Genomic DNA, 72089 nt, shown 5'->3' on the forward strand with positions numbered 1-72089 from the left:
TTTATTATTACTTGACTGTTTGTTTTATTTATCTATCCTTATCTATTATATAAAAAAATCAATACAATGATATGTTGTCTTTGTTATATAATATACAATTATATGAAATAATAGCTGTATCATTTTCTTGTCTGTTTATCACTGAGGGAAAACTTCATAATTACAATGTGTGGCGGGTGGAAACTTTTCGTTGGTAAAAGGGAAACTTCTTCTCGCCCTTGGGGAAGTGAAGCCCCTTTTTAACCTGTTCAGAGTCTTAATTTTAATGAAAACACCAACTACGCCACCCAGGGAGTTTCACCCCGGGAAATAGATAAACTAGCTCAATGAGTAACTCTCCAAATTTACAGGAAGCACACAAGTTCGGTTCATGCATGAAGCCAGAGACGCAGTTCCAGTAAAACAATAATTTTATTTAGATCATTAAAATGGACATCAAATATAAAGTAGGTTTCACACTAACACAAAAAAAGAAAAGAAAAAGGGAAAACGAGTGCTGAGGCCTTACCATTGGAGGAAGCCGGGTCAGAATGTGTGGGACCTCAGGGGTTAAGGATTCCCTAATCACACGTACACACCAAAGTAACCACACTCCAAATACACAATGACAAAAGGGAAACAGCACACAGGAGGAGACCCCACCACCAAGGACACCGACGCCACCACTTCTGGCACTCAGCACTAAAAGAAAACACATTCAGTTAATAAAGACAGAAATCACACAATATACCAAAACAAATCAAACGAAAACAACAAAAAAACAATCTTCTTTATAAACACTTAAACCAAAGAAACAAACTAATCAAAATCACTTAATCATAATCAAGCAACAAACACCTTTCACACACATACACACATACATTCATAACGCCGCTAGGCCAGAAAAGGCCAAGCCGTTGGCTGTGTCACAGTCACTGAAATACAGAATGACCAAACGCCCAATTGTGCGATGAATCCTGCGCTATAAAGTGCATCAAGGAGTCCCGAGGCCGGGATGAACTCCTCTAGCTCTTCCTCATGAACAGTCGGTCAGTAAACCGGAATCAGTTAAAACAGAGCAATCTGTAGAGACAGAACAGCAGCATAGCGGGAAATGAGAGACTCGTGCAGGAACCGGCGCCAGCAAGCGCTTCACAGTCCTAATGTACATAAACAAATCACATTTAGTAACGGTACATGATTAAATATACACACAATGTCGACTGGCTTACATACATACCCGTCAGGGAGCTGCGCATATATAGTAATAGTGTCATTTAGTACAGCTACACGAAACCTACAATCAAACGGCCCATTACTTTATACTTAATCACGCAGATGTTTTAAAGAGAAAAACAGATTCAACCTACCAACAGCACCACACAACCCGGTTCCGTTACAGGAAAGATCGGTTTGTGACAGGAGAAACACTGCAAAAGACATTGCACACTGTAATTCCCATTGCAACACTAACAAGGCCTCTAGGAAATGAGAAAGTTAGCCACGCTCTACTACCTGTTTGATAACCGTAACTGCACCACGAACACGAGGACCCACCACGAAAATGTGCCTCTGATGGCAAAACCATAAAGTATCACACGAGCCACCCTCTGCCCATATAGCATGCAGTTCAGTCCGGATTGGTCCAGAGAGTATGACCTACACCTGCTGCAGTCAATCAACCCGCTACAATCGTATCAGATTTTAAATTAATAATTACTAAATTACTAATTACTAATGTCCAGTGAAGTGGCTCATTTGCTAAAACACCTACTGTAGTGTAAAACAAAGTGGAAAGATGTGGCTAGCATTCGTAGAGTCCATTCCCCGTGTTTAACTCGAAGCTAACGTTACATACAATAGCCGCATTAGTAGTTAGCTGCTGTTTGTTACACACAGTAGAGTAATAAAAACACAGTCTTACCATTTCAATTTCAGGCAAGTCCCTGATTGTTGGAATGGCACCTTTTTCCAAACGTAGCTTCGAGGCCAACTTCGCCTGATATTGCCCCAAATTTATAAAGGATTCCTGTGTAAAATGTTTAGCGCAGACACCTAACGTTGAGCCAGTTGATAGGGTTGTTGGAACAGCGTCATTAAAAATGAATTTCATCCACTGGTCCCTGGTAGTTTGGTCCGTTTTTGGTAGAGAAAACACATTTGAATGTTGATTCTGGCAGTCAACCACAGAGCAACTCACGTGTGTACTACATTTCTGCATTTTTCTTGACTGAATATGAGGGGGAGAGGGGCAGGGCGGGCTTCCTGCAGCATACCGGTATGTCTGCGGTGTCCATATATGGTATATCCTGCCCCGTCTTGACGTCAAGTCGGGGGAGAAATTAAATCTCGTATTTGAGTGCGCGTGCACGTGGGCTGGTTTACGAACCCTGGGGTAAAAAAACGCTTCACTTTTGAATATCGGCTTCCCGGCCAATGTATAATCGTTAGGCAATCATAACATACATTGATTCTCGTGGAAAAGTGAAAATTACAGGTTATGACTCCTTTAAGTTCCCTTTCGAAGGGAACTCAACAATACGTCATCGACACTATGGGGAACGCCTCAGGCGTGACAGGTGTCTGAAATCAAGTATCAACTCACAGCAATCATGTTGACCGGCAACAGCCCGTGCTTCATCAGCTCGAATGATGAGCACGCAACCTGGATGTATAAAAAGGGCGCCTTGAGACCGTGACAACATCCTTTTCGTCTTCAGGGACTGTTTGTCTGTTTTTGGAGTAGTCAACAAAAACGAAGCGTGCAGAGAAGGGGAGAAATACTTTCCGCAAGTGTGCCGACCCGTGTCCCAGATATTTGACACCGGAGGATTCACACGATCTGTGCGTTTTCTGCCTGGGAGAAGAGCACGCGCGGGAAGTTCTCGAGGGAGCTTCCTGCGCAAACTGTGAGCGTTTTTCTCTGAAAACGCTCCGTTCTCGTCTGTCCCACTTATCGAGGGAAGTGGGCGCGGCATCTGAACCCCGCGGTGTTGGTCCCGCTCGGGCTGAGGCTCAGCGACGCGTGAGCTCGTGGGGCTCTCAGATGGAGCTGGCAGATCGTCTGGAGAGGGGCGTTAACCTCGCGGATGATCTGCCAGCTGACGAGGGTGAGTTACAGGTCGATGTTGAAGAGGTTCTTTCTCTTTCTGATGGATCTGTAACTGGTTCTCTTCGGGCCGGGCAGGAGTTGGCTGCTGATGATGTCAGTCTGGTTGAGACTGAACCATCTCAGCCCTCCTGCCCAGTGTACGCTGAGTTGGTGGATGTTATGGGGCGCGCCACCAACAGATTACAGCTACAGTGGAGGCGCGTCCGGGAGGAACCTGCTCGTGGTATTTTGGACGATCGGTTCCTCCCTTCCCATAAACCACCAGCCCGGACGAGCCTTCCATTCCTTCCTGATCTCCACTCTGAGATCGAGAAGGCATGGAAGAGCCCGTTCTCTGCGCGTCTTCATCTGCATCAGCGGAATAATTTCGCTGCTGTGGATGGGGCCGCGGAGCACGGGTATGTGTCGATGCCACCAGTGGACGAGACGTTGGCCAACTATCTCGCCTCTGGTCGGTCTTCGTCACTAGGAGCTCCGTCCCTGCCATCCAAGCCGCTTAAGACTACATCACGCTTGAATGGCAGAGCGTACACAGCAGCAGGTCAGGCAGGAGCGGTTCTGCACACCCTCGCGGTCCTTCAGGCCTACCAGGCCGACCTGCTGCGGGACCTCGATCAGGGGGCCGGTCTGTCCCCTGACGCGGTCGCAGAGCTGCGCCGCACCACGGATTTGTCTCTCCGGGCCACCAAACAGTCTGCTGCCTCCATCGGTCGTTCGATGGCGGCTATGGTGGCCACGGAGAGGCATCTGTGGCTCAACCAGGCTGACATCGGGGAGAAAGAAAAGACCTTTCTCCGCGATTCGCCGGTTTCGCCTTTCGAGCTTTTCGGACCTTCTGTCGACACGGTGGTCGATAAGTTCAGGGAGGCGAGGGCGCGCTCTGCGGCGTTTAAGAGCTGCACACCGCGGAGGTTCTCGGCCCAGCCCAGGCAGGCGGGAGGGCCTGGTCCGTCGTGGTCTGAGGATCACAGACAGGCCCAGAAGGCCAGTGTCGCTTCCCGTGCGCCCCCTCCTCCTAGCAGAGGGAGCAGGGCGCGCAGGAGGCGTAACTCCCGCGTGAGGCACGATCTCAGGGAGGTGATCCAGAGCAAACGTTCTCAGACCTAACGTTAACCTCCCTGGATCTTGTTTCCTATCCACCATCGCTCCCAGGCTCCTCCTACATCAGGCCTGGGGCGGGGCCCATGATGAGCTCAAGAATTCTCTGATGGCCCGCTTCAGCTTGGTTGATAGGAGCGCCTTACCTTTACTTGTGAAACAGTAAAAAAAAAAAAAAGAAAGAAAAGAAAGAGGGGGTTACTGAGTTTCTGACTCCCGGTGTGCCTCATTCCGCATGCTGCAGGTTTTATGCTGAGTGAAAATGTTCTTTTGCGCAAATAACATTTTTCTCTTCTTTTTCAGAACTCGCCTCCTGTGCAGAGCCAGGGACATGTTTGGTAAGCAAGGTTGTGAGTCGAGCTCCCACACACTGTGGTCGCCAGGTGACAGGCCTCACCGGCCTTCCTGGTGATGGGCTTCTACATGTCAGGTTGCAGGCCTCTCCCGGCCTCCCTGAATGTGAGTTCCCACATACTGTGGTCGCCAGGTTACAGGCCTCACCCGGCCTTTCTGAGTGTGAGCTCCCACATACTGTGGTTGCCAGGTTACGGGCCTCACCGGCCTTCCTGGTGATGGGCTTCTACATGTCAGGTCACAGGCCTCACACGGCCTCCCTGAATGTGAGCTCCCAGATACTGTGGCCCGGCACATTCTGTGGCAGGTGACAGGCCCCAGCCGGCCTTCCTGGTTATGGGCTCCCACATACTGTGGTCGGCAGGTTACAGGCCTCTTCCGGCCTTCCTGGTTATGAGCTCCCACGCACTGTGGATGAGCTCCCACCTAATGTGGTCGCCAGATTACAGGCCTCACCTGGCCTTCCTGAATATGGGCTCCCACATACTGTGGTCACCAGGTTACAGGCCTCACCCGGCCTTCCTGAATATGAGCTCCCACATACTGTGGTCGCCAGGTTACAGGCCTCACCGGCCTTCCTGAGTACGACCTACTGTGGTCGCCAGGTTATAGGCCTCTCTGGCCTTCCTGATATGAGCTCCCACCTACTGTGGTCGCCAGGTTACAGGCCTCACCCGGCCTTCCTGAATGTGAGCTCCCACATACTGTGGTCGCCAGGTTACAGGCCTCACCCGGCCTTCCTGGATATAAGCTCCCACATACTGTGGTCGCCAGGTTACAGGCCTCACCCTGCCTTCCTGAGTGTGAGCCCCCATGAGCTTCTACAGGTCAGGTTACAGGCCTCATCCGGCCTTCCTGAATGTGGGTTCCCACACACTGTGGTCACCAGGTTTTTAGGCCTCTTAGGCCTTCCTGGGTGTGAGCTCCCACATGCTGTGGTCGCCAGGTTACAGGCCTCACCCGGCCTTCCTGGTTATGAGCTCCCACATATTGTGGTCGCCAGGTTACAGGCCTCACCAGGCCTTCCTGAATGTGAACTCCCACTCACTGTGGTTGCTAGGGTGTAGTTGTGAGCTTTCACATGTCAGGCCTCATCAGGCCTTCTTGAATGTGAGCTCCCACTCACTATGAATGAGTGAAATTCAGGCCTCAAAACCGGCCTCCTGAATTTAGAGTGATGAAGTACATGCACATTTATTTCATCTATTTTCTTTGTACGCTCCGTACCTTCTAAATAAACCCATACTTATGGTAAGTCACACGACGAAACGTCTTGTGTACTTTCTAAAATCCATTTTTTATGGTAAGGGTCGTGCGCTGTACGCTTCAGTCCCTTCCTATGTGGCTAGACCCCGGTCTTTCACCTTGGGTCCCACTCTAGATGAGTCCTGTCATCAAAGTATGCTACGACAGACGCCTTTCTCTAGCTAACTTCCACTTTTGATCCAGGCCTTCCTGGACTCAGAATGGCTAAGTTCATGCACTTTTGTTTCATGTACTTTCTAAAAATCCATATTTATGGCCTTTCTGGAAGTAGCCCCACATGGTGTGGTTGTCAGGTTACAGGCCTCACCAGGCCTTCCTGAAAGTAAGCTCCCACAGGTTGTGGTTGCCAGGTTTCGGGCCTCACCGGCCTTCCTGAGTATGAGCTCCCACCTACTGTGGTCGCCAGGTTACAGGCCTCACCCGGCCTTCCTGAATATGAGCTCCCACATACTATGGTCACCAGGTTACAGGACTCACCCGGCCTTCCTGAATATGAGCTCCCACATACTGTGGTCGCCAGGTTACAGGCCTCACCCGGCCTTCCTGAATATGAGCTCCCACATACTGTGGTCGCCAGGTTACAGGCCTCACCCGGCCTTCCTGAATAGGAGCTCCCACATACTGTGGTCGCCAGGTTACAGGCCTCACCCGGCCTTCCTGAATATGAGCTCCCACATACTGTGGTCGCCAGGTTACAGGCCTCACCCGGCCTTCCTGAATATGAGCTCCCACATACTGTGGTCGCCAGGTTACAGGCCTCACCCGGCCTTCCTGGATATAAGCTCCCACATACTGTGGTCACCAGGTTACAGGCCTCACCCGGCCTTCCTGAATATGAGCTCCCACATACTGTGGTCGCCGGGTTACAGGCCGCATGGGCCTTCCTGAGTATGTACTTCCACATGCTGTGGTCGTCAGGTTTCAGGCCTCACCGGCCTTCCTGATATGAGCCCTCATGTACTGGAGCTCCCCACATAGGGGGTTATCAGGTCTTAGGCTTCAGAAGACCTTCCTGGTTTTGATCCCTCTTACTTTCTCAGTGTTCAGAACGAACACTGGGTAGGCCCATGGATTGAGTGGACGTCTTCCGTCATTTCTTGAGGTTGAGTCACACTCTCCGGGGAATCCCGTCTCTGTGATCCGGAACTGAATGGTTTCTGCCAGCTTTGCAGGCCTTCAGTTTTGGATGCCTTTTCCAAGGCAGTTTCCAGAGGCTCTGTCTCGGACAGACAGGCAATGGCCAGACTCTGCGTCTTAGGATAGATCACCAGGCCAGCCTGGTGGCATGTCAGGAGGCATGCTCTCCTGAATAGTGACTTGCTGGGTGTCCCTTGAGTCCCCTAGCCACACTCCCTAGAAGGGACCCCTTCTATTAGGAAGTTGTGGTCCTAAGCCTTTGAGCTGGCCCAGATATACCTCCCGTGAACTATGTTCTGGCAGTTTTCTCGGTTCATTAGCTTGGGCTATGATCGGTAGGGAGTGCTGTCACTGACAGCCCAACGTGACCTAGGGTGAGTGGTTTTAGTGTCCTTTGTATTACTGGTTCTGACAGTTGTCACTGCCATTGGGCATGCACTCCCCTCAGTATGGCGGCGTGGGTTTTTCGTTCCCCATAGCGTCGATGACGTATTGTTGAGTTCCCTTCGAAAGGGAACGTCTCAGGTTACAACTGTAACCTATGTTCCCTGAGAACAGGGAACGAGACAATACGTCTCCCTGCCATACCTCGGGGCCTGCCTGCAACAGTCCCTTCAGACGATAGGATGTTGTCACGGTCTCAAGGCGCCCTTTTTATACATCCAGGTTGCGTGCTCATCATTCGAGCTGATGAAGCACGGGCTGTCGCCGGTCAACATGATTGCTGTGAGTTGATACTTGATTTCAGACACCTGTCACGCCTGAGGCGTTCCCCATAGCGTCGATGACGTATTGTCTCGTTCCCTGTTCTCAGGGAACATAGGTTACAGTTGTAACCTGAGACGTTTTTCATCTATCCTTAAAGGTGGGATCAGTAGTTTTTGAAAAACACTTTTGGCCAATGTTGATATTAGAAATCACCAAAACAAACACGCCCCTACCCCAAAAGGATCTTGCCCCTTTTTTGATAGCTCCACCCCACACTTCCCCAGACAACGACTATGGCGGAATCTGCTCTACCTGCCGGCCGAGGATAAGTGAAAGCAATGTGTTATTATGGTAATCCATGTTGAATCCATGTTGTTTTAGTAGTAATGTGTGTTTGCATCAATGGTTCAGCTCCGTTATTACGTTTTTAGTTATTATGATCAACTCGATAGCACAAGCGCGACAGTCATAGTAACAAATATATTACAACTATAAAAGATTAGGCGGTTATATCGATCACTAAATGAGAAACCAAAGGAAACAAACATTAGGAGTATATTATCTTACTTTTCAGACACACATTGGAAGCCGACGCTTGAAACAGACAGTGGAGGACATATAAGCGCCAGCCTTATACGTGTCTTTTTTTATAGCTGAATCGCAATAATAATAATAATAATATCACAAAAAAACAAGCAAAGATGACACAAGCATATCCAAGCAATTGACAGCATATATTAGTTCTGTGAAACAAAGCTAAACAATGTTACTCACCTATCAAGAAGAAATAAAGCAAACTCGGCATCCAATGTTTAGGGCCCTATGATTTCCGTGATGCGGAAAACGCGGACGGAATCACGGAATTTACACGTGAAAACGGAAAAATTCTCTTATACACGCGGAATTTGCATATATTTTGTTGACATATTAAATAAACATTTTTTTTTACTTCCTTCTCATTTTTCAGTTTAAAACAACAAACGTAGAAAGGTCTCTACCTAAACCGTAGCCAAATGGCATTGTTAAACATGTTGCCTAGTAACCATACGACCTCACGTTCACGCGTAGGGAAAAAAATGTCGAAGCAAGTGGCTTCTGATGAGCTAACGGGGGGCTGCGTTTGTGGTAGATGCGTCCATTTGTATACTGTAACGTGCTGATCTAACCAGCGGTCTCATAAAACGTTAAAAAAATGTAAACGTCTGGGAGAATGAGTAGAGCAGGCGATCTGAATAAGAGTGATGATGCAAAAAAGAGCTCTATTTCGTACGGTTTTCTGTGCGCACACACCCGACACGAAGCTTGCAGCCATACAGCGCGCAAGTACTGAATTGAGCTCTCTTTCGTGTCTAAATAGACAAATACACACAACATTATGTCTAAATGTCCGTTTTGGAGAGTATTCACGTAAACTATGTCGGCTATGTCTTAAACAGTTGTGAGTGTATCATATGTGCATCAGTGGATCCGCATGTCATTGGACATGATCCGACGTCTTAAAGTGAGGTAATAAACCTAATGCGGTCCGTGTCAAGCAACAAAAGAAAAAGAGAAAAGCATTCACTGTTTGTTAATAGCTTTAATATGTTTGTTAATATGTCTGCTTGATAGAATAAATTATGTATGCAAGTAGTTATAAAGAATTTTTTTACTTTAGGAAAAGTGGTTTTAATGTCATTGTGTTGGCTTTCTGTCAGGCACATATCGTTGTTTCAATGTTTCTGTCTCCCTGCAGCATGTCTGCATTTAATCTTTGATTTAATATTCATCAATCCTACCTTGTAACTGTTACCTTCATGTTACTGTTATTTTTGGCCAGAGATTTGTTGAAGGTTTGGCTTAATTTTGGAGAATTTTGAATGTACTTTGCTGAATATATTAAGAGTTTAAATAAAAAAGCTGAATTGGGAGTTTGTGTAACTGAATTTAACGGTCAATACTGCTTAGAAGTGAAAAGAAAACAAGCAAATCCGAAAGGGCTTAAAATAAATCCAAAAAAATGGAATTTGAAAAAAAAATAAAACGGAATTTGAGAAAAAATAAAAACGGATTTCATAGGGCCCTAAATGTTAGGCCTTCCCGCTCCTTGAGTTCTCTCTAGCGCTGGTAAGCTTCTCTGATATTAACACAAGTCCTACCTCTTACCTGATTGTAAGCCTTTATTTTTTCCATTTTAAGTTCCGCAGACATTTTCCCCTTTTGTTTTTTATCTGCCATCTCTCTTTCTGCATTTGTTCGGTAATGTCTTTGCTGTGTGCACTGAGCGCTCTCTCCTCCCCATCATTAGTAGACACTCCCCTTACTGCTGATTAGTTACAAGTGTGTTTTGATGGTTGGGGTGGACACAGTTTTCAAAAGTGTTTTTCCAAAAACTACTGATCCCACCTTTAAAGTAAGAAATACTATATTTATATTATTATTTTATTACTGTTATTTTTTTCATTCAAAATGGAACTCCAAAACTCATTAAATTTTAATTGAAGATGATACGGTGGTGGAAATAAATGGAAAATGTATACTTTACCTCTGGATCAGAAGTCAGTGTGCTGTGGAATATTAGCATGCAGTACCTTAAGGGAAAAAAAAATACATAAGTGTATGGAAATTGAAAAAATATATTAAAGGGTTAGTTCACCCAAAAATGAAAATTAAGTCATTAATTACTCACCCCCATGCTGTACCAACCCCGTAAGACCTTCGTTCATCTTCGAAACACAAATGAAGATATTTTTGATTAAATCTGAGAGGTGGATCACTGCTACATAGGCTGCCAGAGGGAATGAAACTTGACGGCCCAGAAAGTCATTAAAGAACATGTTTAAATATTCCATGTGCCTACAGTGGCTCAACTATAAGTTTATCAAGCGACGAGAATACTTTTTTTCCGAAAAAAAAAACATAAATAACGACTTTATTCGACTACTCCTTTTCTTCCTTGTGGGCCTGAGACGAGAGTTCAAGAGATTTCCACGACGCATGCGCGAGAACTGAACAAGAAGTATTAGAAGAAGAACGTCCTCTTCTCAGACATGATTGGAGTGATGCTTTGAGGGTTGGAAAAACGAGAATCTTTCCTGTAATGAGAAGTACTGCTCGTATTTCTTCGCTAAGGAAGTGGATCGTCATGACATCGGACTGTTTCATGTAAGTTTGCAGACGCTGTATGTTTGGCTCGGCCAGAGTTGAACGCTGTGCATGTGATTGTTTTCTGGACTGAAACTGTTGTTGTTATCTGCTTAAACCGAGCGGAGATTCAGGATAAATGTGCAGACTTTCGTTTCCTGGGATGAAAAGGACTGTGAGCATTGTTAAGTAACTTTGAGAATTTGACGCGCAAACGACCACCCTATTGTGCACGGAGATTGACAGTGTTATAAGTTAATTTGATAGTAGGCCTATAATTTCACCCTCACGAATAAACGTTTAACCAATAAGAATTGTATTAAATGTCAATGAAATTGAAACTTTGTATTTAAATTAAATGAAATAGATCAAGAATATGAATTTGACAATGTAAATGAAAACAAAAACAAATAAAATATGTCAAAACAACCCTCTGTGATTGTATTACTTTTTAACAGTAGCTAAACACCTTTTTCACAGTATCACACCAGGATTTTCGATTTCAAGTCACTTTCTGAATGTATTTAACTCACTAAAGTTAACCATATAGGCATAACTTTTCTCTAATTTCTGTTTAGCTTTAAATTATAGGCCTACTATCAAATTAACTAATAACACTGTCTAACTATTATAAGCTTTACTAACCCTTTAAGCTTTTCAAATATGCAAAAATACACTCAAAACGGAACGGGAAAAAAAACAATCACAGAATCATTAGTGCACTCTAATGTTTACACCCCCGTCCCCCCCCCGTTGCAGGCCTGATTCGGAGCTTGAGTGCGTAGTGGCCGAGAAAACGAAACTTGCCCCTTCACTCAAAATAGCAAACAAAAAGATTGGTTAGATGGTTACCTCAATCTGGTTGCTAGTGTGCGTTGAAACACATTCGTCACATTGAAATGGTCCTGAGTCCCGTGTCGCAATCTCCGTGCACAACGATGCGGTGGTCGTTTGCGCGTCGAATTCTCAAAGTTACAATGCTCACAGTCCTTTTCATCCCGGGAAACGAAAGTCTGCACATTTATCCTGATTCTCTGCTCGGTTTAAGCAGATAACAACAACAACAGTTTCAGTCCAGAAAACAATCACATGCACAGCGTTCAACTCTGGCCGAGCCAAACATACAGCGTCTTCAAACTTACATGAAACAGTCCGATGTCATGACGATCCACTTCCTTAGTGAAGAAATACGAGAAGTACTTCTCATTACAGGAAATATTCTCGTTTTTCCAACACTCAAAGCATCACTCCAATCATGTCTTTTCTCCCTCGAACTTTCTCTCGTCTCCCCTCTCGAACTTTCTCTACTTTCCCCTCTCGAAATTTTTCCCCTCTCCCCATCTCATTGGCAGTCTCTTGATCGACCAATGCACATCAATTCACAACCCAAAATGATGTTAGACACGTTTTTCGCATGTACCCCACAACCAAACTCTAATCTAAAAATGAAAAAAAAACCAATACATATTAAACATTAAACATTTCGAATTACAAAAAATAAAATAAACATTTTATCATCCTTTCACCCCCAGTAAATATAGAGAAATGACAAATACATTCATAAGGGTTACACTCTCCCCCTTCAAATGGTCTTCATGCCCTCATAAGACCAGGCTTAAATGTAGGCTCATTTATATTGAGAGGGGACAGGTACACATTTACATCCTGTGTCAAATGAATTACCATTCTCGTGTTTCGTAACTTATCCGAATGACAAGCCCACGATTTACTAAGGTAATAGGCCGGTTTGTAGGTACTCCTGGCACATCATAACTGAGTCGAATGACGGGTTCTACCCTACGTCTGAGTCTATAAGTATGCCTACTTTCCTCAGCTTTACCAGAGTCATATGAAACGGGATTGTTTCCCCCTTCAGACCCCGACTCCACTGCTTCAGCTATGGCAGACTCAGCATTGTCCCCCACCATTTCATCAGATACAACAGGTGGTTCTTCAACATCACTTTGTTCCCTGACCAATAAAATATCTTCCGCCAACACTACAGGCTTGCTATCACCCTGTTCCGGCTCTTTTCTGAGGGAATCCAGTAACTCTTGGCAAATTTCTGACCCACCATAATACATTTCAACCTCCGAACTAGATAAGCTGGCTGAAAAATCTACAGAGACACGTGGCAACTGAGCAGCCTCTGTTCTTGATGCTTTTCTAGATTCTCTCCTTGCTTGTTCAGCCCTCGTCACCGGTTTACGAGAGACACTTTCTTTCTCAACAGAGTTACCAAATCGAACAAACTCTCCGATTGGGAGCAAATGATCTCTGTGCAACGTTCTCTCTCGCCCACATCCATTTTCAGGTTTCACATGATATACAGGCAAATTGGGCAATTGTTCCACTACAAGGTGCTGAACGGAACACCACTTATCTTGAAGTTTGTGTTTCCCCTTGAGCCCCAAATTTCTAACCAACACTCTGTCTCCTTTAACTAAGACCTGGTGCCGAACTCTACGATCATAGTAGGTTTTGTTTTTCTGATTGTTTCTCAATGCTGCAGCAGAGGCAAGTTCGTAGGCCTCCTGCAGATCAGTCTTCAAATTTTGAACATACTGCGTGTGGGTAGTATTTTCCAAAGCAAACATCAATGGGTAATCTAGCCTCTCGCCCAAATAATAAAAAATAGGGCGAGTAACCCGTTGCCTCATTGAAAGTACAATTGTACGCATGTACCAGTGAGCTAACATATTGGCTCCACCTTTGTCTCTTTGCTGACTCCAGAGTGCCCAGCATTGACAAAAGCGTCCTGTTGAAACGCTCCGGCTGAGGGTCACCCTGAGGATGGTAGGGCGTGGTCCTGGACTGTCGTATGCCTAGCATACTGAGAAACTCTTGAATCAGTTGGCACTCAAAATCTCGCCCCTGGTCAGAGTGTACCCGTGCGGGTAGACCATAGTGGACGAAAAATTCCTCAAAAAGAACCTTTGCCACAGTTGTCGCTTTTTGATCCCTTGTGGGATACGCCTGAGCGTAACGGGTATAATGATCGGTAATTACCAAGACATTTGCAAATCTCTTGCTGTCAGGCTCTAGGGACAAAAAGTCTATACAGACTAAATCAAGGGGCCCTCTACTGGTAAGCTGATTCAACGGGGCAGCCTTCTGTGGGATAGTCTTGCGAGCAATGCATCTACCACAGTTTTTCACGTAAGACTCAATGTCGCTACCCAATTTTGGCCAGTAAAACCTGTCCTTAATCAATTCTGTGGTCTTGTCAATACCTAAATGACCTGCCTCACCATGAAGAGACCTTAGAACTGTCAGGCGATACACTTCAGGCAGGACTAACTGTGTACGTTCTTCACCCTTAAGCCTAGTTCACACTACATGATTTTAAAACGTCAGGCTGAACTGTGGGGTTCACACTACATGACATGCTCTCTGTGAAATCAGGAGTGTTCAAGTTGTTGAGCTGTTCACACTACACGACACAACGTGATTGATCCGCAACAGGAGGTAACGCACTACACGAGTTGACAACAACTCTGTCACCCAACGATTCTATCTTGTCTACAAACCACGTTTTGCCACGAAAAATCACGCGATAAAACGAACCGGAAATGAGGCGAACCCGCACGCGCGCCAAAGAACACAAACACAGAATATGGACGTCAGACAGAAACTAGTGCTGCAAACTGTTTGCGCGATGATTTGCTCTGAGAAAAAAACGCAAAAAAAGAAAAAATAAGAGAGTATGGGCGAGTGGATCCGCATACGCGAACAGCAGGGATTGTCTGTGCTACAGAGAGAGTTGGAGGTGAGTACAGCATGTTTATATCGGAGATGTAGCTGCATGTTTATGTTTGGCTGACGGCAAAAATCGTGTATTTACCCGGTGACCTCAACCCATGCCATGCTCTGATTGGCTGTTGCTCATGACATCAGTGAGGTTGAGTCGTGCGACAGCTCTGGATATCTAGCATGCAAGATATTTTTCTAGGCTCGGCGACGCGTCTGCAAGGCGTCTGCGAGCGTCTTTGATGCGTTGTTGGCTCTTTCATACTAACAGATTGGCGAGCGTTCATCGCCCGCTAATCTCTCGCGATTTGCACGCGATAACACCCTGACCTGTCGGCGAGCTCAACGATTTGCAAATCGGGCTTAAATCGGGCTTAAAATCATGTAATGTGAACTAGGCTTTATCTGTCTGCGTTACGCAATACAAAACATCATCCAAAAGGCGTAATTTTTGTCTCTGTCGCTGAAGTAGGGTAACAGCTGGGTTATCTCCTTTCTCAGTAGGCATTACATTACCGGTGTCTAGTTCCCTCCTCACAACTCCAATTACACAGTCAGTATCCTGAGCCTCCTTTAAGTCATCCAAGGATAAAAGTTCCAAGGACTCACCACCTAACTGTACAGGACAAATGAATGCCGCCGGGAGACCATCAGGATGAACCCCTAACTGATCAGCAAACCTGTGAGGAGTACTGGAAGGAACATCAACTTGAGCGAGTTTGCATACAGCTTTGACACCAGATGGCGTGATCTCAGTCCACTTAATGGGAGCTGGGTCATCGTTCGGATAGCGGGACAAGAGATCAGCATCCGTATTAATGCGACCTGGCTTATACTGAATGGTAAACTCATAGGTGGCGAGAGCGGCCAACCAACGGTGTCCGGTGGCGTTCAGTTTAGCACTGCTCAGCACGTAAGTGAGAGGATTGTTGTCGGTACGGACAGTAAACCGTTGCCCATACAAATAATCATGAAACTTATCGACCACAGCCCATTTAAGGGCAAGGAATTCAAGCTGATGGATGGTGTAGCGCTGTTCTGATTCACTCAACTTACGGCTGGCGTACGCGACTGGACGCAACCCGTCCGGGTTTTCTTGATTAAGGACCGCTCCAAGACCATTCATGCTTGCATCTACATGCAAGATGTATGGCCTGGACGGATCTGCAAAGGCCAAAACTGGTGCATGGGTCAATCGGTAAATAATTTCCCTAAACGCCTCTGTACATTCGGGAGTCCAGCGATATCCAAAGGGTTCTGACTCTTTGAAGTACCCCTGAGCACCAGCAGCCTTAGACTTTGTTTTCCCCTTACCGGCAGGTGGAAACCCTTTCGTTAAGTCAGTGAGTGGTCGCACTACGGAGGAGTAACCCTTTATGAACCTGGCTGTAATAACCGCAAAAGCCCAGAAAGGACCGCAGCGATTTCAGATCATATGGTTGCTTCCATTTCACCACTGCCTCGATTTTTGCAGGGTCGGCCGCAATACCCTCTGCAGACACCATATAACCAACATATTTAACCTCGGGCTGGCAAAATTGACATTTGTCAATAGAGACTTTTAAACCGCATTCTTCCAACCGATCTAGAACTTTGAGAAGACGCTCTTCATGTTGCTCTAAAGTTCGTCCAAAGACGATGATATCATCAAGATAGACGATGGCTTCGAGGAGGTGCATGTCCCCAATGGCCCTCTCCATCAGCCGTTGGAATGTGGCTGGGGCTCCAGTTATTCCTTGGGTGATGCGTTCAAATTGGAAAAACCTCAAAGGGCAGATGAATGCGGTTCTCTCTTTATCCTCCTCTGCCATCTCTATCTGATAATATCCGCTTCGGAGGTCCAGGACAGAAAACCATTGGCTACCAGCTAGGCAGTCCATGCGTCATCTATCCTAGGGGTTGTATACTGGTCGGTTATGGTGCGACTATTTAGAGTGCGGTAGTCCACACACATTCTCACATCGCCATTCTTCTTCCTAGCAATGACGATCGGGGATGCATATGGGCTCCGCGACTCTTTAATAATTCCGGCGGTCATCAAATTTTTTAAATGCCGACGAACGTCTTCAACATCCGCAGGGGCGATAAACCGGAACCACTCACGGAAAGGGGTGTGTTCCCTCAGCCGAATATTGTGTTTGACTCCTTGCGCTAACCCCACATCAATATCAGATAAGGAAAACACATTCACTCTTTCTGATAATTTATGTCTGAGTCAATCTTTCCATGTCTGAGGCACAGGGGAGTTACCAAAATCAAACAATTCTGGATCAAGTATTTGATGGTCCTTTGTTACCTCACGTGCGTCTCTCACTGTGTCTGTGGCATAAACTCTGGCTAGCACTGTCCCTTTTGGTATAAGGTTTTCCTTAAAAGTGTCATTGCGCACCAAGACTCTGAGTTGGTTTGCCTCCGTAGCCGAAAAGGGAACCACCAACGGAGGAACTAACACTCCAGCAGGAGGAACATCATCTTCAGGACCCTCTACAAGGTAAATATCTTTCTCCAGAGGAGACTGACAGTCCATGTGACCCACCACACATGTCTCAGTCTGGGGAGGGAGTGTAAGAGGACTTTCACCCGCCCACTTCACCTCACCCACCGGCTTTTCTTCAGGAGCAGCAATTTTACTTGAAGGGACTAACCTATCTGTTATCCACTGAGACTGTATCCTCATAACATGAGAGGTATTGGGCCCTGAACTCCCAGTACAAATGTCAACTAATCTTTGGAAAAAGCTGGCATTGGTCCCCACAATCACTGGCGTTTGGTCAGGCCCGACTGGATCCAGACACACCAATGCAAGTACTGAAATTACCTCAGATGAGCCCATCACAGCCTGTGGGAATTCCATGTCCACCACAATATACCCTCGGTAAGGATAGCTGGATGAACTCAAACCCCAGATAGCTAAACCATCCAAGTGATTTAAGGGTACTTGAGGTAGATGACGTAAGTACCACTTCTCAAAGACAATGGTCACCTGTGACCCACTATCTAACAAAGCTAAACAAGGCTGTCCATTAACCTTGACCTCGACTGTGGATGATGGCCCTACTAAACCAGCTGGTACAAGACTAGGCTCAGGGACCTCAATTAGGCTTTTCTTGGAGAAACAATCACTCTTCCCTACATCAGTATCTCTCTGTCCTGAAGCAAGTTTTTTCTCTTTAGATTTGCGAAGTAATTGAAGCCGTTTCTGAATAACTACAGCAGAATTTGCCGCATGTTCACATTTGCTGGCCATGTGGCCATCTCCTCCACAATTGTAACAGAAAAAGCCGTCACTGCTTTTCCCTGTTGATCTTATTGGAGCAACGGGACCACGGCTTGCAAGGAACTCTGGAGTATTCGGACTACTCACCCCTACACTAAGCACAGACAATTCTTTCTGGAGTTGTTCTACTTGAGCTTTTAGGGCTAGGACCTCTGCATTTAGGGGGTTGTCTGAGGGCCTTACCTCAGTTTTACTCTTAACATCATCCCTCTCTGAGGGCCGCCACAGACTTGTGCTGCCCAGTTGGAGTCTTAACTCTTTAGCATCTACTTTCAAGTTGTCTCGATTTGACAGGGAGCCTTTTACTCTATCTTTTGCTGTCTTATCTTTCACACTGACACCAAGCTTACGTCTAGCAGCTTTGTTTTCTTCTTCTTCTTGAATCTCATTGAGAAGTTTAAGAAACGTGGGGAGATTTTCTTTCCGTTCATGCAGCCGCAATTTCAATAGCATCAAATCTGATTCAATCGCACCCCTTAACAACTGTTCTACACGGGCACGATCTGGGGCCTCATTTATAAAACTTTGCGTAGGATTTGCGTCAGAAGTGGCGTACGGATGAAACATAGGACGTGCATACGCACAGAAATATTCGGATTTATAAAACCATCCTACGCATTTTTCCCTTAATAAATCACAATCAATTATAAATGTAGCGCAGCTTCTGCGGCTTCATGTCACACCCATAGTTGCCCATAAATAGTCCGTGAAACGCCCACAAGTATTCATCGATTGCGAAATCATGGCAAACACAGAGAGAAAATCAAAAAAACGTAACTTCACTCAATGTGAAGTAGAAGTTATCGTTGGCGAGGTGGAAAAGAGGAGAAAAATGTTGCTTGGAGGGCACAGTGTGGGCATTACTAATGCCAAAAAGGCACTTGAGTGGCAAAAGGTTGCAGACGCTGTAAATGCTGTAGCCTCACAACCTCAGACTGTGGCCGAAATAAAAAAGAAATGGTCGGACATCAAAGTCGAGGCAAAAAAGCATCTAGCGCTCCATCGCCAGAGTGTGTCTGCCACGGGTGGGGGAAAGGGCACACCGACATTTAAAAAATACATTTTTACTATGAAAACCACTTTCCCCAGTGGACAAATAATACATCTATCTATCTATCCATCTATCTATCTATCTATCTATCTATCTATCTATCTATCTATCTATCTATCTATCTATCTATCTAATTAGCCTATCTATCTATCTGACTGACTATCTAATTGCATCTATATCTGCTCCGCCAGACGGACACATCGGCGAGAATATCAGTTTTGTACATTATTTCGTTCTGTTTATCATCTTATTTATGAGGATGAATTGTATAACATGCCAATATTATTGCAGAACATATTTCACTTTTCTTTTTGCAAATATGTGTTAATTTGCATTTCTGTTGCAGATCGATCAAACGGGTGTTCGTGTAGGCTGTTAATTGTAAGACTTGCTTTGTGAAGTCTTCGTGTTATTTATGAGAGGCAGTATTGCCATTTATTTTACACAACGGTCTACAGTTTCAGACACTTTCACGTGTTTCTTCCATCTGCCGACGGTGTCGCCATTTCTCATTTCACCCGTTTTTGTGCGTACGCCTGGGTCAGAGCTTGCGTGAAGGACCGCACATTTTACCGTCAAGTTTGCTTTTTATAAATACCAATTATTGCGTAGAGAGCGGCGTACACCTTCTTTTGTGCGTGCGCAACGTTTATAAATGAGGCCCCAGCTCTCTGAGGAGTTAACCCTCCCCGTTTGATCACTAACGTTAGCGATCTTTCTTGTCTACGAAGAAAATTAGACAAGGCCTCTCCAGGCTCTTGCCGAAGCAAACGGAAAGCAAAATATAAGTCCTCACCCGACTCTGAGGTACTAAAAGCACTCTCCAAAGCCTCAATATACTCAAGTGCTGTAGCATCTGTGTTGTTGGCTCTTACCGCCTTTACCACCTCTAAGGCTGGCCCTTTAAGACTTTCCACAATACGTTTACGCTTCTCCTTGGCGGAGCAGTCTGACTCAGAAATCATCAATCTAGCTTGCTCAAGCCAATTCTCACTATTCTCTTCACCTACTAGAGTAGGCTCAAGACCAGAAAATATGCGTAAGCGACGGTAGGCTTGACCATCGCTAGTAGGCTTAGTTTTCTCCAATAAATCCCCAATGGCACGAATGATCGTCTCAGGTGATGTAACATTTGAAGCCATGGGGTTTATCAGGCTTTGAAGGTCAGTAATGCTTTTGCCCTCCCTATTTAGAAACTGAGTTAATCTGTCGGAAAAAGCATTCACATTAAAATCCTCATCTTTTAAAACAACTACTTCCCAGGTCTCCCCAGAGGATGTTAACACTTCAGACGGTACCTGACACAACACCAAAAGTTTCTCAGGAACTGTGCCTTCTTTGGTTGAACGAGCCCGTACTCGACCAAAGACTTTGACCGTTTGCACCGTTTCTTCGATAAATGCAATATCGGTGTCAGCTGGCACACCAACAAGCAAAATAGAATGTTGGGGATCAATTTTCTCATTTGCGGACCAGCTGCAAAGTTCTCTTGAAAGATCGTTTTCCAACATTTTACTTTTACCTTCGGTTTGGAAGACAGGAGATCCCAGCGGTGTCTCCATTATGTAACCCCTATCCACCAACCATTTACACTAGGCCAGAGTTTTCTGATAGGGACCTGAGTTATTTTATTTATAATTATCTTTTAACCCTGTCTTCTACTATCGATTAACCTCCAAGGAATCACTTTATGCGAGCAGTCTATTTACTTATAGCGCATATGTTGCTTCTATATTACTTTTAAACTGCAAAAACACACCCTCACGAATAAACGTTTAACCAATTAGAATTGTATTAAATGTCAATGAAATTGAAACTTTGTATTTAAATGAAATGAAATAGATCAAGAATATGAATTTGACAATGTAAATGAAAACAAAACAAATAAAATATGTCAAAACAACCCTCTGTGATTGCATTACTTTTTAACAGTAGCTAAACACCTTTTTCACAGTATCACACAAGGATTTTCAATTTCAAGTCACTTTCTGAATGTATTTAACTCACTAAAGTTAACCATATAGGCATACATTTTCTCTAATTTCTGTTTAACTTTAAATTATAGGCCTAGTATCAAATTAACTTATAACACTGTATAACTATTATAAGCTTTACTAACCCTTTAAGCTTTTCAAATATGCAAAAATACACTCAAAACGGAAAGGGGAAAAAAACAATCACAGAATCATTAGTGCACTCTAATGTTTACACCCGCCACCCCCCCCCCTCCCCCCCACCCTCCCCCCCACCCAGTACTTCTCATTACAGGAAAGCTTCTCGTTTTTCCAACACTCAAAGCATCACTCCAATCATGTCTTTTCTCCCTCGAACTTTCTCTCGTCTCCCCTCTCGAACTTTCTCTCCTTTCCCCTCTCAAAATTTTTCCCCTCTCCCCATCTCATTGGCTCACCAACTTGTCAGTCTCTTGATCGACCAATGCACATCAATTCACAACCTAAAATGATGTTAGACACGTTTTTCGCATGTACCAAACTCTAATATAAAAATGAAAAAAAACAATACATATTAAACATTAAACATTTCGAATTACAAAAAAATAAAATAAACATTTTAGCATCCTTTCACCCTCAGTAAATATAGAGAAATTACAAATACATACATCAGGGTTACACTATAATGCATACAATAAATAAATAATGTAACATTATGCATCATCAGAGTGGGCGGTAGATCATGGGTTGGTCGGTCTGATCCAGACACTGTATAAAGGAAAGGACAGTAAGGAGAGCACAACAAACTCCTAACTAGAGGAGACTCACTCATGGCCTATGAGACAGAGGATCATGAGACTCAATACTGCTTCCCAGCCATCAACTCATCATGTATCAAGGGAAAACATTCCAGACATGAATACAATATCATGTATGTGTTTGTATCATTGCTGTCAGCATGGACTGTGTTTCTGAACCTGCTGGTGATCATCTCCATCTCTCACTTCAAGAAGCTTCACACTACAACAAACCTGATTATTCTCTCTCTGGCTGTGGCCGACCTGCTTATGGGACTTGTCATGCCCATAGAGGCCACCAGACTGATTAAGGCGTGTTGGTACTTTGGAGACACTTTATGCGGACTCTATTCAATATTTATTGATGTGCCTCTTTCAGCATCTCTCAGTAATTTGTTTTTAGTTGCTGTTGATCGTTATGTGGCTGTGTGTCACCCTTTACTATACCCACAGAAAATTACCACAACTAAAACTTTAATAAGTATCTGTCTGACCTGGATTTGCTCTTCAGCTTATATAACTGCCTTTGTCATTAATAGTGGATATTTTGACACTTCAAACAGATTAGACATGTGCTATGGAGAGTGTTCTGTTATGATGGGGTTTGACTGGGGAATTACTGATCTGTTCATGTCTTTTATATTTCCTTGTATCCTGATCATAACTTTATATTTGAGGATTTTTTATGTTGTACATCAGCAAGTAACAGTTATAAACTCTCTGATGAAGGGTGGTAAATGTGTAATGGAAGGTTCAGTGAGGAGAAAATCTGAGAGTAAAGCTGCTCTGACATTAGGAATCATTGTGACAGTTTATCTGCTGTGCTATATTCCGTACTATATATGTTCTATATCAGTAATCTCTTCCACAACCATAAATATTTTGACATGGGTCTTGTACACAAACTCAGGTCTGAATCCTCTGGTCTATGCTTTATTTTATCCCTGGTTTAAAAAGACAGTTAAACACATCCTAACTCTGAAAATATTTCAGCCTGCATCCTCTGTGGTTGATATTTTTACATAATATAAACATTAATGCATAATTATTGTAATTAAATTGGTTAAACTTTCACTCTTAAAGCAATTTCAGATAAACTGAATTATTGTTATACAGTCATAAAGGTAGATTATTATTATTAGATTATTGATGGATTGATTTAATAGTTATAATTTAACAATTAACCAAACTTTTTACATGGTAAAAAAAATTACAATGTTCCAATGTTCCATTGTTTGAGCAAAGAAGTACAAATCTTCAGTCCACTGAAATAAATGATAAAAGCAGATATGCTATGTACTTTATCCTTCACTTTCATCAGTGATTTCATCAGTTTTTAGCATAAATCAAAAACACAATGACAAAAAGAGGACAGTCACATATATATAACTATGTGTAAGTCTCAAATGTATTATTGTCATGTTTCAATTTGTTTGAGTTCTGTTTTGTGATCTGGTTTCCCCCTGTCTCTGTGATTTTGGTTTAGTCCTGTTATTAGTTCAGTTTTGTGATCTTGTTCACCCCTGTCTTTGTGATTTTTGGTTTAGTCCTGTTAGTGTTTCCCGGTCTGTTTAATTAGTAATTCCCTTCACCTGTGTTCTGTTAATTATCCTATTAGTCCCTGTTCATTTAAGCCTTGTGTTTTCCCTCAGTGTTTGTTTGTCGTCGTCCCTGTATGGTTGTTTTCTGGTATCCTGGAGTTTTGTGCTTTTGTTCCTGTTTATTCCTGTAAGTTGAAGATTGTAAATAAATCAACTATACTGCTATTCCTGTGTCCTCGTCTTCAGCTACCTGCACACAACCTGACAATTATAGCGGTTCCTCACAAAGTGAATTTATAAAATGCTTTATAACAGGCCTCGGAGGGTTAACACATGTGAAACCGAGGAACTTCAAATTAATTGAAAGAGTGGAGCTACACAAAAGAATTAACAGTGGAGCCTAACAATAAAAATATGTAATATCTTAATGTAACTTTTCAAGTAAGTTGATGTAATATTTACATTATCTTGTTTCATAAAAAGCGATGCAAATAATTAATGCCATATTGAAACTACTAAACATCACCTATTGCTGGCAATTTTTTATTAGCCAAACAAGGTATAACATTAATGTGAAGAAAATTGTTTCCAATCAATTCCTTTGATTATCCAATTGGCTTTTGAAGTTCACAGAATGTGGCAGGATCCCTGACCCTAGCCTAGTAAACAGCAGAAACTGTTGTATCAGTCTGTTGTGTGTTTGTTTGTCTGTTTTGCACCTTTAATGAATGATTCACTTGGCTAATTACACAAGAATCAGAAATTATGTGACCGCTGTGTAAAGTTAGTTTCATTATGCATCTGTGGCTATTGCATTAGTATGCTATTTTCTCAAATACAGCTTTTTAGCTTTTCTGTTTTGTCTGGTTTCCAAGCTGAAGTTATATAATCTACAAATAAATTAATTTGTACTTGTTAGTGTACTTATATGGCCACCCAAATATACCAGCGGGTGGTTTTAATTCACCAGATGTTGTAACATAAATATGTACTCATTCAGTATCTACCATGCTCATATTACTATATGCCAAGCTTTTATTTATATATAAAAAAAAAAAAAAAATTTCAGTACACATGCACTGTTATTCTCTCTCTCTCTCTCTCTCTCTCTCTCTCTCTCTCTCTCTCTCTCTCTCTCTCTCTCTCTCTCTCTCTCTCTCTCTCTCTCTCTCTCTCTCTCTCTCTCTCTCTCTCTCTCTCTCTCTCTCTCTCTCTCTCTCTCTCTCTCTCTCTCTCTCTCTCTCTCTCTCTCTCTCTCTCTCTCTCTCTCTCTCTCTCTCTCTCTCTCTCTCTCTCTCTCTCTCTCTCTCTCTCTCTCTCTCTCTCTCTCTCTCTCTCTCTCTCTCTCTCTCTCTCTCTCTCTCTCTCTCTCTCTCTCTCTCTCTCTCTCTCTCTCTCTGCATGACTGTGTAACACAATGTTGCCAAAGCATCAACATATTATATAAACAAACAAATAAAACATGTAACATTGTAAATAGATAGATAAATAAAAATGATCTGTCTTATTAGATGAATAAATACAGAAAAACAGTGGGTCACTCCAGAGAATTAGCTGTCTCTGGCGTTATGAATAGCTAGCACATATTTAGCCGCTAGTGCAGCTGTACTATCATCTTCAAGTAAGAAGGACATTTTTTCAGTGTCACACCGTTCAAAGAATGACGGAATCAAGGTTTCAAATTTGGGCAGAAAACTTTCTCTTATATCGGTCGTATTTAGTACATATGAGCAGAAAGTGTTCCTCATCCTCTATGTGCTGTAGATCACAGTGTCTACAGATCCTCTGCTCTCTCTCTCTCTCCATGTTTGTCTATGTCTTCCTCTCTCTATCTCTAGATCGTGGTCACTTAATCTGTATTTGGAGAGGATTTGTCTTTCTTTAAAATGTTTAATAAATAGATAACTGGCCAATTTAGTGGTTCTATTGAGGGTCGAGTAACATTGGAGTTTATTTTGGAGGTCAAAACTTGCTTTTAGTGATTGATCATGAGTGTCTTTTAGATGTGTGTGTATTTCTTTAACAATAGTTTTGGGGCTGTAGCTGTGGTCAGTGGGGGGTGTAGTCTGATGGAGGAGGTGAAGAGCGAGTGTGTTTAGAGGATGAGGTTCTGCTGAGGTTTCATTGGCGAGGAGGGCTTTATATTGGACTGACTCTAGATCAGACTGATGGAGGTGATGCCAGAACTGAACACATCTCTTCTGGATCTCGATGTTCAGCGGGTACAAGCCTAGCTCAGCCCTGCAGGCGGCAGTGGATGTGTTTCGGTGAACCCCTAAAATATTTTTGGCAATTTCCAATTGTAATTTTTCTACTGGTGTTTTATCCCAATTTTTAAAATTTTGTACTGGTCCCCAAATTTCACATCCATATTAAATAATTAGTTTTATTATGGAATTATAGAATTTGATCCAGGTTTTAATGGGTAATTTTAACTAAAAAAAATAATAATAATTAAACGTGAGAAATCTCCTTTTCCTCTATCCCAGCTCTAATTAGGTCTCACATTCATGTCCAAAAGGTTTACACAACGGCCTTTGATGAACACCTGGTCACGAAAGGAAACTGAAAATCAGGAGTATGCTTAATACATTTTTCCTTTATTAAAGGCTTAACCTAGTCTAGAAATCTAGACGCACCCTAGTGGCAGCAAAAATTATTTTGCAGCCAGTGTGGTCTAGCAACTCTCCGTTGACTTTCGAGTTGGAAAAAAACAAAAACTGGTCAGGCCAATCAGAATGTGTATAGAGTCGGCGGGCGGAGTTAACATAATGAAGACAGAGTTGCGACGGTTCACTGCTACTTGAAAACAAAGAATGGCTGCTGCTGCTGGCGAACAGCGGTCTTTCGATACGGCTTTGGCCATGACTCTGGAGGATTTGAAGTTAAACTTTTCTTTTAAACAAGAACAAAGAACGGCTTTGCTCTGACTCTGACTCCGCCACCTTCTTCGTTGCTCTGGTTGGTTTTAGCGCTATCCTATTGTGTGTAGAGGGAATTTGAAAGACAACCATTTATCCTGCCCCTCGGATTAAGGCATGCCAATGGAGAGTTCCCAGACCTATTATATTGATGTGGGTCTGGTATGCCAGGCTAGGCTTAACCAATATACAACCCCAATTCCAGAAAGGCTGAGATCTTTTGTAAAATGCAATAAAATCAAGAATCTGTGATTTGTTACTTTTCTTGAACCTTTATTTAACTGACAAATGTACAAAAAATGTACTCTAGTTTACAAAATATTTCCAATGTTTTTACTGACCAACTTAATTTTATTTTGTAAATATAACTAAGTTTTGGTTTTGTAAGACTGAAAAAACTGGAAGAGAGGGCAAATTAACATTTGAATTTCTCTCTTGTGCACCATTCGAGTCTCACCTAAGTAATCCTAATATACATCGAGTGAAATAAGTATTGAACACATTCTAGACAAAAATCTGCTGCCATTTACCAGGATGATGAAGATGAAACGAAGGTGGACATTTCAGCAAGACAATGATCCCAAACACACAGCCAAGGAAACTCTCAATTGGTTTCAAAGAAGAAAATAAAGCTGCTTGAATCGCCCAGCCAATCACCTGACTTAAATCCCTTTGAAAATCTTTGGAAGGAACTGAAGATCAATATTCATCGAAGAGGCCCACAGAACCTTCAAGATTTGAAGACTGTTTGTGTGGAAGAATGGGCCAAAATCAAGACAAGTCGGTCACTTTCATTTATATAGCACTTTTAACAATATGGACCCTTTCAAAGCAACTTTATAGTGATAATAGGAAATTAAAGTAACAGAGATTTTTTTTGTATTTACAGAAGATCTAGAATAAAGTTATTGACCAGCTAAAGTTAGTTTTGATTGATTCACTTCCGTCGCAACGATCATTAGTTATTAACTTAGGGGCCGCTAACATGACACCGTTCTAACAGAAAATTCGTTAATTCGATCCGACCGCTCATTTGCATAAAACAGTGCCTGGTGGCTCTGAGAATTTTTTTTTTATCGCTTCCGCGTAGCCACGTGAACGTTTTATCACTACAGAGGTAAAGGGAAGGAGGCCTTCACAAGGGAGAGACTAGTTGACACTTCAGGACTGTGTTGTTGTTGTGTCCAGGCTAGAGCCCGAAGCCATTTGTTTTGAGAATAATGCCTGGCTGATGAAGTTATTGGCTGGCTAGCCGGCTAAGCCAAAACCTAAATGGCTGCTGCGGCCGCCAAACTTTTCATAGCTGCAAATGGCTGAAGCTGCCACTTCATGTCTACAGATGTCTATGTTATACTGATTTACTAGATCTCAATATTTCCTAAATGTGTATTTCGGACTTTTTTCACCACAAGTCTGAAAGAAGACATGTTATTAAGGACAAATATCCAAAAATCTCAAAATTGACCAGTAAAAAAAACAAAATGTTTTTGCCTGCCGTGTCTCGCCTTAATATAAACACACACTGTTATCAGTATTATTTTGGACAAAGTTTTGCACATTTCACTTCAATGTACACTGAAGCATGCGTCGTGAATTAGCAATGTGGAAACGGTGGTTTGTTACTGCAGTAATATCACGTTCAGTGCTACAAATCTCTCCGTTCCAGAATATTTGGTTTATAACATCAATCTTTGATTCAGGTGTTTGTGCAACCGTGCCCTCAAATTTTAACAAAAGTCTGGGTAGGCCTAAGTTTTAACAAAAGTAAGTAGGAATTAGGAAAGTATGTGAGAAGGGAGATCAAAATTACCTTGCTTGCTTCTTTCCGCCATTTCACCTCAGTGCGAGAGAAAAATGCATCGCTTCTTCTGTACGAAAAACGAGCAATTTTAATTGGTCGTCAATTCACTGTGAGTCTGTGTATCGTAGCAACGAGCACAAGACTGTGCTGTTATGAATCCAGTGGGAAAATTGATCTCGTGTATTGTTTATATATTTCGTGTGTGTATTTCTCTATGTGATAGAATTATTATTTGATGCAAATAATTCTAGCCGTCTCAGCCAAACTTTATCAGATGGCAGCTCAATTTGGCTTACGAAATTATTGGCTGGTGGCGGCTGAAATTCTAAATGGCGGCGGCTTCAGGGTCTAGTCCAGGCACGGATCCTTCATCAGATCTGGATACGGCCTGGATCCGGCGGACTGCGGTAAACCTCTGGATAAACAGAGACACAAATATTAGCGTAGACGCCATCCTTCTTATGATGTACAGAGTACATCAGGATTTATGGGAAGCGTTCCCGGTTCTGGCTGATCTAAACTATGCAGCCTAACATTGAATTATAGAAGTCTATAATGTGTTGTGTATGCTAAGCCAAAGAGATGTGTTTTTAGTCTAGACAGACTGTGTCTGCTTCCCGGACAATGTAAGGAATGTTCCAAAGTTTTGGTGCTAAATAGGAAAAGGATCTACTTCCAGCAGTCGATTTTGATATTCTAGGTATTATCATCTGGCCAGAATTTTGAGATCACAATAGACATGAAGGACTATAATGCGTTAAGAGCTCGCTCAAGTACAGGGGAGCTTATTTGTAATTAATCAGCAATATTTTAAAATGTATACGATGTTTAATAGGGAGCAAATGCAGTGTTGACAGAATCGGGCTGAAACTGCAGATCTGCAACTGGATACTATTGGGTTTGATCATACACCTAATTATGAAAACAGTAACATCTCTGAATCCCAAATACTCCGCATTATCAAAGCTTATTGAGGAAGAGACTGAGTCAGTAACAATTCAAACTTGAAATGACTTGAGCACAATGTATTTATTGATCTAACAAAATAAACATTATGCAAACAAACCATATACCCTGATAATGTTCCTTAAAAGAAAGTCATATACAAGTGACATGAGGGTGAGAGTTCTATAAAAGTCACCTAAGAGGGAACATCGTGATCAAAGGTGGATATGGTCCCATTTTCAGTATTTTTCTTGAAATAAAGTATTAGTTATTTGGTAATGTTTAAACAATAAAGCCTCGACAAGAAACAAACACAGGACTAGTCATGGTTTTGTTTATGTTATAACAGATTGTGCATTATCAGTAAAGAAGAAAAAAAGAAATAAAATGGAAAACCCATCAACAATTATGAATTATTTGTAAAAATGTCTACAAGAGAGGATGCTGGCTGAAATATTCTAAGAGTTAAGATATGTTTAACTGATATTTTAAACCAGCGGTAAAATAAAGTATAGATAAGAGGATTCAGTCCTGAGTTACCATACAAAGTCCATAATAGAAATGTCATTGTGGCAGAAGAGATTATTGTAGTCTTTGTTAAAGACAAGACATAGTATGGAATCCAACAAATAAGATAAACTGTCACAATGATTCCTAATGTCAGAGCAGCTTTACGCTCAGATTCCCTCCTCACTGAACCTCCCATTACACATTTAACACCCTTCATCAGAGAGTTTATAACTTTCACTTGCTGATGAACAATATAAAATATCATCAAATATAAAGTTATGATCATGGTGCAAGTGTAACCTTTTGGGGCCCTTATCACAACCAGACGCTCGCGGCTAAGCGACCATCAGAATTTTAAATGTTTATCAGCAGGCTATCCCAATAAAGGGAAATAAAGGAAAGAGAGGGACTGGAGTATTATAAAAATAGAAAATTTATTTTGTTCTCTCAATAGACAGAAACAGACATTCAGGCCTCTGGGTCATAGAGTCAGGGCCGGGGACAACAAAGTCCAGGATCAAGGTGTTGGGATAAATAACTCAAAATGCAACAGACTCAAACACAGAATAAATAAGGCACGTCACAAAAATCAAATGCACAAATATGACCCAAAAAAAGAGTTCACATTCAGTAAACCAGTGGCCACACAACAAAATTGAGTTAGAGTTAGACCTTTCTCCCACACACACACACTCAAACACACACGCACAGCTGAATCCTAAAAAACAAAAGCACAGGAAAAACAGTGGACAGGATAGCATATGCAGCTCCTCCTGCTAAGAACAATTACAATGTTATACAGGTTGGCATCAGAACTGTGCCTAATTTGTAACCTGTACATCACTGGGCTGGGAATTACTTAAGCTGTAAACAATCTTCAATTTAAACAAGCAATCGGAGCAGGGCAAGAGGCTAAAGTAGCCTATATTACTAACCTGTATGAACAAACCACAGCGTCAAGCCAAAAGCTTGGGTATTTATAATACCGTAGCGATCGCTTTACTCCGTCTGATTTTTACTCGTACATTCCCAGACCAACTATAATACAAAACATAGCAAATCAACAGAACTACATACATATACACAAACGTTCCATAACAAAGATGTACAAACGTGAGGGAGAAAGGGAGCCAATAAACTTACGTTCTCAGCACAACAAACGCTCTCGGCAAACTTGTGGTGATCGCTCTAAACCCGGAACTAATAAACAAAACATTAATCAAATAAAAGTTCATTACAGCCAGTACCTTACAAGCAGAAAGACCAAACACTGCTAATCAATAAAAACAGGAGACTTACGTCCTCGTTGAAACATGCCAACACAGTTCGCAGCCGATGAGGGCTCGCGAAGACAGGGAACTAGCAGCAGCCACAGAACTGCGTAATCGCACAAACACCAGATGCAGCTATGAACCAATGTAATAGCTTGAATCAAATCAGATATGCCAACAAGGTTTTAAATACCAAAGAGCCCACCATACATTTCAGCATGAACTCACGTCAACTTGTACACCCAGCCAAGAGCCCAAGGAAGCAACAGTCTGTAACAGCACTAATCCGGAAAACCGCCAGCTTGCTGGATTTAAAGGTGTAGCGCCAAACAGTCCCCACCTGATTTCAATCAAGGCGCAATTCTCACTAACTACGCCCCAACTGCTACACAAGGAAAAATGAAAGAAATTAACAGATCAGTGACCTTCCACGAAAAATTAATTATAAAATAGCATTCTCCATAGCAGAAGTTTGCTCTTTGTGAAATGTCAAAGTATCTGCTACTAATTACAAAGGCCATATTGATACTCAAGCAGAAAATCCAGCTCAGACAGATGCTTATTAAAGTTTTAACTGTGTTTATTTTCTGTGGGTACTGTAAAGGGTGACACACAGCCAAATAACGATCAACAGCAATTAAAACTAAATTACTAAGAGATGCTGAGATAACTAGACCGAGGGTTATAGTGAACAGTCCACAGAAAGTGTCTCCAAAGTACCAACATGTCTCAATAAGCTTGATGGCATCCACGTGCATAACAATAAGTCCGACAAGCAGGTCGGCCACAGCCAGAAAGAGAATAATCAGGTTAGTTGGAGTGTGAAGCTGCTTGAAGTGAGAGATGGAAATGATCACCAGCAGGTTCAGAAACACAGTCCATGCTGACAGCAATGCAAAAAACACGTACATGATATTGTATTCATGTCTGGACTGTTTTCCCTGATGAGTTGATAGCAGGAAAGCAGTATTGAGTCTCAAGATCTTCTGTCTCATAGGCCATGAGTGAGACTCTTCCTGCTGCTCTCCCTACTGCCCTTTCCTTTATACAGTGTATCGATCAAAAAGACAAACCCTCTACCGCCCACTCTGATGGTGCCCAATGACATCATTATTTTATTTTAATAATCTCAACTTTGGCAGTAAAACTGCTGTTTATAAGAGAGAAATGAGACATGACATTTTTTTTACACAATGCTATATCCATACCAATAGGTGTCAGTATAAAATTAAATAATACTGACTTTGTCACATCTGCTGTAAGCAGTCACAAACAAAATACACATACTGCAGCAGACTTGTGATGCTTGTCTGCTGTAGGTGCATCAGAGGTCACAAACAGTAGGGGCCTGTGAACATGATTGTTCTTGCCCATGTAAACTAAATGAACTTGATATAGCTTAATTAATATTACAATCAATTAATCAGTTCGTCTAACGAACTATTTTGATTATTCATTTATTCTAAGAAAAGGGTATATTTCATGGCCACAGAAAAATAATTATTTCTTAGCATATACAGCGCTTAGAGCATGTAACAAGATCAAGATCGTAAAATAAACTTTGTTGCAAGCAGAGAATCAGAACCAAATACGTATTGTGCACAAGTTTTACTAACTAAATCACAAACTTAACTAAACTAAAAACACGTACATACATACATACATAGATAAAATGGTGAGTAACATAATGAAACCGGAAGCAGGAAATGGAACTATAAAAAAGATCAATTTAGCTATGAAAAGAACCATCAGCTCATTTTCAGAGCCACTCTTTAAATGTATACTTGCATGGCCTTTGCGGTGAAACATTTAGTGTGAAGACATTTCGTATCTCCTGGGCCGGAGAAGACAAGCAGAGCAAACAGAAGAAGGGAGGAAGCCGGTAGAGTTGATGGTGGTAGTTGCGATAGACTTCTTCTGCATTGAATGAAGGCGTTGTGCTAAACTCCTGAGGTTGTCCTTGATTCTGTTGTGGTTGAGAGAGTCCTCTCTCTCCTGAATGAGCACATGGCTGGTTGTAAGTCAAGGCATGCTGCCCTGGGGTCTGGGGCCTGGTGCGGCCCTGCAGGACAGCTACCCGAAAGTACAAAAAAAGGCCAAAGAGATGGAAGGGCTGGTGTAGAGGCCATTTAAAGCCCGAAGGTTACACCTTTCAGGGATGGCTCAACCAATAAGACATGGGGAATTTCTAAGCGGAAGATTCCTCTGTAGGGAGGACTTATGACGCTATCTCAAGTGTGGTATACATATGGGTTAGGCTTTGTGTCCATTTATACTCAGATAGATACAACAAACACACACTGCATTCTAAGAGAAGGTGATGTACACTAAAGTGTGTGTCATTAAATGAGGATTAATTAAATAGGAGACATGATACAGGTGGGGTTACGTTGACCGTTGGTTGTATAATAAAATACATACTCTAGTATCAAAGACATATTGGTACACAATACAGTAAATCATTCACACAGTGTCCTGGGGTGCATGTTCACTTATAGTCAGTTCGTCAATAAATTGATGCAAAGCTCATTTAGGCCGCCTGTATCCGGGATCTTGTCCTTTCTGTCATGACCCACAGCTCATCAGAATCAGAATCAGAATCAGAAAGAGCTTTATTGCCAAGTGTGCTTGCACACACAAGGAATTTGTTTTGGTACTGAGGCTTCCAGTGGACATATACAAATACAACATGAAACATAATACTACAAATTATAAGAATAAAAAATAAAAATATAAATATATGAGAATAAAACTATCACAGTTGGGTTTAGTCAGAATAGACATTTTCAGATTTACAGATTATGAACCTATTTACAGTGTTTTGAATATTATAAATAAATAAATCTACATATAAGTATCACCTGAGTTGTGGGATATTGCACTAAACAGTGGGAGTATTGCACTTACAGGCATATGCCTTGGGAGGAGTGTTAACTGTTCAGGAGGGAAATGGCCTGTGGGAAGAAACTGTTCCTGTGCCGAGATGTTCTTGTGGCCAGTGATCTGAGTCTCCGTCTTGACGGTAACAGTTCAAACAGGTGGTGTCCAGGGTGAGTGGAGTCTGTGATGATTTTACCTGCTCTCTTCCTCACTCTGGAAGAGTACAGGTCCTGGAGGTTTGGCAGGGGGGCACCAATAATCCTCTCCGCAGTCCGGACTGTCCGTTGTAGTCTCCTGATGTCTGATTTGGTAGCTGAACCAAACCAGACAGTGATGGAAGCGCACAAGACAGACTCAATGACGGCTGAGTAGAACTGAATCAGCAGATCCTGTGGCAGGTTGAACTTCCTCAGCTGGCGAAGGAAGTACAGTCTCTGCTGGGCCTTTTTCACAGTGGAGTCAATGTGATTGTCCCACTTCAGGTCCTGAGAGATGATAGTGCCCAGGAACCTGAATGACTCCACTGCTTCCACAGTGCTGTTCATGATGGTGAGTGGGGGGAGTGCTGAGCTGTTCCTCCTGAAGTCCACGATCATCTCCACTGTTTTGAGCGTGTTCAGCTCAAGGTTGTTATAACTGCACCAGGCAGCCAGCTGTTCAACCTCCAGTCTGTAAGCAGACTCGTCACCGTTTCGGATGAGACCGATGACAGTGGTGTCGTCTGCAAATTTCAGGAGCTTGACAGTGGGGTCTTTAGAAGTGCAGTCATTAGTGTACAGGGAGAAGAGCAGTGGGGAGAGAACGCACCCTTGGGGAGCACCAGTGCTGATTGTGAGTGTCTTGGATGTGTGTTTCCCCAGTCTCACTCGCTGCTGCCGGTCCGTCAGGAAGCTGGTGATCCACTGACAGATCGAGGATGGTATGGAGAGCTGGGTCAGTTTGGCAGTGAGAAGACCAGGCATGATGGTATTGAAGGCCGAACTGAAGTCCACAAAGAGGATCCTTGCATAAGTCCCTGGTCTGTCGAGATGTTGCAGGATATAATGCAGTCCCATGTTGACTGCATCATCCACAGACCTGTTTGCTCTGTAAGCAAACTGAAAGGGATCCAAAAGGGGTCCGGTGATGTCCTTCAGGTGGGCCAGCACCAGTCTTTCAAACGACTTCATGACCACAGACGTGAGAGCGACAGGTCTGTAGTCATTAAGTCCAGTGATTTTGGGTTTTTTGGGGACAGGAATGATAGTGGAGCGTTTGAAGCAGCAGGGAACTTCACACTGCTCCAATGATCTGTTGAAGATCTGCGTGAAAACCGGGGCCAGTTGGTCAGCGCAGGCTTTTAAACAAGCAGATGAGATGCCGTCTGGGCCTGAGGCTTTCCTAGTCTTCTGTTTTTTGAAGACTCGGCTCACGTCCTCCACACAGACCTTAAGCTCAGGTTGGATGGCAGGAGGGGGGAGTGATAATTGGAGAACAGGAGGTGATGCTGAATGTGTGAAGTGCAGATCAGACCGGGTGTGTGGTGTGAATGAGGGCTTTTCAAACCGGCAGTAAAATGAATTTAAATCGTCAGCCAGGTGTTGATTGTCCACAGATCGAGGGGATGGTGACTTGTAGTTGGTAATGTTCCTCAGGCCATTCCAGACTGATGATGGGTCGTTGGATGAAAACTGGTTTTTCAGTTTATCAGAGTAGTTCCTTTTAGCAACTCTGATCTCCTTTGTCAATCTGTTTCTGGCCTGGTTATACAAGATTTTATCCCCACTTCTGTAAGCATCCTCTTTGGCATGACGAAGGTGTTTGAGTTTCCCAGTAAACCATGGTTTATCATTAGTGAATGATAAGAATGTCCTGGTAGGAATGCATGTATCCTCACAGAAACTTATATATGATGTTACAGTATCTGTGAGCTCATCCAGATCATTGGTAGCAGCTTCAAAAACAGTCCAATCAGTGCAATCAAAGCAGGCCTGTAGATTCTGCTCTGCTTCATTAGTCCATCTTTTTACAGTCCTTATTCCAGGTTTAGCTGATTTCAGTTTCTGCCTGTAGGTCGGTATGAGATGAACCAAACAGTGATCAGAGAGCCCCAAAGCTGCCCGTGGGACGGAGTGATATGCATTTCTTATTGTGGTGTAACAGTGGTCCAGTATATTACTGTCTCTGGTGGGACATGTAACGTGCTGTCTGTATTTTGGTAGTTCACGGGAAAGATTTGCTTTGTTAAAATCCCCAAGAATGATTAAAAGAGAGTCTGGGTACCTTTGTTCCGTTTCAGATATTTGTTCAGCCAGCTGTTGTAGCGCCGCGCTCACGCACGCGTCTGGAGGGATGTAAACATTCACGAGAATGAAAGAGGAAAATTCCCGAGGCGAGTAGAAGGGTTTACAGTTTATGAAATGTGCCTCTAAATTAGGAGAGCACATCTTCTTCAGTGTTGTTACATCTGAACACCAACTTTCGTTAATGTAGAAACACAATCCACCACCTCTCGTTTTCCCCGTTAGCTCCGCGATGCGATCCGCTCGGAACAGCTGGAAGCCCGGCAGATGTATTGCGTTGTCCGGTATGGCTTCACTCAGCCAGGTTTCAGTGAAGCACAAAGCAGCAGAGTTTAAAAAATCCTTGTTAGTGTGGGTGAGGAGAAGAAGTTCATCCGTTTTGTTAGGAAGGGATCGGAGATTCGCGAGATGAATGCTGGGGAGTGCAGTGCGCAGGCCGCGCTCGCGGAGTTTAACCAGCGCGCCGGCTCGCTTCCCGCGTTTGCGTCTGAACGCGCGTTTGAACAACAACGCTGCCCCTCCGACGAGAATGTCCAGCAAAACGTCCGAATAATCAAAAACTGTAGAAAAGGTTTCTGGTGTGTGTTTCCTAATGTCCAGTAGTTCGTCTTTGGTGAAACTGATAGGAAAAGAATGACTAAACGCAGAACAAACGAACAAAAACAACACAATAGCTGGAGAGCTCCACACCGAGGCAGCCATCCGCGGCGCCATCTTGGATGTATATCCAAGATGACCATAGGTGAGAGTAGGAATGTAGAATGACCGGTAAATCGAGAGCTTCGCCTTACAGCTCAGCTCCTTCTTCACCACGACAGACCGGTACATCTATCTTATTACTGCAGAAGCTGCACCGATCCGTCTGTCAATCTCCTGTTCCATGCTTCCCTCACTCGTGATAGAGGCTGACATTTTTTCGGGAATCCCACGGGTCACGGGATTCCCGTGGGATTCCTGCAGGATGGGAGTCATCTTTGCTATCAATCACGGGATTTGGACGGTACAGGATAAATGGTTAACGGGAGCAGACGGGAGCGGGAATCAACCAATAGCAAAGACGACAAAAAAAGAAAAAAGTAAATGCATCATTTTGTAGTTTCCTTTTAATACGCCTACAATGTAACGCAATTAAAAAATAACTACACGACCCAGCCGTCCCAGAAGCCATCAGTGCTTTTTGTCACGGCTTACCGCCGAAATTCAAAGAGCAGTGATGGAGGGAGCTAACAGCCGCGGAGAAGTCGATGTGGCAAAAAATGATTTACAGCGCAAAGTCAGAAGTAATGACATGTCTATTAAGTTCACAGAACTGGTCGGAAAGTCTGAAATATTAATTAAGTTTATGAGAGTAGAATGTGACGGTGATAGCACAATGTACGCTGCTTGTAAGACATGCTTAGTCTTAGTCAAGTACGCAAGTGATTCAGGGACGAGCGGTCTGAAAAAGCACACTTGCAAGGCAAATTCGGGAAAGAATCAGGCAAGCATCGCTTCGTTCATCAAGCGAAAATTGCCGTATATGGAAGCGGTACAGGAGCGGGAGTCAGTTTAAACAGGAGCGGGATGGGATTGGGAGTCAATTTACCAGGAGCGGGATGGGATGGGATTATTTTTTAAACTTTGGTCTGGGAGTGGGACGGGACAAGATTTCTTTCTATGGGAGTGGGACGGGACAGGAGTAAAAATCCACTCCCGTGTCATCCTCTAACTCGTGAACAAGACCCCAAAATAGTTTAACTCCTCCACTTGAGGCCAGAACTCTCCACCAACCTGAAGTGGGCAAGCCACCCTTTTCCGACTGAGAACCATTGCCTCGGATTTGGAGGTGCTGATTCTCATCCCGGCCGCTTCACACGGCTGCAAACTGTCCCAGTGCATGTTGAATGTCCTGGTCTGATGGGGCCAGCATGACAACACTATCCACAAAAAGCAGAGACAAAATCGTGTGGTCCCCAAACCGGACACCCTCCAGTCCCTGGCTGCGCCTAGAAATTCTGCCCATAAAAATTATGAACAGAACCGGTGACAAAGGGCAGCCCTGCCGGAGTCCAACATGCACCGGGAACGAGTCTGACTTACTGCCAGCAATGCGAACCAAGCTCCTGCTCCGGTCGTACAAGGACCAGACAGCCCTTAGCAAAGGGCCCCGGACCCCACACTCCCAGAGTACCCTCCACAGGATGCCGCGAGGGACACAGTCGAACGCATTCTCCAAATCAACAAAGAACATGTGGATTGGTTGGGCAAACTCCCATAAACCCTCCAGCACCCTAGAGAGGGTATAGAGCTGGTCCAGTGTGCCAAAAACCTGGACAAAAATCACACTGTTCTTCCCGAATCAGAGGTTCTACTATCGGCCGAATTCTCCTCTCCAGTACCATGGCATATACTTTCCCGGTGAGGCTGAGAAGTGTGATCCCCCTGTAGTTGGAACACACCCTTCGGTCCACCTTCTTAAAAAGAGGAACCACCATCCCGGTCTGCCAGCCCAAAGGTACTGTCCGCAACCGCCACGCAATGTTGCAGAGGCGTATCAGCCAAGACAGCCCAACAACATCCAGAGACTTGAGGTACTCAGGGCGGATCTCATACACCCCCGGTGCCTTGCCACAGAGGAGCTTCTTGATTACCTCGGTGACTTCAGCTTGGGTGACGGACGAGATCCTCGAAGTATTCCTTCCACCGTCAGCCAACATCCTCGGTTGAGGTCAACAGCTGCCCACCTCCACTGTAAACAGTGTTGGTAGGGCACTGCTTCCATCTCCTGAGGCACCGGACGGTTTGCCAGAATCTCTTCGAGGCCGACCGGTAGTCCTTCTCCATGATCTCACCGAACTCCTCCCAGGCCCGATTTTTTGCCTCCACAACCTGCCGGGCTGCAGTCTGCTAGGCCTGCCAATACCTGTCAGCTGCCTCAGGAGTCACAGCCAGCCAGCACCTTACTTCTGGTGGAGAACATGGTCCACTCCGACTCAATAACTTCAGACTCCCTCGGGATCCGATCGAGCTCCGCCGGAGGTGAAAGTTGAAGATCTCTCTGACAGGGGACTCGGCCAAACGTTCCTAACAGACCCTCACAGTACGTTTGGGTCTGCCGAGTGTGTCCAGCTTCCTCCCCCAACATCGGATCCAAATCACAGGTGGTGATAAATTGACAGCTCCGCCCTTTCTGTTCACCCAAGTGTCCAAGACATACGGCCGGAGGTCGGATGAAACGACCACAAAATCGATCATCGACCTCCGGCCTAGGGTGTCCTGGTGCCACTGCACTGAACATGGTTATGTTTATGCTTGAACATGGTGTTCGTCATGGACAAGCTGTAACTAGCACAGAAGTCCAATAACAGAACACTGCTCAGGTTCAGATCAGGGGGGCCGTTCCTCCCAATCACGACCCTCCAGGTGTCACTGTCGCTGCCCACGTGGGTGTTGAAGTCCACCAGTACAACGGCAGAGTCCCCAGTCGGAGCACTTTCCATCACCCCTACCAGAGACTCCAAGAGGGCCGGGTACTCTGCACTGCTGTTCGGCCTGTAGGCAAAAATGACAGTGAGAGACCTATTCTCTACCCGAATGGCGCAGGGAAGCGACCCTCTGGTTCACCGGGGTGAACTCCAACACATGGCGGCTGAGCTGGGGGGCTATAAGCAAATCCACACCACGCCTCTTACCATAGGCAACTCCAGTGTGGTAAAGAGTCCATCCTCTCTGAAGGAGTGTGGTTCCAGACCCCAAGCCGTGCGTGGAGGTGATCCTGAATATCTCTAGTTGGTACCTCTCAACCTCACGCACAATCTCAGGCTCCTTCCCCACCAGCAAGGTGACGTTCCAAGTCCCTAAAGCTAGTTTCCGTGTCCAGGGATCGGGTTGTCAAGGCCCTCGCCTTCGACTGCCGCCTGATCCACTTTGCACCGGCCCCTTACGGTCCCTCCTGCAGGTAGTGAGCCCACAGGAGGCCGGCCCCACGTCACTCCTTCGGGCTGAGCCCGGCCAGGCCCCAAATGGAAGGTTCAGTGAAGAGGAAATCTGAGAGTAAAGCTGCTCTGACATTAGGAATCATTGTGACAGTTTATCTGCTGTGTGGGATTCCTTTCTACAATAGGTGGACAACCAGAATGCCTATTACCGCCACAAATCCACCGCGGCAAAAATAAACCAGTCGCATTTCAAAGTCGTTCGCGAAATGATCACCAGGTGGCGCAAAGGGACATTTAGCAGTAGCAAAACGTAATTATGTAAAAGTAGCCTTTTAAATAGAATATAGCAAACTTTTAGAGCAGAACATTTTATGACTCAAAAGTTAAAATAGGCCTATCTCGCAGTCAGTGAAAATAAATTGGGTGCAATTAATGACGCTAAACTATTGAGGAATGAGAAGATTGAAGAGCGCTTATCTCGCGTGCGCGCACACTGACTGCTGAACAACCGAACTTCTGGGCATTTCTCAGTGAGAAAAGTTGTGGTCGAGTGGTAGGACTTAGGTTTCAATCATTTTGATGACACTGTTTCAAATCCTGAATAAACATGGTATTTATAAAATTACCATGCATTTCCATTTTACACTAAGGAACAAATCTCATCCAACAGATTGACTGAATTTATGTCTTCAAAAGTTCAGTTAAAAAAAAATAGAAAATACAACTTCATGGGGTTCCATGCAGAAAGAATTTTTAAAAACATACACTGTTAAAAATTGCTGTAAAAATACAGCCAATTTCCAACAGTAAAATACTGTTATTTCAATAAACAGTTTAATCCTGTAAATTTACAGTCTATGTTCCATAAATTAATTACTTGCGGTAAATTTACAGCATTTATGTGTAAACCAGTTTGTTCCTGGAAAAAACAGTCTTGGACTGTAAAAAATAGCACGTGGGGGCGGGGCATCTTCAACGCGGTCTATTTTCGAACAGAAAGCAGAATTGTCGCAACACTCCTCTAGGCTGTCTTAAAGAAGGACACTGTTCAAGGAAAGTTTGTTTCTTTGCTGTTATTCTATTATGTTACTTCCAACCTGTAAAATCGTCTTTTTCACGAGGTATTTTTGACTGTGCTTAAGTGATTTTTGACTGAGCGCGAATCGCGTTTTGCAGACAGAGCTCTCAACGGTTGAGGGCTTTCGCCTGCTAATGAATGCTCTCTGAGCTCCGATTACATCTATGCGATTATTACTGCGACTTCTTCGCTTGGTTAAAGTTAAGTTACCATTTAGAAATTAGTTGGGCTTTCTTTTGTAGTAGGCTAGCCTAACCCTTAACGCGATTTACATGAATTTGTGATTCAGTAACTTTACACAATGTGAATCTTACCAGATGCATCAATTCGAATAATATCATGCACATAAGATGGAGAATAATTACAAAACTACTCGAAATATCCAGATCCATTGTAGTAATTAAAATGTAGTGTTCAATTTGTTTAGTTTCCGTGCAAATAATGTCCCAGATAGCACAAGTCTATTTGATGTGATGTTTACATCTGGAAGACGTATTTTTAAGAGTGTTTGCTCATCTGCAATACGTCTATAGGACGTTTCCTGTCAGATGTCAAATAGACGTTTAGAAGATGTCTTTAAGATGTAATGCTTTAGAATGCATGTTAAACTGACATCTTCTAAACGGCTATTTGATATCTGACAGGAAACCTCCTATAGACGTATTGCAGATGAGCAAACACTCTTAAAAATACGTCTTCCAGATGTAAACATCAGATCAAATAGACTTGTGCTATCTGGGGTAAAGCTGTTAAAATTCCCAAAGCAAAATAGATATGTATTTTTTTTTTCGATTTAGTGGTGCAAGTACCTGTGTTTTTGTGAGATTCACATGTAGGCCTATCTTTACATAGTATTAAGTCAAAGAGGTTGTTTTTGAAAGACGAGGCAGAGACGGATATTCTTGACGGCGCGAAACACGTCAGACAGACAGTTCTAAACAGCTGAGGCATTTCACTATTCAATGTTCTCCGTGCTCTGACGTCGAATTTCTTTGCTTGTTAAAGATTTCGAAATAATTATTTTCTTCTTTTTGTCCTAGGAATCATTCACTTGATGTAAATGTTTTACTGAGACAGCTTGCCCTAATCTTTGGTGAGTTTCACGCCATGTATACTTGCAAACTTTGTGCACAATGATGCATTATAATTTGTGCATTTGTTATTCGAAATGTAACAGAAGCAAGGGTCACTGACACTTAGCATTAGCTTCACAATTGACTTACGTCACGTTACCATTTCCCTGGTGTACAATCTTATGACAGTAGATCAGAAGTAATGATTTATAGTTCATTTAGTATTTACATTTTTTTTTTTTTACACGAAAATAAAATGAGTTAAGAATATTAATATTTTTATTACACACTTCTATAGTTGGCTTCAGATTCAGAAGACATTAATTCATCCACTGGGGTCGTTGTGTTGTTTTTAAAGTGTCAAAAGAATTAGTTAACTAAGATTAGTGAAGTACATTAACTCAGACCTGGATTTCCTCTCAGGCCAGATGTGTCAAAAGCTGATGTGGGATGTGTTGGCTGTTTTTTGCCTCTTCCTACGTTTTTTCACCCATTGGTTCTCGTGATTATTTCCTCTCAGATCCGGACTTGCTCTCAGGCCAGGGGCCTGTACCATGGTAGTTAAACTCAGGGTTACAGGATTAGTTTAGAGTTGACAAAACCAAACCAATCCAACCAGGCTTTGTTGGTACCATGATACTGATCATCAACTTTCTCTGTCAACTCAGGCTTTGATCCTGAGTTTAGGAGTTTAAGTGTGACATCAGTAGCGAACGGCCAATCACATGTTGAGAAAGAGTGAAACTGAGATTAATTTCTCGCGAGAGAAGCAACGCAATTCACTTATTAAATAAAAGTATTAAAATATTAAGAATTTAAACAAATTTACACAGCAATTAGAAAATAGCTATCTATGAAAGAGGACAACTAAAAGAAAAAGTCTCGCTACTGTATATCAGTGCAAGTAAAAGTTGTGAAGTTATTTTATACAGTTAATAAAGGTATAGAGAGAATTGAACATTTAAGCTCACATGTAGTCATTTTATAGCTTCATCTATTGATGCTAAAGCGAATTTATATTACCTTTATATATTTATTCATTTAAACTGCTTAATAATAATTAACTAAAATTGTACATGTGTGATTAACAATGAATGTAACATGTTGGCTGGTTTTAGTTTTTTGTTTGTTCGGGGGTTTTTTTACCTCTTTGTAAGGTTTTTGTTTTTGCCTACTGGTTCCTCTCATTGAATTTTAAAATGTATTTTATGTGACTTTTTTCCCTTAAATACTGTTAATGTATTGTTAAAACCTGTTACCTGTTTTAAATAAATGGCAAACAATGTACTGTACCATAATCTATTTTGTCTATTTTTTTCCATTGAGTGACAATTTTTGACTGTGAAATTACAGCATCGTTGAAACCGTAAAATTACGGTAAAGGGCTGGAACCACAGCTGCCTGTACTTTACTGTAAATATACGGGTGAATTTTTTACAGTGTAACCTAAGCTAAGCAAGGTTTCGATTTGCCGGTGGGGGATTTCCCCCCTCCACAGTAATCAATGCTATAATTAGCCTAAATAGACTATATAATATATATATATATATATATATATATATATATATATATATATATATATATATATATTAAATATGCAACACGCACGTTTAAACAACAAACAATAAAACTGAACCAGCGCTTCTGCTCCTGTATTGAGAGATAACATGCAGCGCGTTTCAGTTACGATCCTGGTTCCAGTGGCCTTAATACATTGATTCATGGCTTTTTAAAATGTCACAAAGTGTTTTGAGGTGGTTTTGAATGAAATATTGAAGTTTATAATTAAGTATTTTGACACACCACGCCGAGTGCGTAGGCCTATTCTAAAATCGGGTTTTTTTCTGGCATTGAATTAGAGTTCAACAGACGCGGCATCGCGTTTACTTGAATTTATTTTTCTCACAACAGCTAAAATAAAATCATCTTTTAAAACTGTTAAGGTCTACTTTTTTTATCGTGAAGTAGGCCTACACTCACAATAGGCTAACGACAAAACTTTTTCTCGCTCATGTGAGCGAACACACACTGGAGAAATAAACGTTTGGGCATTTCTCAGTGAGTTCAGACATGGCCGAGTGGTAGAACTTACGATTCAAACGTTAAAATGACACGGGTTCAATGCCCGATCAAACATGGACTAGGCCTACTATAGTTACATTTTATATTTAGGCTATGAATGCAGAGAGATTTGTCTAGTTCTAAAACTCTGTTACACCATTTAGTTTTTTGCTTATGTTGCAGGTCCCACCTCCGGAGACCCAGCAGTCAGATTACTGAAAATACAGGAAAGAAAGAAAAGAGTCGGGAATCACGTCTGTTCTCTGCCAGCTCCTCTGTATGATATCTTTATTGACAACAAATCAATCTCCAACATTCACCAGTTTCTTAAACCACAAAAATAAACTCCTATAATCTCTTTTCATTGTTTGTCCTTTTCTCATTTAACCTGTTTGAACATACAACAACCCATTTTTTCCTACTTTCTCATGGGTCAACAGTCAAATCTAGCAAGTTATTACATTGATTATTTGATAAGTGCAGATTTTAAGTCTGTTCCAACTCTTAAAGCATTTGTGACATTTGTTTCACCATTAGTTTGTCAAAATAAAACATTTCAAAGCATGAACAGCTATTCAGGCCGCCATTACACTGCTGCATGTGCTGCATTTGTCCATGCGCTGATCACGTGACCATCAAGCGCGCCAAGCGCTAGTTCAGAGTGAGCTTTGCACACAACATATGACCAAACCCAGGCGCGGATTAATGCACAGGCTTACATAGGCTGCAGCCTAGGGGCCCCACGTGTTCAGGGGGCCTCGGATTGGCCAGACATTTTTTTTTTTTTTACTCTAATAAATAATACACAATGCATAATAATATATGCATAGCGCGAACCAGGCACGGCACGGCGCCGGGATTCCAGTTTGGATGGGCCAGACGCCCAGACCAATTGTGAACGTTAAATTAAAAATGTTATCTAATCACTGTTTAACCTAATAAAAAATACTGACTAATATACTGTTAAATTATTTGTGACTATACATAATATAGATTTTAATAGCTTGATGCTCTTTAAATATTTCGTTGCATTGTAAAAAGGTTTCGGTGCATAGGACAGACCTATCCGCGATCGCTCTCCTTGGACGTGAATTGGTTATCCTATCAGCTGCTGCTGGTCAAATCATGTCAATCATTTTCATTCATGTCACTGCTATTGCTGGACGGCATAGTGGCAGAATGGCTGAAAGAAAGCATGAAAGTGGAGCACAAAAACGTAAATTACTAAAGTTAAGAGAACAACGGGACCAAGACATATTGAAAAAAAAAATCCTAAATTGACTGGATATTTCAAAGCTGCTGAATCTTCATCCAGTCGAAGACAAGATCCACCGCAGACTGCCGGAATGGAGCTAGCTGAAACGCCTGCAGCTAAGTTAGCTCATCATGTTTTCGGTAATATTTCAGGGAATTTGGGGAGTTATTCTACAATGCAGTGTTTCCTCTATGTTTATTTTATTGTGGCGGTGCGCAATGGCAAAATTTCTTCCGCCTCGCTTTTTATTTTTGTCAAAATGTTCGCTTTCTTCCGAGTCGACTATTAAACGAACAGCTCGCGGGACGATTCGGGTGCTAGGCGTCTTCAGGGCTATCATCCACTCGCGAGGCAGAGGCGCTGAGAGGCAGAGGCGCTGGCGCCCTCCTAGCAACGGCAATTCGGGTTCGTGCTTAAAAACGTCACTGCGTCCGCGGGAGATGGCTTTAAAAAACGCAGACACCAACATCAAGAAATAAATAACGTCCTGGTTGCGTATGCAACCCACCGTTCCCTGAAGGAGGGAACGGAGGACGTAGTCGACGCGACTGAAATGGGATCACGCTAGGGAGCCTATCATCTTCGAGTACTATTGAACGAGCCAATGTAATTGGCGTGCGTGATTCGCATCACACACTCCGCCCCCGCGGCGCGGGTATAAATACGGAAGTGGATGCACGCACTAGTTGCTTTTCGCTGAGGAGCCGAGAGTAACCCGGGGTCAGCGGTGGTCCAGCGGTAGTGGCAAGGGGACTACGTCCTCCGTTCCCTCCTTCAGGGAACGGTGGGTTGCATACGCAACCAGGACGTTCCCTTTCAGTCGATAACGTCGGACGTAGTCGACGCGACTGAAATGGGATCAACCATTGAACACGCCACTAACGCTGCCACCTTCCAGTGCCTAAACCAAAGCCTCCTGATGCCCCCGCAAACTTAAGGCGGGGAAGGACAGGGCTTAGGCCAGGGAAGTCACTGCTGTTCCTACAGGACCACTGGGAAAGCGTTCCCCGTACGTGGAAGGAAGGGACGCTGCGGAAGCCACATCCAACCCGAGGGAGGAAATGTGGAGAATACACATATGAACTGGGCGGAAACCGGGCAGTCTAACATATGGAATGTCACTGGGGTGGCTCCAGCCTAAGACGGGGGGAGACACACCGGACAGTGACGGCAGAGAGACTCTGCCGAGGGAAGACACGGGCTCACCGCAGGGAGCCGTATCGTGGAAGAATACACATATGGGGTCACCGAAGGGACCGCAACATATGGACCCAGCCTAACACAGGTTCCACACTGCTTACGAGTGGTAGGCCTAACACCAGACGTTCCGCACGTCCGACGTCAGAGGGGTGTGGAGGAACTCAACAGGGTTCAATTTTAAGGGAACTCAACTGGAGTAGAAAGGCGCACGTATCCAGTCCATAGGAGGGGAATGGCGCAGCAAGCCGACACTTGAACCGGGCTCACGGTGAAACTGGCTTCATGAGAAGGGAGCCCACGGGAAGCAGCGGTTCAACTAGGTGTCGTCCAGCCCCCAACTCTAGAATCTGTTTAGCAAAGTATATCGTCAACGCCCAGGCGGAGCACTTTACACTCATCATAGAGGAGCTCAACACCTAAGTGGACATGTTGCATCTCGGATCTTTGCCGAAATGAAGGCAAGCACTAAGTGCAACTTTGCATGGAAACAGCCTTCCCTCTCTGCTGAATTCCACAGATATTTGAAGAGCTGGTCTGAGGTCTATGACTTGCATTCTGTACACGTCCAAGCGAATCGGACAGAGAAGCCAGGGCTGGATCTGCCTCCTCCAGGGCAGCGCTTGCAGGCTCACCACCTGCTCCTATTACGGGAGAGGTAGGAACCTTGGGCACAATCCGAGCCGGGATCTCAGCTTGTGAGAGTTAGCCGGCCCAGACTCCAGGCACAATACGTTGACCGAAAGCGAGCAAGTCCCTACCCTCTAGTAGAGACCACGCGAGCAGGAGAACTGATATAACAGAATTTTTAACTCACTACCTGCAGTGGCTCAGGGGCGGTCTCTGCAGTGCAGTCGCACCAGGGACAAGGCCCAAGAGGATAAAGAGGGACACAAGGATTTACAAGACCTTGCTCCTCAGGAACCTGACGATCAGAACGTGCTTCTGCATACTTCTGCAACACGATGAGCGTCGTTTAAACACCGAGGCAACATCATTTTGAGGGTGATTTAGGAAAACAGCCTACTGCAACCCATTTTGCAGGAAAGAGAGCACCGAAGTGATCGAAAGCTTTCAGGATCTCCTCAGGGGAGAAGACGCACTCAACGACTAGGTTCCACTTCTAAAGGCGTAAGCACGCTACCCAATTCTAGGGGGTGCTCGCAGAAGTGATGGTAACTAACACATGTTCTTGTGATAGCCACCTGAACCTCCGCGTTCGGATGTAAGACCGCCCGGAATCTCCGGGGGAAGAACGCGTGTGCCATCGTGCCCCGTCCCCGAATCCAGGGGAAGTCAGGAAGGCTGTTGAAGGGAACCAGGTCTAGTTGGGCCAATGAGGGGCAACTATGAAGACCTGTTCCTCTCCTGACATGGCACGTAGGTGCAAGTGACGGGCGCAAAAGACAGGAGCATTGCTCAACACAACATGTGAAGATCACTGGGCTTCAGGAGCATTTTCTGCTCAGCACTTGGGTGTGACAAGTTCACTGAGCTTCAGGAGCATTCCTGCTCAACACCTGAGTGTGATAAACTCACCGAGCTTCAGGAGCATTTCTGCTCAACACTTGAGTACGAAGAACCTCACTGAGCGACAGGAGCATTTCTGCTCAGCACTTGAGTGTGACAAGTTCACTGAGCTTCAGGAGCATTACTGCTCAACACCTGAGTGTGATAAACTCACTGAGCTTCAGGAGCATTTCTGCTCAACACTTGAGTGCGAGGAACTTCACTGAGCACCAGGAGCATTTCTGCTCAGCACTGCGTGTGATGAATTCACTGAGCTACCTGTGATGGACTCACTGAGCTACAGGAGCATTGCTGCTCAACACCAGAGTGCGATGAACTTCACTGAGTTTCAGGAGCAAATCTGCTCAACATGAAGAGTGATGATTTCACTGACTTGCAGGCGCAAGGCGACCATGAGTCGCAGTCACTTTTAGAAGGCTCACTGGGGTTAAACGCATTTCTGCGGGCCCCTGGGGCCGCTGAGTCCCAGTGTTTGTCCAAGGGTAGTCCGCTCGGTTTACCCAAACACTGGCGGAAAAATAAAACCGGGGGGGCAACTGAGCGGCCCCGGAATGGTCATGACCCAGCCGGACCCAGGGGATGGAGTCTCCACTTGCCCTGGCTATAACTGTCGTGAGGCTCGATGGCGGCACGATTGAGTAAGCAGGAGGAGTGGAATAAGGCGCCCTCAGAAGCGTCTGACTCCAAGGAGGAGGTGACGGGTGAGTTTGTGACATGCAAGGGAAGCTTGCGCAACGGTCGCAATGTCTAACAACTCGAGGCACGAATGCCCGTGTAGTCGGGGGTCGCCCAGGCCCCCGTTAAAACACGCCCTTTGTACATGGCCGCTCTGTTGAAGAGGGTTTGGCAGCAGACCGGGATGAACTATAGTCACACAGGGTGAGCTGCTCTGCCACGGTCACCTCGGGACTCGATCGTGAAGCTAGCGCTGAAGCGGTCACATATGGAGGGAGCCAAAGGCTGCGACTACCATATACCCCAGGAGCCTCTGAAAGTTCTTTCAGTGGGACCCTTTCTCACTTCAACACCAGCTGAACACATTCTCATTGGAGAGACATGTTGGACCGAGTACCTCTCCAAAACTAGAAAAGAGATACTCAGCCCGTGGGCGAGATTACTCTCTTCCAGTTGACCTGAAGACCCAACGGGCTCTGGAGCACTCGAGGGGAAGGACACTGTACTGATACTCCACCCTTGGACGCAACACACAGGATGGCCTGCGGTGCGGGAGGTAGAGATCTGAAGCACATGTCTTTCAGGTCAAAGCTGCAGACCAATCTTGGGCCAAGATGGTCACGACCCACCACCTAGTAGCACGAAGAACGAGTTTACAACTGGCCTTCGTACCGGCTGGAGGAGCGGCTATATCAAATCCTTCGCCAGCAGGATAAGATAAGCACGCACAAGTCAGGAGCACTGCTCAACACTCGGTGTGATGAATATCACTGAATTTTCAGGAGCACGTCTGCTCAACACCTAATGTGATGACTATCACTGACTTGAGCGGGGTAGCCGAGCCTGAGGTGGGGCAGCAAAGTAGAGAGAGTGGTGTTAGTGTGCTGTGCAACACTTACCTGTCTCCACAAGCGGCAGGGGGCGCGTGAGAAGGCGGATGACCGGGTCCTCGAACGCACCAAGCTGCCTGCTGGCGACCAAGGGGGAGCTGAGGGGTGTAAGGCTATACAGGGTCACACCCGCCAGACTGGCCCTCTTGGGACCCAGGAACAGATGAAATTGCTCTCTCTTTGAAGTGTGGGTACCGCTTGCTCCGCTTTTTTTTTTTTTTTTTTTTAGGGAGCCAGCGGCGGAACAGACACACACACAAACAAAGGCTCCACCCGGCCCTCACCCGGGGGGAGGGAGTGATCGTGCCACTCCAAGAGCATCTCATCCATTCCTGGGCGGCCCGCTCCGGAATGCTTTCGCTGTCGCTTGCCACCTGGCTTGGCAGCGCCTGGAGCGGGCTGGGCGTCTCTACTGCGGCCGGCTCCCTGCTGAGGCCTGGGTGGAGGCTGCTGCGGAGGGCCAGCAGGAGCGGCGGCCGGAGAACGCCCACGGCGACGAGCAGGCGGAGGAGCTGCCACCGGCGGCGGGTGGAGGCAGCAGCTGGCCACCGGGGCAGGATGTGCCGGATGACCTCCGTCTGCGCTTGAGCGGCAGAGAACTGTTTGATGCAGTTCTCCACCGCGTCGCCGACCAGCCCAACCTGGGAAATTGGGGAGACCAGGAACCGAACCTTGTCCGCATCCGCCATACCAACCAGGCTGAGCCAACGAAGGCGCTACTGGACCACCAAGGTGGACATCGCCAGACCGATCACGCACGCTACGACACCCGTACCCCGGAGGGTGAGGTCGGATGCAGTGCGGTGCTCACCTATGAGCGCACGGTCTGGATTACCCTCGTGCATGCCATGGGTGCCCTAGCCTGCAGCAACGCCATGGCACGCAAGAGGAAGGGGCTTGCCCACAGGCTTTGTAAGCTCTGCCCGTCGGAACGGACGAAACTCACAGGCCTTAGGGGGGAGACGAGGATCCCCCCAAAAGGCAGCGGCCGCCGGACACAGGTGCACCTGTGTCGACAGACCGCTCCAATGGAGGGACACCTCGCAACCCTTCACCGTTCCTCCATCAAGGGTAATGAGGGGGAAAAGCTATTCAGGCAGTTTCTGGCAGAGAAAGATGCTGTTCACCACCTGATAAGCTCTCCATGCATTTCGGGAAAGAAAGGCACTGGGGCGGCGAGCTGAGAACCAGCGCGGCCCGCCCCAAGATACCAAACTCCAGATTCCAACCGAGACTGAACGGGACACGGTGGAGGTTCCACTCGAGCCCGGCAGCCTCGGCGGCCCGTTTCAGCATAGCTGATAATTCTGGATCCGGCTCGGGCAACATTGAACTCCCGGAGGGAGACAATGCAGCCGAGTCATCATCTCCAGAAGTCAGCTCACCCTCTGATGCTGCAATCGGCGTCCTGTCCTCCAGGGGAGCCCCGAGTGAAACCGCTGGCCCACCCATTACAGATGGACCAGCAGAAAACACCGGAGGCTCCAGTGGTTGCAGTGGAAGGGAGGAGTGAGGAGCCCACAGGGAATGGTTACCGGGCGGGACATCCAACACTATCCTCCGGTCACCCATCCCACACAGCACCCGAGGGTGGGGCATGGTAATGGGGACTCGCTCTCCGCGAACGAAGGCGAGTCTCGCCCTCAACACTGCGACAGTCATGTTCCCACAGTGAAAACATGAGCTGTCCACAAAAGCTGTCTCAGCGTGCTGTAAGCCAAACACGTGACACAACAGTTGTGACCATCAGAGAGAGACAGGGAACGACCGCACCCAGAAACGCACGGGCGGAATGACATCTTGAAAAAGACGCAAACGCACCCGTGTTGCTCTTTCAGAAAATAGGACCGTCACCAGTGCCGGAGCACACAGGGAAATGACCGCGGCAACACTGAACAGAGAACTGAAACAGTGAAGCACTCACTTTTCCGCCCTCTAACCAGTCATCAACACACACAAACATTTAGAAATTTGTTGCTGTTAAAACAGCAGTTGAGAGCTCAAAGCTCGCGATCACCGCTGCACTCGCGCTGTAGAACACCAGCACTGGGAGAGTCTTCCTGAAGAACACCGACACACTCGCTCGTTGTAGACAACAGCACTCTCAGAGACATCAAACGATCGGCTCCGAAGCGAAAGGCGACTAGTGCGTGCATCCACTTCCGTATTTATACCCGCGCCGCGGGGGCGGAGTGTGTGATGCGAATCACGCACGCCAATTACATTGGCTCGTTCAATAGTACTCGAAGATGATAGGCTCCCTAGCGTGATCCCATTTCAGTCGCGTCGACTACGTCCGACGTTATCGACTGAAAGGGAACTATGGCTAACATTACAAGAAACATCAAGGCTCGAAATTAACATTAATGTTTGAAATCAAAGCCATTTTGGTGGCATATGCTCCTGAAATATAATCTGTGCGAGTCAGTGCGACCTAAAAATATATTTGGGGGCTGACTGCTATGCGAAATTTAAAAGGCTGATTTGACGTTTACTTGACTGACAGGACAGCTGTTTCGGTGGTTGCCTAGCAACATAAAAAACGCAGCGCATTGCTCGTTCTGTATTATCGAACCTGAACAATGCGCGTGATCTTCTCCATAAGAAGATGAAACGAACGCTGACAGATTTCTTTTGTAAGCCGTCGCCTAAAGAGGTGGAACACGCCAATGACGATGGTGAGAATTTTTTATTTTTTTATTATTAATATTAATACATAGCTTATTTAGTTTTATATAGCAATGATTAATATCATCAACTGTTGACTAAACTATCCATCATCTGCTGGAACATTTATGGATGTACAAGACCAAAACAAACCAATTATGTGGCTATTTAATATGCACGTGAATGACGCAATCTTTATGTTCACCTCTTCATTATTGATGATGATGCTGGTTGTATTCTGGCCCTCATGACTTCTGAGTCTGACCTAACTAGGTATAAATTAAGTAAATTTGCACAATGATATGCTATTAGGCCTAGACCTAATTTGTATATATATATATATATATATATATATATTGATAGATATATATATATATTGATAGATATATATAGATAGATAGATAGCGCCCTTGATTCATAGCCTATAGAGTTTTTAAGGTTTTAAGTGCGATTAGCCAGGGGGGACGGGGATTTCCTTCTGGTCTAAACATCCCTGCTTCTGATGAATTATTCTAATCCCCACACCCCTCTCTTCACAGTAATCAATGCTATAGGCTACTTCACCAATAGACCATAAATATATAAAATAAAGATAGCCTATGCAACGGGCACGTTTAAACGACAAACAATAAAACCAAAACCAGCCTTTCAGTTGTTCATTAGTTCCAGTGGCCTTAATGCATGCACGGCTTTTCAAAATGTCACAAAGCGTTTTGAGATTATTTTGAATGAAATATTGAAGTTTATAATTAAGTGTTTTGGCACACCACGCCGAGTGGCCGTGAGAGTGTCGGATAGCCAGCCTGATGAGCAGGCAAAGGCAAAATTATTTTAAGGATACATCTCTCGATGTGTCCAAATGTAGGCCCCATATCTTATTAAATTATAAATATTCTAGTTTATTTATTGTAGCATATTTAAAGTTTTTTTTTCACACAAAATTTAAATTGAAGTGTTCGATCCAGTTTTTTCAACTGGTTTGGTAGAGTTTTAGAATGTTTGAGCAGTGTGTATGATTGTCAACAATCTGGCATTATCTAAACATGAACTGTTGACGACGGGTTCATGCCAAGAAACGAATGGTAGTAATCAGCAGATACAGACCTCTTTAATTCGCGATCAACCTCGTTTTATATAAGGTGAATTCGACAAGGCATGCTGTGTCTTTGAAGCAACAAAGGCTAAATAATTGGTTACTGTATTTTTTTCTCTATTTGTGTGGATGACACGCAGTGACATATACAGTATTATCAGCTGTATGATGTGTTTTTACCCTGAAATGTTTAATTTCGAGAGAGACCTGGCGCACGCAGCAAGGGAGACTAAATAAACTTGCTAAAAAGAGATCCAGCACGAGAGAGAGACAAAGAAAAACGCATGTTTTTAATTTATGTTGCTTTGGACTATTTTCTTTTGTACATTCTTGAAATGTTCGATGGGTTTTCAAACTTAAGCAATTTTAGTGTTTTTTTACACAATAATTTAGCAGACTAAAGACAAACTTCTTAATTTTCCTTTTCATTTTCTGACGCGATCGTCTGACAATCTTCCTTTATCAGTTTTGTTGTCTGTGCAGCAGCTCTACAGAAATGTAGCAAATTTATGTTATAATTTGCCATTGCTAATTAAACAAAACGTTTGACTTTAAATAAATGAAGAACAGTCAATAAACTCGCTAATAAACAGTTAAGCATCAAGAACGGTAAAACATTAACGCTGTCGGCCAACAGCATGTATTCGTTCGGTTCATATGACGTCACTGTAGCTTTGCGCCGCCATCTTGTCGACCGACGGTCTCAGTAATGCCTGCAATATGTTGTGCAGTTAGCTGCAACAACAGCCGAAAGAGGAACCCCGGACTGGTATTTTATGCTATACCAAAAGAAAAGAATAGAAGAAAGAAGTGGTTAGCTGTCTTTCTAAGAGATCATTGGACACCCACGTTTCACACCTTACTATGCAATGAACACTTCGTGTCAGGTAAGCCTTCGCCTCAACTTAGCTAGCTAGGTAGCTAGCTAGTAGCAGTGAGGGCTAACAGCAAGAGCTATAACATTACGTTTGAAGAACCAAGAAAACACTTAGGTAGCCATGAATTGGTAATGTTTTTGCGCCAAAAGCGGAACGAAACTCATTTGAACCGCGCGCCACACGGACCATTTATCCGCTCGGCTCAAAGTCCAAACAGCAGCGCAGCGCGACCTCACCAGAGCAGATCATTTATCATTCATCTAGTAAGAAGTGCATGTATTCAGCGAAGAACACAAATGTCTCAGTGATTTAAATCAGTTTAAAGGCAGATGAAACAGCACTGACAAACAGGAGAAACACTGTGCGCAACGATACAGTCAGAAGGCTTTTCCGTCTACAAATTCCCATCATTTACCATGGATTTACTGTAACGCTAGCCTAGTATATTAACTGCACCATGAAATGTGGGATATACATATTGAATTGTATTATATTATTAATGTAGACAATGTATTAAAGGACTAATGGAATATAATTACAGTATTTAATAATGTATTTAGGCTACTGTTATTCATATAAATACCATAGAAACCATAAAGTTACATTTTGCCATGATAGTGAGGTGATTTAGGCTATGGCTGGTTTTATCTGTGGTTATAATGATCTAAATGCGTGATACTGGATGACCAATGGTTAATTTTAATAAAAATCAAACATTCAGAATATTACATTTAACCAAATAAAAATAAGGTTGTTACTTTTTTTTAACAGATACTTGTGTTAATGAACATAAATTTAACATAGTAAATCTGATTATATAACTCAAGATAATACTACTAACTCAACGTTAACTCAACAAATATGCATTTCGAGACAAAACATGTAATATTAATATTGCATTGCAGCCTGCACTGCAAACTGTGCTGAAGATACATGCCATCAAGTTAGGAAACACAAACCCATTTCAAGACTTGAAACAATATCCCCCATTAGCACATGCAGAAACTACGAAATTAATGTTTCTTAAAAATGAAACATTCATTGTTCTGACAATTAATTATATAATATCTCACACATGTAATCTTTTATTTTACTATGCTCTGACTTTCTAGGAGCAAAACAGGACAATCCTTTGAGCCCCGATTTTGTGCCCAGTCTTTTTGCACACACCTCAGCGAGGGAGAGGGATAAGCAACATTATGCCTTCAAAAAGTTTTAGCAGACTCAGCTGATGAAGCGCAAGATATGCGAGACCTGCAGCAGTCTTGCTGACCCTTCAACCACCAATGTGGGTGACGTAGACCATGAGGTCACTACTTCCACTGACCACAATTACACAAAAGACATAGGCCCTGGCATCGTAGAACCATGCGTGAATCTATCCTGCCAGGCTACGATGTCAGCACTGGGAAGTGAGTGTGCATGGCTCAGAGACGAGGTCCGTGAGTTAAGGGCCAGGGCAGAGGAGCGGTCCTTGAATGAGGAGGCATTCAGGGATAATGACACCATGGTGCTGGAACTCACAGATCTTCCGTCCTTGGCCAAATTAATTGTTTAATTTTTATTTTATTTTAATTTTCTATCAGAATTTCTTAAAGTTGGACCATCAATCACCCCATTCCAATGTTTGATCCTGTTGTGAACTTTTTCTTCTCAAGTGTAGAAAAGATAGAGTTGCAGACCAGGAGATTGTTGAAGTATAAGTTCTTTATTTCGTCGCTGTAGTCATCTCAATCAAGTCTAACTAAGGGAACTTTACATTGTAGTTTATATACATTTCAAGAGGAGGAGTTACATAAAGGTGGAAACAAAAGCATGCAAATGAGGCATCTGGGTTAAGGATGTGCCCTAGACTGAGAGTGTTACCAATCCTAATCCAATCAGCATAACAGTGTAATGTAAATATCCTAATCCAATCAGCCAGACTCTTCACCGATACCTTCACATTATCTTAATGGCCAGGCAGTGCATAAAGACAAAAGGTGATAGTCTCAGTGCTCTGACCAATTTAACTTACAATAGAGAGCTGGACAGACAGGAACAGGCAGGTTTGTGACATCATTTACCTTAGATACAAAATTCACACTAATAAACTTTCTCAGTTTCTATGCTATTGTATTGGAAGCTCAATTATACATTTAAAATAAAATTTGTAATCCTACAATCCTAACATTAATGAGACTGAGGCTTAATGTGCCGCTTTACTTTTTTGCTTACTTTTTTGGAATATCTAAGTCAACTGTCGTCACAGTGTTCAATAGGACATTCGATTTAATGTATTTCAGATTATCAGATCTAATCTTATGGCCACCAAAAGAACAAATTCAAAATAGTCTCCCAATGTGTTTCCGAAATAACTTTAAGAACTGCACCTCCATCATTGATTATTTCGAAATATTTATAGAAAAGCAAAGTGTCAGGGGAGCAGTATCACTGTTTAAATTGGCAAGTGCAGCACCCACTGGCTCACGTTGCTCATACAAGCGTTGTAGCATGTCGAATGTGCTGTTCCATCTCGTTTCAACCTCCTGTATCATTTTCAGACTTGGTCTGCCCATCAAGCTCTGCATCTCCACAAGCTTGTCCTTTGCTTTGCAGCTGGATCTGAACAACCCCACTATCTTTCTGGCTTTCTGGCGAAGGTTGAGTAGCTGGGCACTTAGGATCATGTTGGATGCATTGTCAGTCACCATGCAGTGAACTTTGGAGGTTATTCCCCACTCAGCCATTAGCAAGGCTTTAGCCTCCATGAGATGCTGGGCTGTGTGGGTTTGGTAAAACCTCCTTACACCCAGTAAAACAGTTGCCATTGTTGCCTCTGGTGTTATGTAATGGCATGTTACACCAAGATATCCATCCATATTAATGGAAGACAACATGTCAGCCGTAAGGCTAACAAATTCCGCCTTTTGTAGGTCCTCCATTGTCTTCTCCTTGGTTGTGTTGTACCTTTCGCTGACCATTGTTTTAAGCACCTTCCGGGATGGGAGGACATAGCTTGGATCAAGCTTGTTCACAAAGGCCCTGAAACCCTCATCCTCCACGATGGTGAAGGGCAGCAGATCCTTCACCACCATGTTCAGAAGAGCCTCATCCAATTCCCTCTGTCTGCCTTTTAAAAGAGAAGATAAAACATACTTTCAGACAAATATATTGGAAAAATAGTAGCCTACCGTGAAAGTAGTCTACTGGTTCATTTGGAAACCTTCCTAAACAAAGTTATGTTATGAATATTTATAATCAGTGTGCAGAGAAAGATAAAGTGCATTATAGAAATACAACAATTACAAAAAAACAAAATGATGTCTTGGCTGTAGATTGGGTACTCATATGTAGACATATAAAATGTATATTCACAAAGTATAATATTATATTGACAACATTTGTTTTGAAAGTGATTGGCACTTGTGATTGGGATGTTAGGCATGTCTTAGTCCATGGCCTTTCTAAACAATGGCCCAACACTTAGTTATTATATTTCACTTATAATTAGCCTATATTTCAAACAATGCATACCTTGCTTAGATGGCCCAGCAGTGTCAGTAGCAGGCCTTGGTACAGGGGGAACACTACCATCCTCTGCACCCTGCAGAATGGCAGGATGAATGCTCCTCAAATGGCGCATCATGGATGATGTATTGTTGCAGTAGGCTAGCTGCCGATCACAATACACACATCTCACTTTATTTGGGGTTTCCAAATGGAAATGCTCCCACACCACAGATTTACGCCATCTCTTCTGTGGAGCCTCCATTTCTATCTATCTATCTATCTATCTATCTATCTATCTATCTATCTATCTATCTATCTATCTATCTATCTATCTATCTATCTATCTATCTATCTATCTATCTATCTATCTATCTATCTATCTATTTTATATGTAGCCTATCTATCTAATAATCTATATGTATCTGTAATATATGTATCTATCTATTAATCTATATATATATATATATATATATATATATATATTTCTATCAATGCATCTATTAATGTGTCACTATATGTACTCTGTGTGTCTCTAAGTCAATGTGTAAATGTAAATTAAATCCTAAATATAACTAAACAAATCGCACTATAAATGTCACTATATCACCAAAAATCCGCTATCTCAAAACCAAACTCCTCTCACAAAAACCCACGATATGAAAATGCGTTGACAAAACTTTTATACTGTGTGATTGTGTGATTTGTTCCCGAACCGACCAATCAATGAAACCCTGATTCGGAGGAGCACTCCACCTGATGAAACACTTAGACGCTTCATTTAGCCGTTGTCACGTGACGTGGGTGTTTTGAATCACGCTTCGGATCAGTGTTTCGAATCATCTTTGCTTCGGGATCTCGCAAAGCTTCGGAACGTCTGTTTCGCGCCAGCCATCCTTACCTAGTGCTTCCTGCCTACACACACCGTGACAGAATAACCGACCCAAAGGATGAACGTGATGGCTGAAGACAAGCTCCTCACCATTCAGCAGAATGGCCGTTCTTTGGAGAGGTATGTTGAGGAGTTCCTGGATGTTTCCCATCTAGTGAACTGGGGTAATTCCACAATTAATGCCTGCTTCCGGATTGGACTGGATGATGATAATTTATTCCGTTTCATCTCCGTTGATGATTGTTATAAGTCTGTCCCGGACTTTATTAATTATGTCCTTGAATTACATGGCTCTGATTTCCTCATTGACTATGCAGAAGATAGTCAAAATCATCATTCAGTCCCTATCCGGAAGTATGTAGGCGATGTAGGCCCAGTTCACATCGATCCGCAATCCTCTACATACCTCTCCAAGAGCTCCGTGTCCCCCGCTTCACCCAAGATGGCCGAGCATTCATCGCGGGTCCCATCCAGCTCCGAACCTGCGCCGCTGGTCCCGTCCAGTCCCGAGCTTATGCATCGCGCCATACCCACCGTACCAGTGGGGATCTTGGTAGTGCTTGAAGAGGAGGATTCGCTTATTGACTGGGACACAGAGCTTCCGCCGCTGATCCCAGCCAGCCCCGAGTCATCATCGCTGATCCAACCCAGCCCCAAGTCTTCACTGCTGGTCCCAGTCAGCCCCAAGTCTTCACTGCTGGTCCCAGTCAGCCCCAAGTCTTCACTGCTGGTCCCAGTCAGCCCCAAGTCTTCACTGCTGGTCCCAGTCAGCCCCAAGTCTTCACTGCTGGTCCCAGTCAGCCCCAAGTCTTCACTGCTGGTCCCAGTCCGCCCCAAGTCTTCACTGCTGGTCCCGACCAGCCCCGAGCCATCATCGCTGATCCAGCCCGGCCCTAAGTCTTCGCTGCTGGTCCCAACCAGCCCCGAGTCTTCACTGCTGGTCCCGTCCAGCACAGAGCCTTCACCGCTGGTCCCGTCCAGCACAGGGCCTTCACCGCTGGTCCCGTCCAGCACAGAGCCTTCACCGCTGGTCCCGTCCAGCACAGAGCCTTCACCGCTGGTCCCGTCCAGCACAGAGCCTTCACCGCTGGTCCCGTCCAGCACAGAGCCTTCACCGCTGGTCCCGTCCAGCACAGAGCCTTCACCGCTGGTCCCGTCCAGCACAGAGCCTTCATCCGCTGGTCCCGTCCAGCACAGAGCCTTCACCGCTGGTCCCGTCCAGCACAGAGCCTTCCCCGCTGGTCCCGTCCAGCACAGAGCCTTCCCCGCTGGTCCCGTCCAGCACAGAGCCTTCACCGCTGGTCCCGTCCAGCACAGAGCCTTCACCGCTGGTCCCGTCCAGCACAGAGCCTTCACCGCTGGTCGCGTCCACCACTGAGCCTTCACCGCTGGTCCCGTCCAGCACAGAGCCTTCACCGCTGGTCCCGTCCAGCACAGAGCCTTCACCGCTGGTCCCGTCCAGCACAGAGCCTTCACCGCTGGTCCCGTCCAGCACAGAGCCTTCACCGCTGGTCCCGTCCAGCACAGAGCCTTCACCGCTGGTCCCGTCCAGCACAGAGCCTTCACCGCTGGTCCCGTCCAGCACAGAGCCTTCACCGCTGGTCCCGTCCAGCACAGAGCCTTCACCGCTGGTCCCGTCCAGCACAGAGCCTTCACCGCTGGTCCCGTCCAGCACAGAGCCTTCACCGCTGGTCCCGTCCAGCACAGAGCCTTCACCGCTGGTCCCGTCCAGCTCAGAGCCTTCACCGCTGGTCCCGTCCAGCACAGAGCCTTCACCGCTGGTCCCGTCCAGCTCAGAGCCTTCACCGCTGGTCCCGTCCAGCACAGAGCCTTCCCCGCTGGTCCCGTCCAGCACAGAGCCTTCTTTCCAGCTGACGCCGTGCAACCCAGAGCCCTCGCCGCTGACGCCGTCCAGCCTAGAGACTTTTTCACCGCTGGCGCCGTCCAGCCTAGAGACTTTTTCACCGCTGGCTCCGTCCAGTCCCGCGAACCCATTACCGCTGGCTCCGTCCAGCCCAGAGACCCTTTCACCGCTGGTTCCGTCCAGCCCAGAGACCCTTTCACCGCTGTTTCCGTCCAGCCCAGAGACCCTTTCACCGCTGTTTCCGTCCAGCCCAGAGACCCTTTCACCGCTGTTTCCGTCCAGCCCAGAGACCCTTTCACCGCTGGTTCCGTCCAGCCCAGAGACCCTTTCACCGCTGGTTCCGTCCAGCCCAGAGACCCTTTCACCGCTGGTTCCGTCCAGCCCAGAGACCCTTTCACCGCTGTTTCCGTCCAGCCCAGAGACCCTTTCACCGCTGTTTCCGTCCAGCCCAGAGACCCTTTCACCGCTGGTTCCGTCCAGCCCAGAGACCCTTTCACCGCTGGTTCCGTCCAGCCCAGAGACCCTTTCACCGCTGGTTCCGTCCAGCCCAGAGACCCTTTCACCGCTGGTTCCGTCCAGCCCAGAGACCCTTTCACCGCTGGCTCCGTCCAGTCCCGCGAACCCATTACCGCTGGCTCCGTCCAGCCCAGAGACCCTTTCACTGTTGGTTCCGTCCAGCCCAGAGACCCTTTCATCGCTGGTTCCGTCCAGCCCAGAGAACCTTTCACCGCTGTTTCCGTCCAGCCCAGAGACCCTTTCACCGCTGTTTCCGTCCAGCCCAGAGACCCTTTCACCGCTGTTTCCGTCCAGCCCAGAGACCCTTTCACCGCTGGTTCCGTCCAGCCCAGAGACCCTTTCACCGCTGGTTCCGTCCAGCCCAGAGACCCTTTCACCGCTGGTTCCGTCCAGCCCAGAGACCCTTTCACCGCTGTTTCCGTCCAGCCCAGAGACCCTTTCACCGCTGGTTCCGTCCAGCCCAGAGACGCTTTCACCGCTGGTTCCGTCCAGCCCAGAGACCCTTTCACCGCTGGTTCCGTCCAGCCCAGAGACCCTTTCACCGCTGTTTCCGTCCAGCCCAGAGACCCTTTCACCGCTGGTTCCATCCAGCCCAGAGACCCTTTCACCGCTGGTTCCGTCCAGCCCAGAGACCCTTTCACCGCTGGTTCCGTCCAGTCCTGAACATTTTCCTGACCCAGTCACTCTCCCCATTAATTTTTTTTGGGGGGGGCCAAGGACCCTCGCCGTGGGCCCCCAAGGGCCCATGGCCACCCGAAGGGTCCTCACCGCCATGGCCACCCGAAGGGTCCTCACCACCATGGCCGCCAGAGGGGTCCTCACCACCACGGCCGCCCGAAGAGTCCTCACCGCCACGGCCGCCCGAAGGGCCCTCACCGCCACGGTCACCCGAGGGGCCTTCACCGCCACGGCCGCCCGTAGGGTCTTCACCGGCACGCCCTGGCCGCCTGCACTTCTTGCTCCGCCCTGGCCGCCTGCACGTCCTGCTCCGCCCTGGCCGCCTGCAAGTCCTGCTCCGCCCTGGAGGCTTCCTCCTCCAGACCACGCCCTCCTCAGCCTCCAGGGCGCCCACCCCCCCACCCCATTGATGTTATATGGCGCGAGGTCGCGCCTTTTTGGGAGGGGGCGTTCTGTCACAGTTTGACTCTTTGTTTCCCCCTTTTCTTCAGTGTTTTGGTTTAGTCCTATTTAGTTTTCCCGCTCCTCGTTTGTCCTCAGTTTAGTCACCTGTGTCTAGTTAATTTGCCCCAGCTGTGTCTTGTTCCCCTATCTGTTCTGTGTATGTAAACCCAGTGTTCTCCCTCACTCCTGGTCGGTTATTGCGTTTATATGGTTGTAAGTGTTGTAGTTCCTGAGTTTTTGTATATTAAATTCCTGTTAGCAGTTATTCCCCGTCTCCTAGTGCTTCCTGCCTACACACACCGTGACACAGACATGACTTGTGGAAGCGCTTTCGTTTGCATTGCTCGGAGAGAGGATGTCTGTGTCATCAACAGGGTTTCCACAGTAATATCCCTCAGGTGCCTTCTCAAGGTTAGCACTTGAGGAGAGGTGTGGCACAGTAAACCATTTACCCAACAGCTCAGGTAATACCCCTGTTCTAATGAATTCTTCCACCCTAGTGTAAGCCTCATCAAAAAAGTATTGATCAAATTGGACTCGTTGCATAAAAGCTTATTGTGGTGTCCACACAACAAAATCTCCGTACATTACCTCAGCGATACGCATTTGGGCTTGCAGTTGGTACATGTAACTATGATCTTGCTTTGAGGGTCATACCTTCCGCAGTCACAGTAAGGCAGAAATGTGGGTCGCTGACACATTTCTTGAGAGCACGTCCAGTAGCATTAAAAGACATTTTATTTCAAGCACACCACTTCCATGGCAATCACAGGTCACCACACCATCTGGTGATGCTCCTAGCCATGGTAGGTCTGGGTTGATAATGAGCCCTGATGCTGTAATGCTGAAGTTCACATGGAGATCTTGCATGGCCTTCAGGTACTACTCCCTGGTAGTGTCTTCATTTTGCAGACCCCATCTGACGAAAACATGTAAGTCTGTCAGCAATGATATTTCAAACTTTATGTAAAACCAACTAGCCTTCATTGTCCCAAATATACTATGGCACTGTTGCATAAAATATAATTCATTATGTATTCATGAGTGTATTCATGATGGAATTGCAAGAAAAAGACATGGTTAATATGTCTTACTTTCTAAACCATATACCTGGTTGCTGCTGTTGAAAAGCGAGAAGACTGGGGATAGCAAACTCTCTTTATCAGCGATGAAGAATTATTTGTCCTGGCTGCCTCATGAAATGCTGATGCAGTAACTCTCCCTGCTCTCTGATCAAACCATACCCTGGATTTTCTCTGCTCTCTTGTCTTCTCCTCAACTAACAAACACTCCAAAAATAAGCCAATCATCAAAATGGTTGTAATGGTAATTATTACAAAAAGCATGATGTGGTACAAGTGGAGCTTGACAATTACCACCCTTTATGGTGGGGAATGACAAGAAAAGTTTGAGAACCACTGTTAAAGAAGTATTTTTCATATCTTACCTGCTCAGGAGTGAGATGCAGCTCCTCAAAAATCCTAGCATCCTCCTCCAGCAGTGCGGGCAAATCAAATGCAAGCCTGGTGCTTGAGTACAGAGTAGGAAGAGGTGGTGGCATGTCCAACTGTACAGTCTTGGGCATGTATCTGATAGAATGGCCTTCAACTACTGACAAAATGGCACTTTTCTTAGGGATGGCCTCCTGGTTTTCACTGTGGTGGAGCTGTTCAAAAAACAGCTTGAGCTTATCAGTGGATGCTTTCAAGTGATGGTGCTTGTCATGTTTTTTATCTTTCTCCTTATTTTGAAAGATGTTTGATAGTTCATCATGTTTAACAGGTTTTTGCCTTGGCTCTTCCCATGCACATGCTTTATCTGTGCATGTCTGTCCCTCTCTGCGCTCAACAGCAGCTAGGAGTGAGAATATTAGTGCTGCGGCATGGGAGCACACCTCTCCCAGCCCTGCCATACAAGTGCAGTGTGCCGTGACAACAGTCCCTGCCTCCTGCACCACTACCCATGGCCATGTTGGCTTAGTATTAAGAGCCTGTGAATGATGGACCTGTTAAGTGAAGAACAAACTGTCACAATTGCCTCGTTTCCCTTCCCTTCATGTTCTTTCAATGAGTATAAACACAATCTGACATTAAATAACATTATCTAGATTAGGCCTGTCACGATACTGATGTCCTGCGTTTGTAGTAGATGCGCACATTTGTACTGTAACGTGCTGATCTACCCAGCGGGTGGGACACGAGTTGGCATGCGCTGCATGTCTCAACTGTGCGCATACACACGACCCAACGTGCAGCATAGACCCCTATACAGTGCGCGAGTAGTGAATTGATCTCTGTTTTGTGTCTAAATGGACAAATAAATGTTTAAATGTCTGTTTTGGAGACTATTCAGGTATATATCGGTTATGTCTTTAACCGAGTTGTCATCCAGACTCTTTGGTAGAGAGAGAGAGAGAGAGACGAGGAAAACAAACAAGCATGCAAATGGAAATTATCGCGGCCGGAAAAAAAAGAGCTCATTTTTTTTATCTTGCGATTAATTGATTTATTGACAATCGCGACAGGTCTAATCCAGATTAATGACAGCCAGCCGTGAGCCGTTGCTAACAGCTGGCAAGCTACCAGCTGTTAGTCACTTAGCTGGCTAACAACTCGCTACCTAGTCAGAGCAAACTACCACCAAAATCATACATTTGAAATTTTTTTTTTATAATACCTACATTTCCCATGATTAAATATAAAACCTTGGTGGCCAGGTGCCGCACTTTTACATTTGTAACCCATCCAGCAACAGCATATTGATATGCATCGGTACTCAAGAAAGCCTTCAAGCGATCCCCACTGTATGGGGAGGGGTTATGTACAAGATATATATATATATATATATATATATATATATATATATATATATATATATATCGTGGAAGGCAAATCAACTTATTTGGCTCATCTCTCCTTAGTGTGGACTGAGGAATCCTGTGGCATATTGTTGCAACGCCTGTTGTATTCGTTTTTATTGTATTCGAGTTTAAATCCCCTGTGTACCGCAAGGAGGTCAAACCGGTAGGTTGTTTTAATTCTTTTTTGTGAATTAATTGCTTTACAAAACGTCTCAGGTTACGAATGTAACCCTGGTTCCCTGAAAGGGAACGAGACGCTGCGTTAAGACGCGGTGGGAACGCTCTGCGAGATTGCGTCGTGAAGCACGTATATAATCAGTCCAATGGAAGAACGAGACGTCATAGGCGGGTGACGTCATAGACCAGGAAGCTATAAAGCACACCAAGGCGGGAAGATGGCGCCAGCAGTGTGCACGGCGTAGTGGGGTGGTGATGGCGCAGTGGATAAGACACATGCCTTTGGTGTGAGAGACCCGGGTTCGAATCTCCTGTGAGACACCAATGTGTCCCTGAGCAAGACACTTAACCCCTAGTTGCTCCAGAGGCGTGTGACCTCTGAAATATATAGCAATTGTAAGTCGCTTTGGATAAAAGCGTCAGCTAAATGAATAAATGTAAATGTTATGTAAAATGCAGCATCTCCTTGTCCAGTTCAGGCTATTGTTTGTTTTTATTGTTTGCTTAAGTTATCAAAATGTCTCAGCCCTGATTGTATATGATCGCCAGACACTTCTTTCTGTTCGAGACCAACATGCTCTATTTGTAAAGAGTGTTAACTATGGGAAACAGTCTTCGGATACACCTTTTCCTCCATTTTTTCTGCCGGTAGACCTACAACGTACACCTAATGTTGCCATGCAGAGGAAACGCTCCAGAAGACGGAGAAAGCGTGGTGGTGTGGCTGTGAGAGTGAGAGCTTACCAGCGGTCGGCATGGAGAAACGGTTCGGGACTACAATTCGATTTGCCATCGTGCTTCCTCTTGGACCTCAGGGTGCGGTGGCTTCGCCTGATCCAACTCGGAGCTGGTGTCGCTGTGAACCGGCAGTCTGCACCGGCGGAGGAATATGTTCCTCGGCGTCTTAGTTATCTTCGAGTGACCGAGCGTGGTGTGGACCAATCGAATCTCCGATCACTGAATCGAGCCAAACCTCAGCGTACGGGGGATACTGTTCTTCAGTTGGCACTGATCAACATTAGATCCCTGACTAACAAGACGTTTATGTTAAATGACTTCTTTCTGTCCAGGGGGCTTGATTTTATGTTTCTGTCAGAGACGTGGGTCCAACCCGGTGAGTGCTTCCCCTTCTCAGAGCTTCTGCCGCCGGCATGTTCGTTTTTTAACTCTCCTCGATCCACAGGAAAAGGTGGAGGATTAGCGACAATTTTTAAAACCAGTTTAAACTGTAAAAAAGTCCCATGCGAACAATTCCACAGCTTGGAACTGCAACTTTTCGAGATGACCCTCAACCTATCAGTGTTATGTGCACTTGTTTATCGCCCTCCTAAATTTAATAAGGATTTCATTAAAGACTTTTCGACGTTTGTGGCGGATACTGCTGTTAATTATAATCACTTTCTAATTGTTGGTGATTTTAATATTCATGTCTGTTGTGTTTCTAAGCCCTTGGTCAAGGACTTTTTAAATATTTTAGAATCTTTTAATCTTACTCAATCTGTGAATTGTCCGACCCATAACAAAGGTTATTCTTTGGACTTGGTCTTGTCCCATGGCCTAAATCTCTCCATAAAGGACATTTCGGATGTAGGCATTTCTGACCATATGCCCATTTTGTTTTCCATTTCTTTGCCGTCCTCTCAAAAAACAACATGCCTCCCTATGCGTCAACGGCGCGCGATTAATCAATCTACGGCCCCACTTTTTGCTGCAGCGTTTGACATTTCTCCTTTAATGCCGTTGGATGAGTCTTTTTTAAATTTGGACATTGATGAGATGGTTACTTTATTTTACTCTACGTGCACTGTAATTCTTGACGAAATAGCACCATTTATGCACAATAGTTCTAAACTAAACAGAGAACCATGGCACAACGACTCTACTCGTGCTCTCAGAAGGGAATGTCGACGCACCGAGAGAAAATCGAAAAAAGATAATCTGCATGGAACTTTGGTAATTTTAAGAGACTGCCTCTCCATCTACCAGAACGCTGTTAAAGCTGCAAAGACTCAGTATATGTCAAACCTTGTCCAAACTAACTGTCACAAACCTTATGTCCTTTTTAATGTTTTAAATAGGATAATTAATCCTCCTGAACACACTGGTATTATTCCTAGTGCCCTTTTGTGTGATAGATTTAGTAAATTTTTCACTGACAAAGTACTTAGTATCCGGGCAATAACCCATTGTGTTGTGCCTGATACAAGTATTATACCTTTATGCGCAGATGTCTTTGATGATTTCATTCCAATATCTTTTTCTGATCTGTCAAAGTTGGTTCAATGTCTAAAACCTTCGGTCTGCTCATTGGACAGCCTGCCTGCCAAGCTGCTCAAGGATTCGTTTGACACGGTTGGACCTTTTATTTTAAACTTGATAAATATCTTTCTTTCTACTGGGTATGTTCCGAGAGCTTTTAAAGAGGCTATTGTACATCCTCTCTTGAAAAAACATAATTTGGACCCTTCTGATTTGTTTAACTACAGGCCAGTCTCTAAGCTGCCTTTTCTATCAAAAGTCTTAGAAAAGGTGGTATATGCCCAACTTCAATCACACCTAAATTCGAACAATATCAGTGAAAAGTTCCAATCTGGTTTTAAATCTTGTCACAGTACAGAAACTGCTCTTTTAAAAGTTTTTAATGATCTTCTTTTAATTTCTGATTCTGGTAGTACTGCTGTGCTAGTGCTTCTAGATTTAACTGCAGCGTTTGATACGGTCGATCATAAAATTCTCTTGTCTAGGCTCGAGTCCTGTGCTGGCATCACAGGCACTGTTCTGGAGTGGTTTCAGTCTTATCTGTTAGATAGATCTTTTTCTGTTAACCTCGGGCCCTTTCACTCAAAGAAAACCCCGATTACTAGTGGGGTGCCTCAGGGATCAATTTTGGGTCCTGTTTTATTCTCGCTTTATATGCTGCCTTTGGGATCAATCTTTCACAAATACAACATTTCTTTACATTGCTTCGCAGATGATGTCCAAATTTACTTACCTTTAAACACTAATACTAATTCCATCGAAGTACTGAGAAATTGTTTACATGAAATAAAAGACTGGATGTCACTACATTTTCTAAATTTAAATGATAAAAAAACCGAAGTTGTAATTTTTGGAAAGACCGATATCTCAAGTTTTAACAGTGTTCTTGGCCCAACACTCTCAAACTGCTGCTCATGCGTTAAAAGTCTTGGTGTATAATTGATAGCTCTTTTAAACTCGAAAGACAAATTAGCTCAGTGGTAAAAGTAAGCTTCTTTCAACTCAGACTTCTCAGGATGGTGAAGCCGTACCTGCCACATAGCCAACTAGAGAAAGTTGTGCATGCTTTGATCACAAATCGTCTGGACTATTGTAACTCGTTATATTATGGTCTTGATCATGGCTCAGTCCGCCGATTACAAATAGTGCAAAACGCTGCTGCACGTTTATTGACAGGGAAAAAGCGCTCTGACCACATCACCCCTGTATTGGCATCTCTTCATTGGCTGCCGGTTGCTTTCAGAATCCAGTTTAAAATTTTATTGTTCGTTTTTAAATCTCTAAATGGTTTAGCACCTTCATATCTATCAGACATGCTTATTTTGCACACTCCAGTTAGACCACTAAGGTCGACTGGTCAGCTGTCCTTAGACTGTCCAGATCTAGACGAAAGACCAGAGGGGACAGAGCTTTTGAAGTGGCAGGTCCTACACTCTGGAACTCACTTCCTCTCAGAATCAGAGAAGCGTCCTCTGTCGAGTGTCTTAAATCATTGTTAAAGACTTACCTTTTTGCATTGGCGTTTAATATCAGCTGAGCTGTGACATTTTATTAATTGTTTTTTGTTTTTAAATATTGTGACGATCGTCCTATGCACTCATCAGCGTTGCCCTGGAGAAATACGCGAAACACCTGTGCTCGCTCATCATGGCTCGCTCGGTCACACCTGTCATCAATTCCCACACGGCCATATAAGCGACATGAGGCTGAACAACGGAGGAAGGAACAGGCTTCTTGAAAGCTGAGAACTAATGTCGTCTCTTGTTCTTTTCAAGAAACCAGCGTGTGACCGAGCTAAACCAGTTACGAGCACAGCACCGATTCACCGCACCAAGGAAATCTCGAATAGAGAATACCGCCTCACCTCAAGAAAGCCGCTCTTCACTCTGCACTCTTCAACTTGCACGCTGCACTTATTCCACTTGTAAATAACAACTAATCTGAGCTCTCCTTGTCGCGTGATACTTCTGCCCGTCACAGTGGTGGAGAATGCGGGGTTGAAAGGAAGTTCCCGTCGACAAGCAATCTCCGGAGACTCACAGTATTCCCTTCCTGACGAACGGTACCCTTTCTACTCAACATGGAAGAGCTTCTCCGACAATTAACGGAGGTCAGCGTGCGCCAGCAACAGTTTGCGGAGCATTTGGCCACACGCCAGAACCAGGCTGACCAGGAAATCGCTGCTTTTCACACTGCCGCCAGACAGCGCGTTCCGTTACCCGACCCACGGGTTCAGGCCGCCCAGCTCCTCCCCAAAATGACCGTCCATGATGACGTCGAGGCATATTTGCAGATGTTCGAGAATACTGCTGTAACGGAAGGGTGGGATCCGGATGACTGGGCTCGCGCACTCGCCCCTCTTCTCACTGGTGAAGCCCAGCGCGCCTTCTTCAGCCTCCCCACAGCAACTGCAGAAAGGTATGAGGATGTAAAAAGGGAAATTTTTGCTAGAGTGGGGTTATCTCCAGTGTGCGCAGCCCAGTGCTCCCATGACTGGTCGTATCAGCCCCGACACCCCCGCAAGTACTCAAGCAGCCGAACTGTCTCGTATAGCGCAACATTGGCTGATGGATGGAGAGCCCACCCCTGCCCGGGTAGTGGAACGCGTGGTCATTGACTGCCTCCTTCGGGCCTTACCCCACTCCTACCGCCAGGCTGTTGCTATGCGAAACCCTACAACTTCATCAAGGCTAGTGGAGGCGATTGAACTTGCGGAGGCGGCCCCCCGTCGTGAGGCTGGGGAGCGAGTACCACCTTTTCTCCGGAGGAGGGCTCCAGAACAGTGCCCACCGGAGGGCGCTTCACGACCAATAAGCAGAACGGTGGCCCATTAGCCACAAGATGAGTCCATGTCAACCGCGCCCTCTTCCCCCAAAATTCGGGCTTGGTTGGCAGGGTGTGCAGTGCACCACCAGCTCCCCAGGGGAGCCCCAGAGACCGAGATCAAGATCAACGGCCGGCCATTCAAAGCGGTCCTCGACTCGGGCAGCGCCGTCAGCCTCGTCAGGGCGGATATTCTTCCTCCACGCAGCGAGACCAAGACGCGATTGCCTATCACCCGCGTGCACGGAGACACACGACAGGTACCTGCTCGGCGCGTCACTATCTCCGCAGCTTCGGGGTCCTGGCCCATAGAAGTTGGGCTCATTAAAGATCTGCCTGTATCTGTGCTGCTGGGCCGAGACTGGCCGGGCTTTAAAACCCTGCTCAGCGACGCCACATGACCTGTCCAACCCAGTAGGGGTCGCCGTGGGCGGCGACCAGCAAGGAATCCCCGCCGACGCCCCGTTCTCTTGGCCTCCGACAGTGATGGTGAGTCCCCTTCCCTTTCCTCTAATCTCTTCTATGATGTTTACCAACAGGTCTCGGGGGGCGGCTCTTTTGGCCGCGCTCAGCGGGAGGACGAGCGCTTGAAACACTGCTGGACACAGGTCTGTGTGATGAATGGAGAAGACACCCGGCCAAAACCCCATCCTTGCCCCCACTTTGCCATACAAAACGGCCTACTCTATTGTGTCGCTCAGCGGAGGGGGGAGGAAAAAAAACTGTTAGTGGTGCCGCGCTCGAAGATAGAGACGATCCTGCAATTGGCACACTCCCACCCATTGGCAGGACACCTCGGCGCAGCTAATACCATCCAACGCATACGAGACCGGTTCCACTGGTCCGGCCTGGAGGCCGAAGTGAAGCAGTTCTGTCAAGCCTGTCCGGTCTGCCAGAAGACGTCACCTAAACCACCACCCCCCACACCACTCATACCGCTGCCCATTATTGAAGTGCCCTTCGAGCGCATCGGGATGGATCTGGTAGGGCCGTTACCAAAGTCAGCCCGGGGACACGAACACATCCTCGTCGTGGTCGACTACGCCACCCGCTGCCCCGAAGCAATTCCCCTCCGGAAAACCACTGCAAAGAATATCGCCAACGAGCTCTTCCTACTGTTTAGCCGAGTTGGTATACCGGTGGAGATCTTGACCGATCAGGGAACACCGTTCATGTCCCGGCTAATGGCCGATCTCTGCCGCTTACTCCAAGTGAAGCAGTTGCGGACGACCGTGTACCATCCTCAGACGAACGGACTCGTCGAGCGTTTCAATCAGACCCTCAAACAAATGCTGCGACGGGTGGCAGCCGAAGATAAACGGGACTGGGACCAGATGTTGCCCTACGTTCTGTTTAGTATAAGGGAAGTGCCCCAGGCGTCCACAGGCTTTACCCCCTTCGAGCTCCTCTTCGGACGACAACCTCGAGGGCTGCTCGACGTGGCGAAAGAGGCATGGGAACACCAGCAGCCCACCCCGCACCGGTCCCTAGTCGAGCACGTCGCCAAGATGAGACAACGGGTCGACCGCGTCTTGTCCCTAGTCCGTGAACATCTGGTAAAAGCCCAGCAGGCTCAACAGCGCCACTATAACCGTACAGCTCAGCCCCGAGAGTTCCAAACAGGAGATTGAGTTATGCTGTTAGTCCCCACCGCAGCCTGTAAGTTCCTGGCCACTTGGCAGGGGCCGTATACAGTTGTAGAGAAAGTGGGACCTGTAACATACAGAGTACGGCGACCTGGGAGACGGAGCCCTGAGCAGCTATACCACGTAAACTTGCTGAAGAGGTGGGTGGGGACCAGAGAACAGACCTTAGCTCTTGCCACCATCGAGTCCGTATTGGTGGATACCAACCCCAATCTGTCGGGGGAACAAAAGGCTGAACTGGGACACCTGATTGGTCAGTTTTCGGATGTGTTCTCTACAGTCCCCGGGCAAACCAGTCTGGTACAACACGACATTATAACCCCGCCGCGGGTCATTGTAAAACAACGGCCCTACTGTATTCCAGATGCCCGT

At 45.1% G+C, this 72089-nt stretch overlaps 1 protein-coding gene and 1 pseudogene across 1 annotated transcript; one reads left to right on the plus strand and one right to left on the minus strand.

Moving 5' to 3' along the window:
- The first annotated feature begins 21580 nt into the window (after positions 1–21580).
- Positions 21581–22630, plus strand: LOC143749586 (trace amine-associated receptor 13c-like). The gene has a single exon (XM_077242025.1). The coding sequence runs from the start codon at positions 21638–21640 to the stop codon at positions 22628–22630; it is 993 nt and encodes a 330-aa protein (XP_077098140.1). The 5' UTR covers positions 21581–21637.
- A 6555-nt stretch (positions 22631–29185) lies between these two features.
- On the minus strand, positions 29186–31604 carry LOC143749587 (trace amine-associated receptor 13c-like; annotated as a pseudogene).
- Between the last annotated feature and the right edge of the window lie 40485 nt (positions 31605–72089).

The sequence above is a fragment of the Siphateles boraxobius genome, unplaced genomic scaffold (genome assembly GCF_051911475.1).
Source record: "Siphateles boraxobius isolate OS27281-9 unplaced genomic scaffold, OSU_SipBor_1 25, whole genome shotgun sequence".
NCBI lineage: Eukaryota > Metazoa > Chordata > Actinopteri > Cypriniformes > Leuciscidae > Siphateles > Siphateles boraxobius.

Bases quoted from the DNA above. Each gene is read 5' to 3' on its own strand.
- LOC143749586 (XM_077242025.1), top strand. From the start codon at position 21,638: ATGGCCTATGAGACAGAGGATCATGAGACTCAATACTGCTTCCCAGCC.